The 57,148-nt window shown below is 46.4% G+C and overlaps 7 protein-coding genes and 1 non-coding gene across 12 annotated transcripts in view; 5 read left to right on the top strand and 3 right to left on the bottom strand.

Annotated features, from left to right (window-relative positions):
• Positions 1–241: 241 nt before the first annotated feature.
• Positions 242–1,479, bottom strand: LOC129356033 (uncharacterized; the record flags this gene model as incomplete). Its single annotated transcript, XM_055025650.1, has 3 exons — positions 1,070–1,479; positions 657–977; positions 242–577 (listed from the first exon to the last, which is right to left on the bottom strand). Coding segments are annotated over exons 2-3 (639 nt in total), but the record flags the coding sequence as incomplete, so codon positions are not given.
• Positions 1,480–4,365: 2,886 nt separating this feature from the next.
• LOC129356066 (U6 spliceosomal RNA) lies at positions 4,366–4,471 on the top strand. Its single transcript, XR_008605346.1, has one exon. It is a non-coding gene; the product is annotated as a U6 spliceosomal RNA (small nuclear RNA).
• A 7,389-nt stretch (positions 4,472–11,860) lies between these two features.
• Positions 11,861–16,607, top strand: snrpb2 (small nuclear ribonucleoprotein polypeptide B2). The gene is given in 8 exon segments (XM_055025637.1): positions 11,861–12,136; positions 12,981–13,052; positions 14,056–14,228; positions 14,386–14,472; positions 14,474–14,527; positions 14,634–14,669; positions 15,737–15,825; positions 16,365–16,607. Coding segments are annotated over 7 exon segments (663 nt in total). The 5' UTR covers positions 11,861–12,136; positions 12,981–12,988; the 3' UTR covers positions 16,525–16,607.
• Positions 16,608–17,852: 1,245 nt separating this feature from the next.
• aplf (aprataxin and PNKP like factor) lies at positions 17,853–29,564 on the bottom strand. Its single transcript, XM_055025635.1, has 10 exons — positions 29,280–29,564; positions 28,977–29,048; positions 28,301–28,467; positions 28,056–28,209; positions 27,529–27,628; positions 26,075–26,226; positions 21,127–21,293; positions 20,938–21,051; positions 20,088–20,134; positions 17,853–18,600 (listed from the first exon to the last, which is right to left on the bottom strand). Exons 1-10 carry the CDS (start codon positions 29,370–29,372, stop codon positions 18,485–18,487), a joined length of 1,182 nt encoding a protein of 393 aa, XP_054881610.1. The 5' UTR covers positions 29,373–29,564; the 3' UTR covers positions 17,853–18,484.
• On the top strand, positions 29,556–32,570 carry LOC129356018 (F-box only protein 48). Of its 5 annotated transcripts, none has more exons than XM_055025639.1 (3): positions 29,556–31,080; positions 31,156–31,424; positions 32,052–32,570. In XM_055025639.1, exons 1-3 carry the CDS (start codon positions 30,957–30,959, stop codon positions 32,211–32,213), a joined length of 555 nt encoding a protein of 184 aa, XP_054881614.1. In that variant the 5' UTR covers positions 29,556–30,956; the 3' UTR covers positions 32,214–32,570. The 5 variants fall into 5 exon arrangements, with proteins under 5 accessions (XP_054881614.1, XP_054881618.1, XP_054881616.1 ...); XM_055025643.1 differs by having other exon boundaries at positions 29,556–30,031; positions 30,985–31,424; positions 32,052–32,432; XM_055025641.1 differs by having other exon boundaries at positions 29,556–30,031; positions 30,980–31,424; positions 32,052–32,432.
• Positions 32,571–33,464: 894 nt separating this feature from the next.
• On the top strand, positions 33,465–36,146 carry cnrip1a (cannabinoid receptor interacting protein 1a). The gene is made up of 3 exons (XM_055025644.1): positions 33,465–33,755; positions 34,666–34,810; positions 35,367–36,146. The coding sequence occupies exons 1-3, from the start codon at positions 33,577–33,579 to the stop codon at positions 35,529–35,531; spliced, it is 489 nt and encodes a 162-aa protein (XP_054881619.1). The 5' UTR covers positions 33,465–33,576; the 3' UTR covers positions 35,532–36,146.
• A 430-nt stretch (positions 36,147–36,576) lies between these two features.
• LOC129356015 (uncharacterized) lies at positions 36,577–40,363 on the bottom strand. Its single transcript, XM_055025636.1, has 6 exons — positions 40,007–40,363; positions 39,494–39,627; positions 39,349–39,422; positions 39,160–39,272; positions 38,017–39,041; positions 36,577–37,907 (listed from the first exon to the last, which is right to left on the bottom strand). The coding sequence occupies exons 5-6, from the start codon at positions 38,678–38,680 to the stop codon at positions 37,711–37,713; spliced, it is 861 nt and encodes a 286-aa protein (XP_054881611.1). The 5' UTR covers positions 38,681–39,041; positions 39,160–39,272; positions 39,349–39,422; positions 39,494–39,627; positions 40,007–40,363; the 3' UTR covers positions 36,577–37,710.
• A 4,052-nt stretch (positions 40,364–44,415) lies between these two features.
• The window catches only part of spred2a (sprouty related EVH1 domain containing 2a), a 13,937-nt gene continuing 1,204 nt past the window's right edge, over positions 44,416–57,148 (top strand). The window contains 4 exon segments of the mRNA XM_055025647.1: positions 44,416–44,492; positions 45,165–45,336; positions 45,895–46,063; positions 48,622–48,686. Coding sequence (XP_054881622.1) covers positions 44,467–44,492; positions 45,165–45,336; positions 45,895–46,063; positions 48,622–48,686 — 432 coding nt within the window. The 5' untranslated portion in view covers positions 44,416–44,466.

Raw genomic sequence — 57,148 nt, 5'->3', positions numbered from 1 at the left:
TGAAGCTACTTTATAGTTTGACTCTAGATGTTAGTTGACAACATGCTCTGCCAATGTAATCAATTGCATCTGTTAACTGAAATCAACTTTACATTTCTGACATTATTTTATCAACGGCATTTAATTATATTCTGTCTCGTTTCATGGAGCTTTGCACACATGAAGCCCAGACCTGCTGTGTTGGCAGTGATGTTAAATATGAGGCTAAAAATGACTAAATATGCCACAGTTCCACCTTCACCTGGCCAGCGGCGCCATGAAGGTGCCGTAGAGCCGGTGAGCCTCCGTGATGCCGCCTGCTGCAAACCGACGCATAAAGCGCCAGATGTCTGAACATCGCTGCGACCTGCGCCTGGCCCCGAGCCTGCGGGCTGCAGCGGTCCCGGTCCACGTACATCACAGAGGGCGGTGCCGCTCCCGCCTCCCGGTAGCGCCTCACCAAGCCTGCTGCCATAGGCCAAAGGCCGCGCCCCTCCGCGGCTGCAAGGACAGACGCCAAGACCTGGCCGTGCTCATTGCTGACATTGGTCCAGCAGCCGGCGGTGTTGGCTGCGGCACCGGCCAGCTTCTTGGTGACCTAAAAAATGAAAGCAACAATGCAAATGAAGCCAGAGAACCAAACTGTAAATTAAAACTACATTCAAACTGTTTTGTACCTTTTTGGTGGAGTCCATTTTGAGGACGGAGCCAAAGACAGATGTAATTTTGGCCCTGACCTCGGGCAGCCGCGAGAGCACGTCCTGGCGTACGCGGACAGCGGCCACTTGGGTTTGGGGAGAAGCAGCAGAGGCTGGAGAACAATGGCGGCTGGATGACGGACGAGTCAGCAAAGGGCTCACAGGCTGTGAGATATTCCTGTGCTCCTCCGTCAACTTGTGATTCAGCTGTGTGACACTGTTCCCCCGGCTCCTCTCCCGCATCAGCACCACCACGCGGATGTCACAGGCGTATCTGCACATGTGTCTGTGTCACGTGTCCTTTAATGCCAGTGAAGCATGAAAGTAGCCCTTTACATGTTACACAGCACAAGCACATTCAAATGCATTGCTGTTATCATCAGTGTGCTTACCTGTATGTGAGGACGGCAGGAAATCTGGTGCGGTGCCCCAGGTCCAGCTGCCTTACGATGTCCTCTGACCAAGCCGGTTCTTCTTCTTGCATCCTTTGCACTCCAGATACTCCGTGGCCAGGTCATACCACCCGTCCATGTCCAACACCTTGCGGACGGTCTGCTGCAGGCCGGCTGGACACAGACAAGTGGAACGGACCACATCTTTAGGGGCATCCAGAGAAACAAAGGGCGGGAGAAGAAGACATCTGCAGAGGCCGGAGGCTGAGTGAAGACAGTCGGGGGCTGAGGTGGATGCCACCAGAACTGAGGATGGGGCCTCAGCTCCGTCTTCCCAGTTTTTGCATTTCGGCAAAAAATAGCTTTCCTGATCCAGTCCTGCTGGAAGGATGGGAGGTGCTCCTTCCAGCGACCAGGAAGCTCTGCAGGGGACTGCAACACGGGGATGGGAAGACACACGGCAGCAGCAGCAGCAGCAGCAGCAGCAGGAGCATCTGTAAAATAAAACACAATTAAGCACACATCATCAACACATCTGTGTGTCCTGATTTGTTCATTTTAAAGTGGACCCAAATGTAGAGACAGAGGCTGCAGGTAGCTGATGAAAGTTTCATGAAATCAATAGTTCTAACTATGGCAGAACTACTACTGAGCAGATTGCTGGCAGGTTGCAGGCTGAGAAGAGAGAGAGAGATAAATTGGCACAAAGGCGAGAACACAAACAAACAAGAACTATTAATCCAACAATAACAAATAATAACTGGAAAAACAACATACTGAAGGGCTGAAGTAAAGTAAAACAAGAACAAGGCTGGTCTAATCAAAGAATAAGTCAAACAGAAATCAAAACTAAAATTACCAACAAACACCAGAACAAGCCAGGACCTGACACTGTGTGCATGACCCGGTACTCACCGTGGGTAAAGAGCCGTCTCCGGGCAGCGGACTCAGACAACGAGGGACTGCAGCTGTTAGAAAAGATATTTTTTAACCTCACACGCTGCATGAGGTTAAAAAGGATGGTTTTGAGGATCATTTAGTACGTACAGGTTTTGGATGGAGAAAGTATTTTGTGTGCCAGCTGTGAAGGAGACAAATGCTTCCCGTGTGCCAACAGGGCCTTTACAGTGGCAGCCATCAGGGGCCTGTTCTGACTGGCAGCAGGTGGAGGAGGATGCAGTGACGGTGTGCAGGTGGGCAGGAGACGGAGCTTGTCTCTTCTGCACGTAGGCTTTGAAAAGGGCCATGTTGGTGTTCGGCCGGGCGTTGGCCTTCTTCAGGTAGCTGATGAAGCCTGGGCCTCCCTGCTGGGGTACTCATACACCTCCTTCATGGACCTGCCTTTAAAGTCTCCCAACTCAGACACCCAGAGTCACCAGTCTTCTGGGCCTCCAGGAGTACAGCCTGCTTCCTCAGGAACACCTCCACAGCTTCCCACTCCTTGATCTGGGAGCTGTACTTGAGGAGCAGGTGTTTATTGGCCGACAGCGGGTTGTCCTTCTCCTCTTCTCTCATCATGCTGCTGACCACTGCATAGCCCAGTGAGTTTTCAAGTATCCATTGGAACCTCTGGCCCTGGTACTTCCCAAACTGAGTCTTGCAGTGGGCCAGAACCAAGAACTGGTCAGTCGGATCCCCTCCACTCTGCCTCACAAGAGCAGTGGCTTCAGCCAGAACCTCCTTACGGCAGGCCCTCCCTGCCACAGCACCTTCACTCCGGTTTGCCTCCTCAGTTGGGCCCATAAGGAGCTGACCCTGAGGAGTTCTGCGGAGATCTGGATATGCATGCAGGTTCTGACAGGGAAAAAGCATCGATAAGTATTCAAAATTACATATAAATATCACTTTAATTAATAACACAATCATTACACTGGATTCATGCCGCTTTTTTCACTCGGCATACTCTGAATCAAGACCACATAGCAGTATGATTTATTATAAAATAATGCAGGATGTTATCATTTGTAGCTCCGTTATGTTGCCCACACTGTGGACAGCAGGACCCGGCAAAACAACGCGTTGCTATAGGCGGACAAAAATACATTTATTGATGACAAGAAATAACACATATTGGTGGAATCGTCTTACAGAATTATGTGCAATTTATATGTTTTCTGTTTTTTGGCGGGGGTGGAAAAAAATCCCACAGGAAGCCCCGGTGTCGTTCTCCTCCCCGCAGTGACGTTACGCTAACTAATAAACACGGAATCTCATACACTGAGCTGTTGCAAAGAAAAACATATTTAAACTTACCGATCGCCAAACTATTTCAAAGAATTATTGATTGAAATGATCCTAGCTTCTGTCTCCTAGCTTTTCTAATGCTCCAGATCGTGGAAGCTGATTGGTCAAAAGTAAGCCACAGTGAGCCACCAGCTCGGGATGTGATTGGCCCACCCGGACATGAAGCAAGCACCGATTGGCTGGCGTTGGGCTTACTTTGAGCAAAGTAAGCCCTTCTCCGCTCTAACATTGAGATGCTGCAGATTATGAATTTATTTTAGAAGTATTCTGACTTTATTCTCATTACAATTTTATCCTTTTAATATTCTAACTTTATTCTTGTAATTTTCTGATTTTCTGTAGTTTTCTGTAATTCCTTGTTTCAGTTGCTGCTTTAGTTTCTTCTTTCAGTTATAATTGATGGTTTCTGGGATTTTTTGGGTCATCAGAAGGGAATACACCAGGGTTTCTTGTGTTTTGTTGGGGAGCGGGTAGGGGTTTATTTGCAGTATTTATACTACATTTGAACGTTGGTTTGTGGGTTCCTCCTGCCCCAGAAACCAGAGTAACGCTGCTGAGAACTTCAGGGTTACTGTGGGCGTTGCAGTGCTCGGTCTGTCCAGCAGATGGCAGTCATAGACCAGACATCGGATGGCTCCGTTTAACCGCAGCAGACCGTTTTTTTCCTGTAGTTCTCAGTCAGTCTTGCCTTATGATATTAATGTGCTCATATTTACCTTTCACAATCACATTTGATGGCAGGGAGAGCTTTGAGTGTGCCATTTGCTGTCAAAGCTCTGGTTCTTGTGAATTCAGCTGGAGGGTTACTTTGTAATGGAGTCCATGATTACCCATCATGCATCTGTGCATAGAAACGACCAAGTTACAAGAATGAACAACAAATATGTGGATAGTATATCTTTTTAAAGTAGTCAAGTACAAGGAAGAAAAAGTTTATTTTACAAAAACCTTCATGTTTGGAGGTTTTCTCTTATGAAAGTGAAAGTAAAACCGCTGTGGAGAAGGGGGTGGACCAGAGGACTACAAATACTCCTCCGAGACGGTGTGCTACTGTCCTAGTTCTCTAGGACATATACTAAAATTGGAACGATACAGAGAAGATTAGCATGGCCCCTGCGCAAGGATGACACGCAAATTCGTGAAGCGTTCCTCATTTTCTTCTTTGTCCAGAGAACAAAGAACATCTGCGAAGACATCCCAGAACAAAACGGCCCTGTCAAATCAATTATCGGTTGATGAACACGTTTCCTCCAGAAGCTCACTTCCCAGAACCTTTAGGTAGGTTCTTCCACCGAGGAGGCTGGCAGGTTATGTGAATCACATCCTATGGCGGTCAGTGGGTTTGTACCACCACCCCTTCTCCATTGGCAACAGCCTCATGCCATTCCCACATGCGTCCACTAGGGCAAACATCATTCAGATCCAGTTTGGTGCCAGTCGGATCATTCATGTGCGAGTTACAGCCAACCGTATGGAAACCGCGAGGAATCGCGAGACGCCACTCTGGTTTCCCCACACGGCCCGTCCACCAATCAGCTTTCAGCTTCGACAACACCTTGTTCTGTCGCCAGATTCAGTTTGAAATTTCTCAGTCAGAATGTAAAAGACGATGTCATCAGCAAAATAGTTGACTGCCAAGGTAGGAGGGGGCAGGGCTAGGGTGATGTCACCAACTGGCCATGTGACCGTGAGGTGTGCTGCCCTGAAACAGAAAGCTTCATAGCGCTGGGAGCTTGTGTTATTCCACCATGTTTCGTGGCAAACAGTCCGATTTTGAGGCTTGGCCACACCCACGTGCTTTGTTGCAGAAAAAAGCTTTTGATAACTTTTCATCTCTGATGCCTCAACAGTGTGCTGAGTGATTTTGCAATCTGGATATCACAAGGTGTAGAACAAGTATGCTAAAATCCATGTGTAAAAGAGACAAAATGGTGACTTTGATCCAAAATGACCGTCTTCCTTTGTCATTTGGCTCCAGGAAACTTTCTTGTATGTTCCGAGAAGCCACACAGATTTTCCAAATGTTGTTATCCTTGGTCAAAAATTTAATTGATTCTTTTCTTCTTTTTGTTTTTTTCAGCCTCAGTGTCCGTCCGTCCGTCCGTCCATCTTATTTTCTGCTTATCTGGGGTCAGGTCACGGGGTCAGCAGCCCAAGCAGGGAGGCCCTCTCCCCAGCAGACGTAACGGTCGGACCGTGGGGAGGCAGAGGAGAAGAGGTTTTACCATTAGACCAAACAAAAAAAAGAAACCAGTTAAACTCCAGACATGACCTTCAAATTAAATAGATTTTTAGATATTTGTCCTTTGATTGTGGCAAATTTTAAAGTGAATAAATAGGTACTTTATTGTGAGGAGATCTGGTTCATGCCCTCTGCATTTTCATACAAATGCAGAGGGCATTTGTGTCAAATTAAATTTGACACTGAGACTTAACAGCTGTAAAGTCTCAGGCAGAACAATTTCCGCTCAGACTCACCAATGACCGTCTTAGCTTTTTTCAGTTCCCTACCCTAACCCTCAATTTCAATTATAATCACCTGTAAGCAGCGTTGGAGGCTGCTCAGCGCCGCTCCCTCAACGCCACCTGCTCGCCACGTAAACGCTTTCGTGCAGATCCTGCATCTGTCCACCAGGCGATACACATCAGTCTGTCGACTCATCCCTGATGATGCACAAAAAATCTGGTGCAGATCGGTTGATGTATTGAGGACACAGAGTTGTTGGAATACACTAGGGGCGCTGTGGAGTCAAATTACAATTTAATGCTATTGAGCTCTCCAGAGGTTAACAAAGGTCAATCATATCAAGCCTAGTGCAAATAGCATGATGCATGTATCATTTAACATGTTACTGTGTGTTGCAGGAATTACCAGATTCAGAGAAACTAGTTAATTAGGAACAACAGTAACGTGAAAATTAAATTTGACATTGTTGATTTATTGCAAAATAGTATAGGAAGCAGAGGATATCAGGCAATATTAGATTTTTTTGAAACAAATAAGTTGTATGATAGTATCACTTCCACCTGTTCTTACTGGCAATGAGGAGTTTGTTGCACTGCTGGTGTTCAGTCATCTTTCATGAAACTAAAGTTGTTCTTGTTACAGCTGCACTTTGTTTCCCTGCAGTGACGTGCGGTGAGGTTCATCACTGGTGAGGCTCTGACGTCATCAGAATCCGATTTGCAAATAGATGCATAGATTGACAGCCGTTGACAGGTTATGTTTCACTTCTGCACCCTTTACACATTTAAACTGTAGCTCATAAAACGCACATTTCCTTAAAAAACTAATGTTATTGCTGTCTTACCTTTACTTCTACATGAAGTCCGTGCGTCGCTCCTTCTGCACAGAAACATCCGTCACTTTGCGATAGAAGTGCTCCTTATCTCTAGCTCTAATAAAATATCGCTGCACTTGACTTGCTTACCGTATCGGTTAGCCTAGCTCGCTGTCACTTGCTCTGCAGTTGTGGAGCGACAAGACGAATGTCTGGGATCTTGAGCGCCCCCTGCCATGAGGCCAGAGAACTGCCTGCCTCACCTCCAACCTGTTCTCTGCCGTTTAGAATCGCTCAGCACTCGAAACACGTTACACAAACACAGTTGGTGACAAAAGCACTGTACATTATATACATGAGCTAAATGATTGAGTTCACATATTAAATATGTCTAAACCATTTCATGGACGCCGTACAGCAACATGCTCTCTCCGCTTAGCAGCCAGCCAGTTAGCCAGGGATGCGCAATCCCAGGTGAGGCTTCCAAGCATTTCAATGGGAAATGAAGAAAATTCAGCGATTTTGAAGAAAGAATCATCCAAATTGGTGAAGCTACATGAAAAATAACTATTTCTGAACCACCGGATGAAGATAACAATTTCAATTATTTTATTATTATATTTTTTCTTTCATTTCTGTGATGAAAGGTGCCTCACCTGCCTCACCTGACCGCACGTCACTGTTTCGCTGACACCAACACCAAAATACAACACAAACGTAAGACACAAATACGCCATAAAAATATATAAATACATAAACATACCTCGCTGGCTGAGGCTTCCTGTGAGGCAGAAATGAGGCTGTCACATAAACTCACACCTGAACTACCTTTATATAGACACTTGCTAAGTTAGCATAGCACGTGCATCTTCTGGCTGCCTCAGCGAACATGCTGCAGTCACTTCCTACTTCAGTGTTTCAAAATAAGAGTCGTAATAACAAAAAGTATGAACAAAAAGCAGCAGCCAGTTTACCGTTTACGCAAACAGAGGGAGCCTGAGGCCTTCCTCTGATGCAGATTGTATAGATGGGTCGGTCCAAATGGTTTTCCACTTGGATCCGCTTCCTTTGAGGATGTCTCCAACCGGCACTCACTGAGAGTGTCTGTAATCAGAACTGTGACGATGATGATGATGATGATAATAATAATAATGGAGGAACTGGGTTCCTGTCTAAGAAAGAAATTCAAATAATTTACTTTTAAAATTATTTTAAAAGTATAAAATACATATAAAATATGTAAAAATTATGGCAGTAAAAAAAAGAGCATACATTTTTCTTTTGGTTTTTGTCATGCAGTCCACACTCCGGACAGGTTGGTGGCGCTAAAGCTTACATAACGTTTATTGCCAACCGCCAATAAATTTCAAGAAAAAGAAGACCTTCTCCTCCAAATTTCAGTTTGACTCAGTTCCAGTAAAGTTTCTCCATTCCACTGTCACCAATTCCACCAGGGTTATTCATCACACCACAAGTTGATCTGCCATCAGGGAAATTTCTTAAAAAGGGAAAGAATCCAGTTATAGATAGTAATTATTTTTGGAAGATTTAAAGATATTATAATTATATGTACAGCTTCTCCTCGGGCTGCTACCTTATCATGGTGGAGGGGTTTGAATGTCCCAATGATCCTAAGAGCTTTGCTGTCTGGGGCTTCGTGACCCTGGTAGGGTCACCCAAGGCAGACAGGTCCTAGGTGAGGGACCAGACAAAGTGCAACCTGAAAACCCTAACGATGAATGGCAACTTTGGATCTCGTGTTCCCTCGTCCACACGAGGGTCACCGGGGCTCCACCCTGGAGCCAGGCCTGGAGGTGGGGCACGTTGGCGAGCGCCCGGTGGCCAGACTTTTACCCATGGACCCTAGGGTTAGCCTGCATGGCTAAAAGCCCACGGTGAGAGGCGTCGGGCAGGAGTGGGCATACTTGTTGCTCCCCATCTCGGCGCCTGTACGCTGTGGTACGACCCGGTGGATGAGAGGGTAGCCTCTGGGTTCTGACTGTCGCTTGTGCTTACAGGCCGAGCGACAATTCAGTCTAGCCACCCTTTTTGGAGTCTTTACAGGGGGTACTGAAGAGTGACCCTCCTGGGGACTCCCTTGTTCTACTCGGGGACTTCAACGCTCACGTGGCAATGACAGTGAGACTTGGAGGGGTGTAGTTGAGAGGAACGCTCTCCCCAGTCTGAACTCTGGTGGTGTTCTGTTGCTGGACTTCTGTACTCGTCACGGATTGTCCATAACGAACACCATGTTCAGGCATAAGGGTGTCCATATCTGCACTTGGCACCAGGACACCCCAGGTCGCAGTTCAATGATGGATTTTGTCATCGTTTCATCAGATCTGTGGCCGTATGTCTTGGACATTCGGGTGAAGAGAGGTATGGAGTTGTCCAGTGACCACTACCTGGTGGTAAGTTGGCTCCGGTGGTGGGGGAGGATGCTGGTCAAACCTGGCAGCCCCAAACCTGTTGTGACGGTTTACTGGGAATGTCTGGCGGAGTCCCTTGCGAGATGGAGCTTTAACTCCCATCTCTGGCAGAACTTCAAACACGTCGCGGGGGACGTAGGGGACACTGAGTCTGAGCGGACCATGTTCCGTGAAGCAGTGCAGCACCAACACTGTTTACAGTGGGGATGGTGTGCTGCTGACCTCGACTCGGGACATTGTGGGCCGGCGGGCAGAATACTTTGAAGACCTCCTCAATCCCACTGACATGCCTTCCATTGAGGAAGCTGAGCCCGAGGTCTCTGCGTCAGGCTCTCCAATCTCTGGGGACGAGGTCGCCGAGGTGGTTAAAAAGCTCCTCGGTGGCAGAGCCCCGGGGGTGGATGAGATTTGCCCAGAGTTTCTTAAGGCTCTGGATGTGGTTGGGTTGTGTTGGTTGACGCGACTTTGCAGTATCGCATGGACATCGGGGGAAGTTCCCCTGGATTGGCAGACCGGGGTGGCGTCCCCCTGTTTAAAACGGGGGATCAGAGGGTGTGCTCCAATTATAGAGGGGTCACACTCTTAAGCCTCCCTGGCAAAGTCTATTCGGAGGTCCTGGAGAGGAGGCTCCGTCGGATAGTTGAACCTCGGATTCTGCAAGAGCAGTGTGTTTTTCGTCCTGGTCGTGGAACACTGGACAAGCTCTACACCCTCAGCAGGGTCCTGGAGGGTACATTGGAGTTTGCCCAACCAGTCCACATTTGTTTTGTGGACTAGGCGCAGCCGAGGTGTTGAGGGGATCCGTTTTGGTGGCCTTAGGATTCATCTCTGCTTTTTGCGGATGATGTGGTCCTGTTGGCTTCATCGGGACGTGATCTGCAGCTCTCGCTGGAGCGGTTCGCAGCCGAGTGTGAAGCGGCCGGGATGAGGATCAGTGTCTCCAAGTCCGAGACCATGGTCTTGAGCCGGAAAAGGGTAGAGTGCCTTCTCCGGATCGAGGGGGTGTCCTGCCCCAAGAGGAGGAGTTCAAGTATCTGGGATCTTGTTCATGAATGGGGGAAGAAGGGAGTGGGAGACTGACAGGCGGATTGGCGCAGCGTCCGCCGTGAAGCGGGCGCTGTAAGGTCCGTCGTGGTGAAGAGAGAGCTGAGTCAAAAAGCGAAGCTCTCGATTTACCGGTCGATTTATGTTCCTACCCTCATCTGTGGTCATGCGCTTTGGGTCATGACCGAAAGAAAGAGATTGCAGATACAGGCGGCTGAAATGGGTTTTCTCCGTAGGGAGCTGGGCTCTCACTTAGAGATAGGGTGAGAAGGTCAGTCATCCTGGACGGACTCAGAGTAGAGCCGCTGCTCCTCCACATTGAGAGGAACCAGTTGAGGCTCGGGTATCTGGTCAGGATGCCTCCTGGACGCCTCCCAGCTGATGTGTTTCGGGCACGTCCCACCGGGAGGAGGCCCTGGGGAAGACACGCTGGAGGGACTATGTCTCCCGGTTGGCCTGGGAACGGCTTGGGATTCCCCTAGAGGAGCTGGAATAAGTGGCTGGGAGAGGGAAGTCTGGGCCTCCCTTCTTGACCTGCTACCCCCTCGACCCGACCCGACCCAGATGATGGATGGTGGATGTAAAGATACAAATAGTGGCAGAAGAGGAGCTGTGAATATCCTGCACCATAAAGTCATGATTAAAAGGAGAACAACAGATCATCTAGCAGTTTTTACAGTTGAATTATCTGCCATCATGTTAGCTTTAGAATGGTTGCTTGATCATATTAGGGAAGAAAGAAAATATATAATTGCATCAGATAGTCAAGCTGCGTTATTATATATAATATCTTGCAAATCTTGTAGATTAGATTTATTACTAGGTATATGTCAGAAGTAATAAGAAATGTTTTGTTCGATTTGTCTTGATTCCTGATCATGTAGTTATACAAGAAAATGAAGAAGTAGATATATTAGTTAAACAGGCCTAGAAATCAGATATTATTAACTTAAGTATTCCTATAAGCAAAAATGAGGGAAAACTATTATTGAAAATAAAATCCTTAAGGTTTGAGAGGAGTTAATCATGACTCTGGTCGAGAGTTATATGAAATTCAGAAGATTGTGGGGGGAAATAGTTGCGTAAAGAAGAGTGTCATGGCAACAGATCCAATATCTGTCATTCCTTAGACACTGAGAGTAAAGGACGCGTGAAAACGATGACTTTTAACAAAAAATATTTATCTATAAAAATTATACAAATACAAAAATGACAGCTACAGTTTCCAATTCTTTTTCCTTCTTTCCAACTATCCACACGGTCAAAAACTGTTTGCGCCAAGTGAACAAACTGTCAGTAGAATTTTTCTTTTACAAGATATGCCCAACAGGAAGTAAGCCTTTCAAAATAAAACTAAACTTCACAATAAAAATTGTCAGAACAAATAGTCTTCTTAACTAAGTATGATAAAATAAAAAACAAACCATCATACAAATTAGTTAAATATTTTCTATTTATGGCTATAACAAAGAGGTTGTCATATCTCGACTTAGAGCTGGTCGTATATGACTTAATAGTTCTCTTTTCAGAATAGGAAAACATGAAACAGGGATATGTAATTATTGCAATCAGATGGAAACAGTGCAATTAGGGTTAGGGTGAACATTTCAGAACATTTCAGAAATATTCCTCTGAAATATTCAGAGGACCATCAGGATTTAAAGTCGAGACTAAATAGAGAGAAAATAGGATTTTCTATGATAAATCTTTTAGGAAATAAATCAAATTCAGTTTGAAATCAATTAATTAGATATTTAAAAAACATTGGGTTATTTAATCGTATTCATACACACTCACATGTCTGTGAGTGTGTATGGATTTGAATTTGCACATTCCTGCATACCATTGAGGCGTGTGTTACAAAATTCCCTCTGAGATCATTGACGATCACACTCCAGTCTGGTAGGTGGCGGTAGATGCGCTTTGAGTTGGTTGCCATCCGCCAATAAAAAAACAAAAGAAGAAGACCTTCTCCTCCGGAGCAGCAGGGGGCGATAAGCTGTCTGGAGGCTCGCTGCCTGTTGAACAGGAAGAAGACAACAGTGTGGCTCCTGCCTCCCGCTGTTCAGGTGAGTTTTATTTGCTCCTTTAACTCCGATTTAAAGATATTTATGTATAGTGACCCAGGTTCGGTCTGGTCCGGATGGTTCTGACCAGGGATGAAACCCGCCGCTCCAGCGGAAGTTGTTTAAACTGCAGCTAGAGCTAACAGATGCTAACATTAGCCTGGCGTGCTAAAATAGATTGAATTAACAAAAACCAGACAGAAACATAAATGTACTGATGAGTGTCGCCAGAATATTCAGCCGAACTATAAATAAAGTAAACCGTTTTACAGTTTGTTAATATTTCTTTCAACTGTTTGCGACAGAAACAGTTGATGAACCTGAAGGTGATAAATGTTGAAACAGAAACCTCCCGTTCATTATTATTTTATAGAATAAAATATTTTATATTCCATCTTTTCTATTTTATAATTGTTTTAGCACTCTGGTCCTGGACTGGTATAAATAAAGTTGGTATTATTATTAGTTCTTATTTTAAATGAGATAACTGTTTCATCTCTTGTTTTTATTTTAAATTTAAAACTACTTTATTAATCCCAAAGTGAGATTAAATATGAAAAGAGCTAACCGTAGCATCTGAGCGTTAGCATGGAGACATCAGGATCTGTTGGTACTTCAGCTTTGGACCAGCATGGAGGAAAACATTTATTCTGTTTCATTATCTGGTTGAGCAACATCATTTAACCCATAAAATAAAGAGGTTAAAGGTGAGAAACCTTTAACCTTTGACCCAGCAGCAGAGGTTAGGTGTCTTGGTGTTTCAGAACCATCAGTCGACCCGATCCGGTTCTGAGCGGGTCCAACCTGTCAGGACGGCGCGGCGTCAGCATCTCTCTTGTTTCCTCAGATTCAGACATGGACATCCGGCCGAATCACACCGTCTACATCAACAACATCAACGATAAAGTGAAGAAAGAAGGTAAGTGCAAACTGCCTTGTTGTCTTCATCTTCCAGCATCTAGATGAAGCATTTCCATATTTCGAGGAAACGCTTCTGGGTTTGGCATGAAGTCCAGATTTCTAGGTCAGAACCCACAACCCAACCTGGCCGACGTGGCTCAAAACTACAGTCTCTGATTTTCAATTTATTATTTTATTTTCTCACTTTTTAAAAAACAAATATTTTTTTCTGTTTTGTTTAAGTCTGAGAATAGGGTTGTAATTTTAGCGGAATAAAGAACAAGAGGTTTCATTTTACCAGAAACCTCTTAAAAGTCGTTTTAAAGGGAGAAAAGTTCTGGTATCAGGATCCGTCTGGTTTCTAAGTCCTGCTGCTGATAAAATATGAAATATGTCCTTGTCTGAACTAGAGGCGTGCCGATCAGTCTGCCACCAATCATAATCAGCCGATTTCTGTGAAAAGTGTATGATGGTGATCGATCACTGTCTCCTGTTGCCAATCACAAACCGATCACCTGCATCTCGCTGTGCATCAACAAATCCTGTCGTGTGAAATGTTAACGCCGAGTGAATGGAGACGTTTGCTCGCTGCGACGGAGAATGACCTCGGTGGTGAAGCTCGTCGCAGAGCATCAGGCCGTGCAGAGAGCTTTGGAGGACGGGGGCTCAAACATCTTAAAAGACCGAACAACAACGTAGCAGCAACCCAGATTCATCAGTGATTTCCCAAGATGCTTATTTTTTATAGTCTCATAAAATTACTTCTTCATTCTCCTCATATGTGACTTTATTTTTCTAATTAAATAAATGAAATGACTCTGAAAAGCAAAAATTGGGTTAAGACACTTTGTCCAGGGAATGATTTAAAAACAATTTGATATTGTTTGTGACATGAACTTATTGAGTGGCTTCAATATTAAACCGTTGATATCCATTAAAATACAACAAAATTTATAATTTTGGTAATGGAGATTATTCATCTATGATGTCCAGGAGTAATCGGTTCTGACTTCCTCCCGCAGAGCTGAAGCGTTCGCTTTACGCGCTCTTCTCCCAGTTCGGCCAAATTGTCGACATCGTGGCCATGAAGACGATGAAGATGAGGGGCCAGGCCTTCGTCGTGTTCAAGGAGCTGACGGCTGCAACCAACGCGCTGCGCCAGCTGCAGGGATTCCCCTTCTACAACAAGCCCATGGTACGCCGCCATATGCACCGTGCAGCTGACTGCCTCTTTAGCCACGATGCTAACCCCTTTGGCTGGGGCGCTAGCCTCTTTAGCCGTAGTGCTAGCCTTATTAGCTACGGTGCTAACCTCTTTAGCTGTGATGCTAACTAGTTCTGCTCTCTTCCAGAGGATCCAGTATGCTAAAACCGACTCGGAGGTCATCTCTAAGATGAAAGGCACCTTCAGCGATAAGGAGAAGAAGAAGGAGAAGAAGAAAGAAAGCTCAGGAGGCGGCGGCGGCAGCTAACGCTGCTAAGAAACCTTCAGCGGTGAGTGACCCTGGCTGACCCCTGCATGACCTCTGGCTGAGGTCACATGCTTCACAAATAGTTCCTTTCTGTTGCATCACAGCTGCTGTTTGTTTTCTGTCTGCAGACTCTAGCTGTGCCTGCGCAGACGCCTGCTGTTCAGGTAAGCCATCTGCGCTCACCTGAACCGGTTCTGGAGTTCGCCGCCGACCCCATCGATCAGAACCCGGCATAGAACATCCATGGCATCAGTGTGGTTTACAGAAATCTGAACATCCATCCATCCATTTTCCGGTCACCCTTCTCCCTAATGGGGAACGCAGCTGGTTCCTCTCCAGCTGCGTTCCGGGCGAGAGGCGGGGTCACCTGGACAGGTCACCCTGGACAGGTTACCCTGGACAGGTCACCCCCTGGACAGGTTACTTGTCCAGAGCTGAAGCGAGAAAAGGGAGAAAAGCTTCTGGTATCAGGATCCGTCTGGTCACCCTGGACAGGTCACTCTGGACAGGTCACTCTGGACAGTCACTCTGGACAGGTCACCCTGGACAGGTCACCAGTCTGTTGCAGGGCAACACAGAGAGACAAACAGGACAAACAACCATGGGAGAATTTGGGAAGACCAATCAACCTGACAGTCATGTTTTTGGACTGTGGAGGAAGCCGGAGAACCCGGAGAGAACCCAGCATGCACAGGGAGAACATGCAGACTCCATGCAGAAAGACCCCGGGCCGGGAATCGAACCCAGGACCTTCTTGCTGCAAGGCAACAGTGCTACCCACTGCGCCACTGTGCAGCCCTGAACAGTGTGGCTTAATCCAGTCCAGAGGTTCTGGTCTCAGTAGAAACCAAACGGCATCATGGAGGAACCCAGAAGCAGGTCGAGAGATTCTGGTTCTGTTTTCAGCAGAGTCGGCCGTTTCACGTTAGCCGCGTAGAAGTTGGATAAAATCGTACACAAGCGTTCAGACGCGCTGTGAAAACTGATCTCTGTTTCCTTCTCGCTGCGCAGCAACAAATCCTGTTGTGTGAAACGTTAACGGCGAGTGAACGGAGATGTTTGTGCTGCGGCGGAGAATGACCTCAGTGGTGAATCGGAAACGATTTAGGTTCACGTTTCTAGCAGATCGGACTGTTCTGGGTGGAACAACACGAATCGGGCCGTTCAGAACGGCCCAAGCCCTAAACCCTGTTTTCGGGTCAGAACCAACCCGTCTCTTTTCTGTTCTCAGGTTCCAGACAATCCTCCAAACCACATACTGTTCCTGAACAACCTGCCAGAGGAAACCAACGAGATGATGCTGTCCATGCTGTTCAACCAGTGAGTGTTCTGCTCCTGCAGACTAGCCAGCAGCAGTTAGTAAGCACTGCTGAGCTTGTTATTGCAGCTGCTGCTCAGAGCATCGCTGGTAAAAACATTGAGGAGTTAAAAGAGGAGCCATGTTGGGATGACTTCCTGGAGGCGGACCTTCTTAAAGAGACAGAGACTCAAAAGAGACGTTAATCAGGAAATCAAATTCCTTTAAGTCAAGAGTCATTATGTAGTTCTGACAACTGTTACTGGATTAAAATGAATCTGTGTCTCTGGTAAATAGATGATGCTAGTCTTTTAACAGGAAGAAACATCCAGCAGAAGCAGAGCAGAAATCTGCTGGCGCTAAGTCAGCTGAGTCACAACTCAGTGACAGTGACACGCTGCCGCACAAAAACTTTAGTTTGTCTCCGTTTAAATGAAACATTGTCCAGGTCTTTAAGTCCCACCTGTGGCCTAAACAAAGTCTCTGCAGTTGAGCTAAGGACCGCCCACCTCATTAGCATAATGACCTTGATGTCGGTCTTCATGTTTCTGTTGCTCTGCAGGTTTCCGGGCTTCAAAGAAGTGCGTCTGGTTCCGGGGAAACACGACATCGCCTTCGTGGAGTTTGAGAGCGAGATGCAAGGGGGCGTGGCCAAAGACGCGCTGCAGGGCTTCAGGATCACCGCCACCTGCGCCATGAAGATCACCTACGCCAAGAAGTAGCTGCTCCGCCCACACTCTGGACTTTTTTACTTTGTTACTGTTTTTGACATCTGGATTTTTGTAAAATAAATGAACGAAGCGACTCATCAGTTTCTACCTTGTGGGACAAATATTGATTCAGAAAAAATTTATTATAAATAAGACAGGATAATTTTCCTCTAAAAGAAACTAAAACAGTTTCCATAAAGCAAACATTTATTAATATTGAGATCAAATCAGGAGTTTCTATGAGATTCAGTGGTTTATTTCCCTAATTTGAGATAAATTCAGAACATTTTGGTTCTGGGAGGGCTTTTAATCTGAAAAGGCAGATCAGCTGTTGGATGCAGTCGATTCTGGTTCAATTCCTCCACGTGGATCAGAACCGATCCATCTCATTTTATTTAACCCATGTATAGATTGGTAGATCCATCAAGATCGATACATCTATATCTGATATCATGTCATGACGATATTGTCTGTGGTTGGGTGAACAAACTCCTGTCTAAGATCAGTAGCTGTTAGCGATCAGCATCTGTTAGCGATGAGTAGCTGTTAGCAATCAGCAGCTGTTAGCGATGAGTAGCTGTTAGCAATCAGCAGCTGTTAGCAATGAGTAGCTGTTAGCGATCAGCATCTGTTAGCGATGAGTAGCTGTTAGCGATCAGCATCTGTTAGCGATGAGTAGCTGTTAGCGATCAGCATCTGTTAGCGATGAGTAGCTGTTAGCAATCAGCATCTGTTAGCGATGAGTAGCTGTTAGCGATCAGCATCTGTTAGCGATGAGTAGCTGTTAGCGATCAGCATCTGTTAGCGATGAGTAGCTGTTAGCGATCAGCATCTGTTAGCGATGAGTAGCTGTTAGCGATCAGCAGCTGTTAGCGATGAGTAGCTGTTAGCGATCAGCAGCTGTTAGCGATGAGTAGCTGTTAGCGATCAGCAGCTGTTAGCGATGAGTAGCTGTTAGTTGTAGTGTTATGCCGAGTCAAGGATGTCACCGATATTGCGTTTGAAACGTCTTTAATGTCGAACTAACACCAACACAATCTCGGGTTGCTGAACAGTGTGTTCTCTCTTAGCGTCTCTACTGCATACGTCACTTCCTTGTTCTACTCCAACGTAACCTTACACATAAAATACCATTACATTACATTAGCGATCGGCAGCTGTTAGCGATCGGCAGCTGTTAGCGCTCTGGTCCCGGTTCTGATGGCGGTCCGGTTCAGTCTGATGTGGATTTCATTGTTTGAATTAAAACTTCTGTTATTTCTGGTCAACTTCCAACAAGATGCTGGGAAAAGAAGTTTTTATTTTGATTTAAAGCATTTAAGAGCTTAAAGAAATAAAAATGAGTGAAATCCAGATTTATTAAGATAAAATCTAAGATGACAGAAGTCCAGTTTATGTTTCATCCAACTTATAACTTTTAGGAACTTTTCACATTAAAAGCCTATCAAATCTGGCAAGACTTTCACTGTGAAATAAAATAAATAGAGGCTAAAAGAAGTCAGAAAATGTTTATTTTGTTCAACTCTGACCTTTCATAATAAAAGTCATGTTAAACTAAATTTCTAGTGATTATTACGTCACACAGCCTCCGCTGTGCCTTCTTGAAATAAATTGCTTTTCAAATTAAAAGCAGATCCATTGGCATTTACTTTTTAAAAAAGTGGAGTGAAGAAGAAACCGTTTAAAAATAAGAAATTGATTTTTGTTTCACATTTGCTGATATTTTCACAATAAAAGCATCAGCAATAAAACTGCAGAACAAAAAGCAGAAATGTTTCCCTTTTCTGCTTCCAGCTGCTGCTGGCTCCACACCTAAAGCTTTTAATTTGAAAACCCTCCTCCTTTAGTGTTTCCTGTCGACAGGCTGTTGATCAGAGTTTCAGCCTGACCAGTCATGTGACCCGATCTTCCTCCTCTACTTGCTCCTCTTCCTCAGGAAGGCCTTCTCCTCCCTCTGCCGCTGCAGGTCGTCCTAAGGCTCGTAGTCAGAGTCGTCACCCGAGTCCTCGCTGATGAAGATGTCGTCGTCAAGGTCAAGGTCATCATGGGGCCTCAGGGCGGCGAAATGGGGGGCGGCAGAGCGGGGGGCTGCGGGGAGGAGTCTGGGTTTCAGAACCAATTGGATCTCTGCACATGATTTAAGACCAGAAACGTTTTACAGCTGACAGAAGATGAAGAGTTTCAAAACGCTGCTCCTCTTCTTCACTTCCTTCCCAGAACTTTACTGGCATCCAACCGTCATCCATCCATCATCCATCCATCATCCATCATCCATCCATCATCCATCATCCATCCATCCATCATCCATCCATCCATCCATCCATCCATCCATCCATCCATCCATCATCCATTCATCCATCCATCATCCATCATCCATCCATCCATCCATCCATCCATCCATCCATCCATCATCCATCCATCCATCATCCATCCATCCATCCATCCATCCATCCATCCATCCATCCATCCATCCCATCATCCATTCATCCATCCATCATCCATTCATCCATCCATCATCCATTCATCCATCCATCATCCATTCATCCATCCATCATCCATCATCCATCCATCCATCATCCATCCATCCATCCATCATCCATCCATCCATCCATCATCCATCCATCCATCATCCATCCATCCATCCATCATCCATCCATCCATCCATCATCCATCATCCATCCATCATCCATCATCCATCCATCCATCATCCATCCATCCATCCATCATCCATCCATCCATCATCCATCCATCCATCATCCATCCATCATCCATCCATCCATCATCCATCCATCCATCCATCATCCATCCATCATCCATCATCCATCCATCATCCATCCATCCATCATCCATCCATCATCCATCATCCATCCATCATCCATCCATCCATCCATCATCCATCCATCCATCATCCATCCATCATCCATCCATCATCCATCCATCATCCATCATCCATCCATCATCCATCATCCAACCGTCATCCATCCATCATCCATCATCCATCCATCATCCATCCATCCATCCATCATCCATCCATCCATCCATCATCCATCTTTCATCCATCCATCCATCATCCATCCATCCATCCATCCATCCATCATCCATCATCCATCATCCATCCATCATCCATCCATCCATCCATCATCCATCCATCCATCCATCATCCATCCATCATCCATCCATCCATCCATCCATCATCCATCCATCCATCATCCATCCATCATCCATCCATCCATCATCCATCCATCATCCATCATCCATCCATCATCCATCCATCATCCATCCATCCATCCATCCATCATCCATCCATCCATCCATCCATCCATCCATCCATCCATCCACCATCCCATCCATCCATCCATCCATCCATCCATCCATCCATCCATCATCCATCCATCATCCATCCATCCATCCATCCATCATCCATCCATCATCCATCCATCATCCATCCATCCATCCATCATCCATCCATCATCCATCCATCCATCCATCCATCCATCCATCCATCCATCCATCATCCATCCATCATCCATCCATCCATCATCCATCATCCATCATCCATCATCTGGCCGACTCACCTGGTATCTCTGTGTGTCTGAACTGCTTCCGATGGAGAGGATTCTTCCTGAAACCAGAGGTTCAGCAGTGACATCACAGAGGGTTTTATTTGTAAAGTGATTCATGAAGAACAAACGGATCAAAGTCATTGATCAAAGCTGGAACATAACGAGCCAATCAGGAGGAAACATCTACCATAAATAAATATCTATTAAACGGATAATGGAAAAAATGTGGAGATAAAACGTGGTGTCAGTAAATCGTTAGTTACATCATTCCTCACACTGAGAAGGTCAAGAGGTCAGATCCTCCATGTATGGCTTCACTGTTAGGGCACTTTTTTTTATAATTGCTCATCACTGTAGTTTATGGTGTATCTGTGGGAGATTCAGGAAGCAGAAATCTCATTTTGATGAGCAACAGGAAGTCCAAGTATGGCAATTAGAGAGCGACTGTGGTCTAAATCTAAAGGGAAGATTTTATAAAATAGACTACTGTGAGCTGTAAACTTAAAATAATATTTAAATATAATAAAGCTGTAACCTCTCTGCTGTGTCACCACAAACAGAAAGTTTCTAGATTTGCTGCTAGACGCAGTTTTAAAATGAAGTTTTCAGAGAATCTGCAAAGTTTCTAAGGAGGAAACTGGGCCAAAGCGGTTCTGTCGCTCTGAGCGATCGAACCCAAATGACAGAATCGGTTCTGATCGTTGATGAAAATCTCATTTGTTGTCAGTCTCATGGTTTTACCCAACGAACTCTCCCCACCCCACGTGGCCACGCCCCTCAGAGTCCCTGGCTCCGCCCACTTTGGGGAGTCTTCCTAATTGCACCTGTGGGCGGGGCTTAGCTTTCTCTGGACCCGTCTGACCTGTAGCAGGCGGTGCTGTACGGACACTCTGGTCGCTCCTCCTGCTCCTCCTCCTGCTCCTCGTAGTCGGCGTCTCCAGGGTGACTGCTCTCCTGGAAGTGAAGCGGGTTCTTCCTGCAGAAGCAAACAGCGCTGCTGAGGGCCGGCTGGTCTCCAGCTGATTCCCCGCCTCCCAGCAGGGGGTGCTACCTGTAGCAGTCTTTCCCATAGGGACAAGCGGTTCTGACTCCAGACCGGTTCTTCTTCTCCTTCTGCTCCAATTGCTCAGCTGCTGCGCTCTGTGACGGCGCAGAGCTGACCTCTGACCTGCTGGGTCCAATGTGACCTCTGGACCTCGACTCATCCCAGAGGTCATCCTGAAATCAGAGAACAGCCTCTTCAGTCTCAGAGGGACGGACAGCCGTGTCCCTCATGTCCCAGACTCTCGTCCTTCTGGCTCTGTTTTGGTGATAATTAATCTCATAATCTCATAATCTCAATATGAAAGAAACTAAAGCAACAAGAAACCAGTTTGTGAAAATCATTCTGACTCACCAACAATGTCCAACAGAAAAGTTGGGACATTTTGACCAACCTGCGTCTCCTCTCACCGCCAATTTGAAAACATTCACCTCTGATTGGCTGCCCGACACATTCTCTCATCCTGATTGGTCTAGATGAACCGACGGCTTCATCTGTGATGTGACCCTGAAACGGCTCGGCTGGCCCGGCTCTGCCAAGTCTGTGCGCACACAGCCTGCATCTGAAAGCGCCGGCTGATCTCGAAATTTATCACAGTTTTAACAGAACTTAATTTACCACTTCAGTCCTTCAGGTCATCTGGAAATTATTGTTACAAATTTCTGACATTATCATGTTTTCAGAATTTGATTATAATCCTTTAATTACAGAATCTAACACCCCCCTCTGCAACTGGCGTCTCGACTTCCTCACTGACAGAACCCAGGCTGTCAGAATGGAGAACAACACCTCCGATGTCATCACCCTGAACACCGGCACCCCTCAGGGCTGTGTCCTGAGCCCCTGCTGTTCACCCTGATGACCCACGACTGCCGTCCACACTTCAGATCCAACCACATCCTGAAGTACGCGGACGACACCACAGTGGTGGGCCTCATCCGGGACAACAACGAGACGGCCTATAGGGAGGAGGTGCGGCATCTGGTGGACCGGTGCAGAGGAAACAACCTGATCCTGAATGTCAACAAGACCAAGGAGATCATCGTAGACTTCAGGAAATCCAGACCCACCCACACACCACTCCTCATCAACGACTCAGCAGTGGAGGTCGTCAGCAGCACCAAGTTCCTGGGGGTGCACATCAACGACAACCTCAGCTGGTCTCCCCACATCTCCTCACTGGTGAAGAAGGACCAGCAGCGCATGCACTTCCTGCGTGGGATGAAGAGAGCATCCCTCCTGTCCCCCATCCTTCAGACCTTCTACAGAGGGACCATCGAGAGCCAACTGACCAGCTACATCTCCATCTGGTCTGGGAGCTGCAGGGCCTCTGACTGGAAGTCTCTACAGAGGGTGGTGAGGACAGGGGAGAAGATCACGGGGGCTCTGCTCCCCTGCATCAAGGACATCGCAGAGAGGCGCTGCCTAACTCGCGCTCACCAGATCCTCTTCGACCCCACCCACCCCAACCATGGACTGTTTTCCCCCCTGGCGTCTGGAAGAAGGTTCCGCAGCATCTTGTGCAGAACAACCAGACTACTGAACAGTTTCTTCCCCCGGGCCATCAGACTGCTTAACGCCACATAACACTAACACACACACTCACACACACACACACACACACACACACACACACACACACACACACACACACACACACACACACACACACACACACAAACCAAATCCCCCCCCATGGACATGGTCAATACATGCACTTTAGTTTAGTTTTGTTCACAACACTGAACCTGTGTATTCTATGGCACTTGTATTGTATTTATTTATTTATTGTGTAGTTTAAGGTTTTAGCTCTGCTACACTGGTAGCCAAGTAACGACATTTCGTTGTCAAGATTCACCTTGTGTTTTTTTTGTACAATGACAATAAAGGAAGTCTAAGTCTAAGTCTCTAAGTCTAATCTTTTTTATTGCAAACGTACGAGTTGTTGGGTTTGGAGAATATTTGGGTTTTTCTCAGACAGTGTGTGAAGTCAGTCTGTTTTCTCCTCCATTCGGACCTGAAGCTTCTTCTCGTTTCAGGATCATCGTTTCGTTCGTTTTCTGGAAAACTTTTTTTTTTTTTTTTTCCATTCAAATTTTTCTTAAGGAACAACATGAAGAACCTGGTCTGGTCACAGAAGGTGGTACAGTCTTAAACAATCCTCTGTTCAGTTTGTCACATTGATCTGTAAAACATCTGGATGATCCATCTCCAGTCTTCAGTTCGTCTCAGAAGAATGAGGAGGAAACGGAGCGAATAGCAAACGCTCTACACCCAACAGATTTATTAGGTTCAGGTCTGGTGTTCAGGAAGTCCAACATCTGTCAAATCTGTCTGTCTCCAGTTTCAATGCAAATGTAGGTCCAGTCTGCTAATGTGGCCGTTTTGTCAGTCATTGCTTTTGCAATTAGCTTTATATTGACTGTTTTACAGAATCCCTTTACACAGTTTGGTCGTTTGCCCAGGAACAAGGTCTCAAAGTTTAGAGCAAATGTGGAGGAATAAGTCCGACCTGTTTGGACGGCTCCATAAAGCATAAAATGGCCAGCTTGTTTCGACCCACATGACCTCCAGCATCTTCTGCCTGAGCTGCTGTTTGAAGAAGCATGAAACTGTCTTCCAAGCAAATTCCCTTTATGTTAGTGATGATTTCCAACAGTTATTCAAAATGTCTAGCCCAGGGGTCACCAACCTTTTTGAGACTGGGAGCTACTTCACAGGTACGGAGCAACACGAAGGGCACTTGTTTGATACAGTCTTTATATATATATATATATAAAAAATTCCCTTCTCACCCACCGCGGGTGGTTCTTATCCTCTGAGCTCGGGTCCTCTACCAGAGGCCTGGGAGCTTGAGGGTCCTGCAGTATCTTGGCTGTGCCAAGGACTGCTGCACATTTCTGGACTGAGATGTCTGATGTTGTTCCTGGGATCTGTTGTAGCCACTGCTCCAGTTTGGGGGTTACTGCCCCGAGGGCCCCGATGACCACAGGCACCACTGTGGTCTTCACCTTCCAGGTCGCCGGTTTATTCGCTTTTTTTGTGGTTTTGCGAACTGAACAGCTGACGGGTCCCGCTGGCTGACACCAGCAGATGTGGAAAAAATAAAGGTCCAACACAAAACTATCACTGCACCTGACCTGCAAGAGCACAAGCACCTCTCCAATGCGCAAAAATCAGCACAAACCTGAACCAAGAGCAGCGGACTTTTTTTCCTGACGATGCTAAATAATAAAGACATGGAAGCGAAGCCTCTCCAGAGGACGGTGTTGATTCCCAGGTTCGGGTGTTGCGATGTGCGCTACAATAAGATGTTTTGACACAATTTATTTAATTTTTCTTCACAATTTTGTTAATAGTAAACAGGGTTAAATAATAAAAAATTCAGAAGTTATTCTTTTTTTCTTTACTTAAAGGAAAATGTCCAGGTATGCAGAGCGCAGCTGCAGGCGCAGTTCTGAACTTTAACAGCAGGAAAGAGTTTTATACGTAAAGCAATTTATTTTAAACGTTTTTATCATTTTCCTCTTTTGAACTCTAAATATAAACAAACATCATTACTTCAATGTAAAAACATTTAATCAAATTATTTTTTCGTAGTGCTCCCTAATGATAATGCTATTTTTAGAAGTGGCTCCTCGGGCGCCTGAAAAGGTCCCTGCGGGCGACCGGGTCCCTGCGGGCGACCGGGTCCCTGCAGGGACCTTTTCAGGCGCCCGAAGAGCCACTTCTAAAAATAGCATTATTTTAGAAGTGGCTGATCAAACCCTTTTCAATGCATTTTTTAAAAGCGATCTCTGTTTTATTTGGGGTAAATCTTGATCATTTGCTCTCCATCTGATTGGCAAACAGGACTTTTTACTAATATTGAGCAGGTCTTGAGTGGCGTTTCTGAGTTAGTTTTTTATTTAGTGTGTATTTCCAATGGCTGCTTGCAAGGAGACACCACTGTTGCACATTCAGTCTCCTTCCAATGTGGAGTCACACATCAGAAGGTCATATTTGAATTGTGGGGATTCAGTTTGTAGTCTGAACATTTCCTGTATTCCTTCAAGATTTTCTGTAGTTCTGGGAGATTCCCGTGTCGTTCCAGCTGGACTGAAATATCATCTGCAAAAAGCACAAATTTGTGTTCCTTGTTTGTGTAACTTTCTTTATGCCGTGTTTTGGTGCTTTTCCTGATCTATTATGCAGACATGGAACATCCTTGTCTGCAGAAGACTCAATTTTAATTTTTTATGCCAGCTGCCCGTTAATCCCAATCTTACCTGTAGACTTGTTGTTCCTGAATTATCTTTACAAAGATAATGCAATTGGGTGAAGACTGAGTAAGAATGATCAGCCTGCAGTATCAAATGGACTCAGTGTTACTGTCTGTCTGGTTAATCTGGTTGGGAATCTTCTGATATTGTCTCTGGTTCGTCTCTTCTTTATGAACCTGTCTGGTCGAAATTATTATATCTGGGAGGATATGCTCCAATCTTTTGGCTAATATGGATGTAAAGATTTTATAATCTTGGTTAAGTAGAGTGATTTGAACAGTTTAATTTGTCTTTATCTTCTTTTTGGATAACTTATGGGGCTCCGTGGTTTTCCTGTCAGGACAGCTTTACAGGCATCCCATAATATTACAGGAGAGACTTCTCCATTGTGGTTGTCTGAATTTCTTGCCTTAAGTCTCTTTAATGTTGCTAGAGTTGAGTCTCCATAGCTACGGGGTTTTTGTTAACTTTATATGAAGTGAGAAATAACCTAACGCCACATTTTCCCCAAGTCCTTGTTTTCTGAAAAAGTTATCAGTTGTGGAATGTGAATGGCGAGCAGCTCTTTCTGGGGTTGATTTCAACATTTTTAAATGTTTTTAGATCATCAAGCAATTTTTACAACAAAGAAAATTCCTTAGCATTGTGGAAATGTTGTGATATTTTCTGATGTTTTCATCAGCAGCTGTACTGACGGTTTGCGTTGGGAGGATTTCTTCCTCGCTGCTGATCGCCCCGCTCTTCTTCCTCGGCCTCTGGGCCTCTTCCTGGCGGAGCTCCGCCCCCTCAGGTGGGGAGGATAGAGTGGGCGGAGCCTGAGTGGCAGCAGGTTTACTTCTCTTCACCCCTGGATGAACAAACAGTCAGTGAGTGTCTGGCCTGCAGAAAATCACTAAATATGTGAAAAGAAGCTACTAAAATATTTAACATTTTAATGATGAATAAATGATGTCCTTATTAAGTGATGATCTGATCAACTAAATGTGAAACTTTACTGTAAATAATTAAGGCTCTCTCTGCTCAAACTACCTTAGCATATACTTTTCAAACTCCTATTTCCAAACTAGAAAAGGACCAGAAGATACAAACTTAAAGTGATTCCATACCAACTTTATTTATAAAGCACTTAAACAACCACAGCTGATGCAAAAACTCTTACAGTTTAAAACAAACAAACATACAACATGAAACTAGATCTCGCTGGAGTTGAAAGCCGAGTAAAATAGATAAAAGTGGACAGTGAAGGGGCCTCTGACCTGCAGGTCATCCATAACTTAGGACCCGACAGAGAAAGCTCTGTCCCCTCTGAGCTTCCGTCTAGATCTCTGTTCCTCCAAGAGCAACTGATCTACAGACCTGAGAGATCGATAAGGTATGTCAGGGTGAAGAAGCTCAGTGAGGTAAGCCGGGGCAAGATCATGCAGCGATTTTAAAACAAACATAAGAATTTTAAAATGGATCCTAAAATAAACAGGCAGCCAGTGAAGTGAAGCCAAGACAGGGTCACATGCTCTCTCTTTCCAGTTCCTGTCAAAAGTCTTGCAGCCGCATTCTGAAGCAGCCGCAGACGTGAGAGCAGTAACTGACTGACTCCCAGATATAGAGAGTTACAATAATCCAGTCGAGTTGAAATAAAAGCGTGGATCACTGTTCAAAATGCTGCCTGGAAAGAAAAGATTTCACTGATGCCAATCGCCTTACATGATAAAAACTGGACTTAACCACAGCTCTAATGTGGCTGTCCAATTTAAAATCACTGTCCACCTTAAAACCAAGGTCTGTAATAACAGGTTTAAAATAAACCTCCAAGGGTCAAAGGTCAACAGAGGAGGACTCACAGGAGCCACTGGGTCTGAACACCATCACCTCTGTTTTCATTATGTTCACAGAAAACAGAGGGTTAGATCTAGCAACCTGAACAGGAGGATCTAGTTTATTTACTTTGGATCAACATTAGTTTCTTTTTCTTCTTCTGCTCTTTCCTTTGGTTTCTTTTTTTATGTGTATTTCCCTTTAATTCCTGTAAAGCACTTTGTTTTAACTTGTTGCTGAAAATGTGCTACAGAAATGACCTTAAATGTAAATCAATATTTGGAGGAAAACTGATCATTAGATAGAAGATGTTGCCATAACGATAGTTGCCTGTTACCTTTGGAAGCCGCCATCATCCAGGCAGGTAAGACCCGCCTCCTGGGAGGGGGCGGAGCCTCGTCGCTCTGAACGCTGTCCAGACATGGAGCCCAGACTTCCTGTCAGGGAAAAACAACTTCCTGTTGAGTTCCACACAGAGCTCAACCAAACAGAAATTCCTTCCACATATTATTAAAAATACTGTGATTTTTAAAAAGTTGCCACATTTCAAGATAAAATGATAATTTTCCATCATTAAAAGCAGAATTTTATTCAACTGAAACTGAGAAATTCTAAAAGTGTCAGAAAAAAGGTTTCCAGAGATTATAAACTCAGATTGGTGTTTGAAACGCAGCAGATGGATCTGGAGAGCCGAAATTTACACCTTTAATCAATGAAAATTATCATGTTTTTCGTGCAGATTTATGATTTTGAGTGTTTTTTAAATATGTGAAATGTATCTGGACATTTCTGAGTCTGGAGGGAACGCCATTCTCAACATGGCCGCCTGTGGACCACGGCGCTCAGTCTCCTCTGAGGACAGACCTGCCTGAAATCGCTGCTGTGCCGGTTCCTGTCTGGACAGGAAGTCTGTTCCTGACCCGGCCTGACCTCCAGAGGAGCCGCCGCATCAGACCCGGCAGGAAAAGGAAGAGCTCCGTCGTCTTCCTCAAAGTTTTGACTGTTCCTGCAGTCAGAGCTGCAGCGGGACATGAGAACAAAGCACCGTAATTAACCTCATCCCGGTAGAGCGAGACGCCCCGCCATCGGTGTGAAAACGCCTGGGGTACCTGGACGCACTCCTCTCCGCGCCGGCAGTCGCCACCCTGTAGATGAAGCGACCCGGCAGCAGAGAGAACTGGTCTCCAGGGTGAAGCCGGTGCCAGGAGTCCCTCTCCAGGGGTCGGGGGTCATCGTTCGGGGACGACAGGAGGAAACACGGGTTGACGTGGGTCTGCTGGGAGGAAGTGATGTAAGAGTTTCTCTGTGCCATAGCACCCACTGCTGAGTACGATGTGTAGCGCATCAAACTGACACAAAAGTAGAAAAAAAATCCTTTTCTAAATTCATTTTTACCAACTGATAGAAATTCTGCTGCTTTCGAGAGAAACGTGAAGAAATGAGGAAGTTTAAAGGCAAACCCTTCACCAGATCATGGAATACCATCAAATATCACCAAACTGTAAACTGATCAACCAATCACTGAAAAGAGTCTAGTGATTCAGCTAAAATTAGGATAAGCTAACACTAAACCGCTAACGCTAACCATTAGGACAACGTGTCGTCTTTGATGACAAAAACAGCAGCCATCTTGAAAAATCATCCTTAAGTCATGAGTTTGATGGGCATTATAAAAACCCTTGAGGGGTGAGCATGCTAATTTCTGGGCTTGTATCAGCTCAGTTTTTAGTGACGTTGAGCTCTGATGATGGGAATAACGACACGTGCAGCTGTTCCTGAACGCACCGGTTTGAGCCGCAGCTGTCCGTCCAGGTTGTCCAGCAGACCGTGGCGGCGGGAGACTCTGCGGTCACTGATCTGGTGAAAACAGGAACATCTTCATGTTTACCACATCTTTCTGTCGCAGGGTTTCTCTGTGCAGTCAGAAACAGCTCTGTGCTACATCTATGTCATATAAACATAGCAAATACTTCCAGAAGCAGGACGTGCAGTAAACCCAGCTGCCTCGCAGTATCCTGACCTTTGAACCTCTTCAGATGAACTGGGAAGTGCGGAAATGGGATAAAATCATTTCCCAGAAGGACTCACCCCGAGGAAGGGTCCCCGACCCAGCACCGTCTCACCCGGCGGCAGCGGGACCAGATCCCCGCCGTCCACCGGGACCAGGCCGAAGCCGGACATGAGGCTCTGCTCCGGGCGGGACCGAGAGCGGCGGCCCGCTCACTCAGCCGGAAGACAGCGGAAGGTTTTGAAGTCCGATTCTTTAGGACTTATCGGAACAAATTAGTTTTAAGAATAAACAGTTGGAAAAATCAAAAATGAAAACAAATTAGCTCCACGGGACAGCAACTTTCAGATTCAAAACTTCCGGGGTCCAGGAGAGCATGCGCAGTGGAGAACAACCAAACTACTCTGAAAACATCAACTTTTAACATCTTTTTGGTTAACTGAAAAATTTCCATACAAGAAACATTTCAACGCATTTTACCTCATAATGGATAAAAAGTTTAATTCTGCATATCTGCTTTCACTTTATTGCGTTCATAATTTTAATGGGTGGGCTACTTGTGTTACTGAAAATACAACTAAGTTGGTGAATGAAAGCAAAAAAAATTTCAAAATTATAGTTTTTGATTAATAAACCATCTAAATATTCGTATGTAAAAATCGCTTTTAATAATTTATTTTAAAAGAGGAAGAAAAGAAATTTAAAAATAAATAACGGCCAAGTGTGCTTTGTACGCATGCGCCAAACCTTCATGACGCGTTGACGTCATATCGCAGTGTAAACAGCCGTTAGGACATTTAAAGAGCCGCTGCGAAGCCTTCCTGTAGTTCAGGTAACATAGTCACTTATTTTTTTGAAAAGTAAATGGTCAACATGTTTTTATGAACTCTGATAGAAAGTTTCATAATTATTGTCCCAGTTTATCTGGGATTAAGAGCCTGAAACAGTTCATGAGGAACTCCGGGGAATAGAGGAAATGTGGCCGAAAAATGTCAAATATTCTGTCAATGATGGACAACAAAGTCTGTGTGCTCACAAACCCACTGCTGACAAAAACGAACCGGGTCTAATATTCTGAAGGGACGTTGTGGTCCAAAGAGAAACACCTGCAGGGCTGGTCTGAAGTCCGGAGGGGCCCTGGGCTCACTGTAACCCCCTAACCCCCAGTTTTATCCTTTTCAAGTTTATGTGTTTGTATTGACTTGTTTATTTATATTTATATCGACTTATTTGGGCTGGCCCAGGGCCAGTCCAGGGCCAGTCCAGGGCCAGTCCAGGGCCAGTCCAGGGCCAGTCCAGGGCCAGTCCAGGGCCAGTCCAGGGCCAGTCCAGGGCCAGTCCAGGGCCACAGGAGTCATCCAATCAGCATGGACTTTCCTCAGCATGGCGTGGTTTGGCATAGACTAAGTAGGTGTGATGGTGAGCAATATTAGCATAACCAGGGTAATTATTTAACCTTTTGCCCCAGAAAAGTTCTCAGAGTGGGTTTCTCTTTAAATAAGGTAAGCTTCATATTGTGTCTTGTTTCATTTCATAAGTGTGATTGTACAGAAACGCGTTGCTACAGAAACGCTTTGCTACAGAAACGCGTTGCTACAGAAACGCGTTGCTACAGAAACGCGTTGCTACAGAAACGCGTTGCTACAGAAACGCGTTGCTACAGAAACAGCTTTAAATGTATATTTGTGTTTTCTTCTTCTTCTTTGTAATTTCTGGGTTTTGTTCAGCTGGTTTCCTGTCAGATTATTTCACTAAAAATGAAACCATCTTTACTTCCAAGGGAAGCTTCCTGTTTTTGGAGGAAGATTTTTCTCGCTCCTCTGGACCTGAGCAGTGGTTCTGGTTCTGGTTCTGCTCCAGGCTCAGCTCCCCTCCAGCTGTGTAAGTGGGTGTGTGTCTCAGGCGGTCCGCCCCGTTGCAGTATTATGCAGCATGAGTGTGCGGGGCCCTCCTCAGTGTTTCTGCTCTGTGAGCGAAGAGCCGGCCTGACGTCCCTGGAACCTTGCGGCTCCCAGAACTTCGCAGAGACTCTTCCCACGGAGATGAGCGTGAGGATTTTCAGAGAGCTGGACGCAGAAAGCCTGTGCCGAGCCTCGAGGACATGCAAACTGTGGCGCTCCATCATCGATGACAACGAGCAGCTGTGGAGGCAGCAGTGCATGCTGGTCCGGGCCGTGTGTCGCCGGGAGGTGGACAGCGACCGCAGCGACGGCCTCTCCTGGAAGGTGAGTCTGCTGCTAATTTACTTGGCTGTTTTGTAAACATTCAGTTGAATAAAGTTTGATATCCATGTTGAAGCTGGTTATCAGATGTTGAGAGGACTTTGAGCAGTTGGTATTCATTACGCTTTTATTTTGAAGTAGGTGAAGTCTGTTTAGGTAGCATTTCCGTTTCCTGTCCTCATGATGCGCTGCAGCTGAAGACTTTTATTCTGTTGTGGAACTACAGGCTGGATCATCACAGTTGAAGCTAATGCTAACACACAAGCTTCTGCTAAATGCCATGATTAACCTAAAGCTAATCATTAGCCTAAAGCTAATGATTAGAGCTTTAGGCTTTGTGCAGCTAGCTTTAGCTAGCACAGTGAGTAACGAGGAAAACATGACTGTAAAGTTTTGATTTTCAGCTGCATTCTGGATGTTTGTCATCAGATGGAAACATTTTCAGTGGAACAGAAAGCTCCAGTTTGATGTTCAAACCTGATGGAGCCTCACGTTTTTGTCTCTGAGCCTCTTCCTGTTTCATTGGCTGCAGATCAAAGCTCTGCTGCTTCCTGTTTCCTTTTCTCTGTGGTCATTTTAATGGTGGCCGGTCTGCAGACAGGAAGCTGATGGTGCTTCCTTCCCCACCAGGTGACCCTGCTGAGGAACTACAGCCGCAGCCGGGTGAAGGCGGCCTGGCTAGCCGGCCGCTACAGCGGCGTTCGCTCTGCAGATGAGCTGCTGGGCAGCAAGATGGCGCCGCTGGACGCAGAGACCTGGGGGGAGATCCTGCAGGCGGAGCTCGACAGATGATAGAGACGATGATGACGCACTTCTCCCTGATTTTGATTCTAACATGTTTTTTTCTCTGAGTTCACTTTAATGCAACACAGATGACTGTATGTACATATTTAATGATTTTAAAGAAATCTGATCATGGTGGATGAATTTGGTGTAAATATATGTGAGCTGGAAGTTCTGTTTACAGTCCACTTCCTGTTTCCTGTCTGAGATCTGAGTGATGTTAGTGGGACATCAGACGGCAGAACCAGCTGGTCCGGATCGGAACGCCCCCTGGCGGCCGGTCTGGACATGGCAGCATCATTCCTCCATGTCTGATCCTGCTGGGTTCTGATTGGTTCCTGAATGAAACAGCCAATCATCATGCATCAATCATCATTTATCTACAGAGAAAGCTTCGTAAAACACATTTATTAATGCTGCTGTTGATCATAGCGGTCTCACATTCATCTAGTAAAATGAATTAAATGTAAACTTGCAGAATTTAAATCATTTAAATTCTGCTGAATGAACCGACCAGAAGGTTCTGGAGGAGTGAAACTGATCCTCAGTTTGAAGCCCATCAACTGGTATAAACAGAGCTGAGAGTCAGGACTTGTTAAACTGGAACCTGGTTGGCTTGGTTGGCCTGGTTTGGCCCGGTTGGGCCCCACTTCATGATGAAACATAAATCATCATCTTCCCTGGAAGCAGACAGACGTTTTCAAGCGAAAACTGTTTCTGCAGAGCATCACGTGTTTCAACTGGAGCATTTTGTTTGTGAAAATGTGGTGAAGTTTGGAAAAGCGCGTTAGCATTCAGGCTCTGGATTACACTGTAAAACTGAAAACCTGAAAAAATCTGCATAAAACTTCAGTCATGATTTAAAAACATAAGACACAAAATCTGAGTAATTTGACAAGAGCTGAACGACTGATTAAAAGTTTGATGGTTTTCTATGTGGCTGAAATGTCGATACTATTTGAAATATATCAGATTGTATAATAGTTGAAACGACCACAAGTCAAAGAAGAAGCTGAACATTTTGATATGAATTATTGAACACTGATAATCGATCACCGTAAATTAAGTTTGAAGGAAATTAAAAACACAAGAAGAGAAATAATGATGACAATGTGATGCAAGCATTTAAAAACTGAAACCATTCGACACTTTATGAGCTTAAATAACTAAAATGACATGAAGCTCCAGATATGATCGCATGGAAAAAGTCAGAATCTTAAAAAATAAACAAACCTAAATTAATAAATTCGGAAATGACATCATCAGTGTTGAGCCAGGGCTGGCTCCGCTCTTATTGTGAAAGGTGCGACCGGAAGCCGCTGGTCCCTCTCAGCATCCTCTCCTCCAGCAGCCAGAGCCGCATCCCGGGAACATGGACGACGTCCCGCCGATCATCAGCATCCAGGTCGCGCTCCGGATCCAGCCGAACGACGGGCCCGTCTTCTTCAAGGTGGACGGAACCCGGTTCGGCCAGAGCCGAACCATCAAGCTGCTGACGGGATCCAAGTACCGGGTCGAGGTGGCGGTGAAGCCCGGAGCCCTGGAGGCCACGTAAGATCCCTGCGCGCTGCGCTGGAGGGAGGGAGGGAGGGGTCAGAGGTCATCAGGACAGGAGAGACCCGCTGGATCTGCAACCTCTTCTTCCTCCTCCTCCTCCTCTTCCTCCTCCTCTTCCTCCTCCTCCTGCAGGCCGCAGCAAACGACACCCCTGAATTAATGATGCGGGATCAGGTTGGATGTTTCGGTTGCAGATGGTTTGAAACTCCTTCAGAGAAATCAGCCAATATTTCCAATAATTGTTGGTAATAATTGGACAGCAAAACCTGCAGGTGATTCAGATTTACCTGGAGTCACGTGTTTGTCGTCACTGCAGGGCGGCGCAAAAAACATCAATAATTCCCTTTTCTTCTTTATTTTTTATGATGTGCTAATAACAAAAAAATAATTATCTATAATTTTCTCTTTTAATCTCTTCACCAAAACAGAAAAAAACAAAACAAATTATATATCAATATCGTGTTTTTCTTAAAGAAGAAAAATCTAATTTTATTTTTTTCTTTATTTCTTGGTGTAACTTCAGAAAAAAATAAATGACAAATCATTTATTAGGGTTTGAAAACAAAAGAAAAACATTTTTAGGATGTTACCACTAACAGAAAAATAGAAGTTATATATGTAATTATTTTGAATGTATTTATTTATTGATTAAGTTTTTGTCTTGATTGTCAAGACAGTCTTTGTATGGGGGCAGGGGAGTATATTCCAGGTGGGGCCACAGCCCCCTAAAGCCCCCCTCAGAATATTTCAGAAGCTTTTCTGGAAAATTGATTCCAAATTCAACAGGAAAAATTCAGGAAAATTTCTGACTCACGTTCCTCCGGCTCTGAATCCAGGTTCCGGTTCAGAGTCTGACCCCTGAGGTCATGTGACGAGCGCTTCCTCTTCCTGCTTTTCCTCGCAGCAACATGAACATCGGAGGAATCGTGTTCCCTCTGGAGCAGCAGTCCAGAGACGAGGAGTCGGTGGTTTACCACGGGCGCTACGACACCGAGGGCGTCCCACACACCAAGAGCGGAGACCGCCAGCCCATCCAAGTCAGCATAGAGGTGAGGTCATGACCCCAAGGAGGTACTGAGACCTGAGAGTTCAGAAGAACATGGAGGCTCTGCTGACCTTTAACCTCTGAGAATCTGGAGCCTTGATTTATTCTCAGGGCTCCATTTACATCAGACCCACCAAGAAATCACCACATTTCACGCTCTGCATATTTTATTATAATGTAACCCAATAATCAGTCTGACCAGCAGAACCAGTCTGACCAGCAGAACCAGTTCGACCAGCAGAACCAGTCTGACCAGCAGAACCAGTCTGACCAGCAGAACCAGTTCGACCAGCAGAACCAGTCTGACCAGCAGAACCAGTCTGACCACTAAAAGCAGACATTTCTAGCTGTTACACATAGATAGAAATGTCTGCAGCAAGGCCAGCCTCAGGTTCTGAACAGCTAACTGCAGGTGGACCGGACCGGACCGGACCGGACCAGGAGCACAAAATCCTGCCTGTTTTTAAATCCCAAACTAACAGATTGAGTTCAGCAGAAGAACCTGAACATGAACAGTTCTGATGCTGGTTCTGATGCTGGTTCTGGTTCTGTCTCTGCAGTTCAACAAGGCCGGGTCGTTCGAGACGGTCTGGCAGGTCAAGTTCTACAACTACTACAAGCGGGAGCACTGCCAGTTCGGCAACAAGTTCAGCAACATCGAGTACGAGTGCAAACCCAACGAGACCCGGACCCTGATGTGGATCAACAAGGAGGTCTTCAACTGAGCCGGACCAGAACCGCTCCCCGTTCCTCTGCCCCGCCAGAACCGGCTGCTCTTCAGCTGAACACTGGGTCCGGTTCTGAGACTGGGTCCGGAGCAGAACCGGTTTGCATCTGTTCACTAAAGACCAGAATGAAGAGCGGTTCTGTTTAAAGGTTCTGATCCAGTCCTACATGGTTTACTTCAATGCAGCCAAATTAAACTGGTCAAACTGGTCCGGTTGTCCAGATTCAGTCCATCCCACCCCCACCAGAACCGGGACATCTGAGCCGGATTGGGCTCATGTTTGATTTATCTGGCTGCTTGGAAGGAAAACCCGGGCCAGATCAGAACTTTGGACCAGGACCGGATCCGTTTGAGTGTTCTGATTGTGTTCTGTTTGTTTTTGTTTCATTGAGAAACTTTGAGTCCAGTCGGACTTGTGTGGGACTACTTTCAGCAGCGGAGGAATCCGTCATCTGCTGAGAGGAGGACTTCCTCTTCTTCTTCTGTGGTTTTCTCCTCCTGCGGCGCTTCTCTCTGCTGCAGCCGCTGATTTCATAGAATCATTTTGCCAAATCTGAAATGTTGCTTCTTGTTTTGTATTCATCCGTAGCCGTGAATAAAGCCGAGTTCTGGAGTTCCTGTGGGCCTCATGACTGACCCAACCGGATCCGGTCCAGGTCGGGGCCGACGAATCAGACAGGAAGTCAGAACCAGGAGCAGTCCTCTTTATGTTGATAAAAACTGATCACTTTAGAGTCTAAGCTCAGTCCATTGGAACGGGTCAGTACCAGAACCAGACCCAACTGTGACCCAACAAATCCTTTATTTTAAGGATCATTTAGTTAAAAAACAAACAGAATATGAACATTTTCATCCTCTGTCAGCATGTTAACATGTTGTTGACACGCTGACACCGTTGAGTCGCGCGGTCAGACCCGAACAGAAAGAACGGCTCCCCACAGGGGCGGGGCCAGAAAAATGTTCCCCACAGGGGCGGGGCCAGAAAAATGTTCCCTATAGGGTCGGGCCAGAAAAATGTTCCCCACAGGGGCGGGGCCAGAAAAATGTTCCCTATAGGGGCGGGGCCAGAAAAATGTTCCCTATAGGGGCGGGGCCAGAAAAATGTTCCCCACAGGGGCGGGGCCAGAAAAATGTTCCCCACAGGGGCGGGGCCAGAAAAATGTTCCCCACAGGGGCGGGGCCAGAAAAATGTTCCCTATAGGGGCGGGGCCAGAAAAATGTTCCTGGGGGTGGTACCATGCAGCGAGCATTGATCAGCGTTGGAGCCTCCAACCTCCAGTATTTTGTCTTTGGGTCACTTCCTGAATACTCACATGTCATGTCTGGGAGCCGGTTCTGTTGGAGGGATCTGGGTTGGGATTGGATGTGATCACTCTGCAGTGAACGTTGCAGAGCTTTATAGGCTGAACGACGAATGAAGTGAACAGGAAACCTCTTATTGCAGTAAACAATCAATATTGTTAATTCACTTTTTGCTGGTTGTTGCCTTTGGGCTTGATGGAGTCATAACACTAAATATGTTGATACAATTTTAATGGTCAATTAAATATTTACTTAGCGACTTGCTTTGCTAACTAGTTTGAAATGGTGACATTTATAAATGAACTGGATGCTGTTAGCTTTTGACTTGGTCCTCAGTTTGGAGACAGGAAGCTGCAGATGGTTCATCAGGTCACTGCAGCTCAGGAAACTTTTCTTAACTTCAGATTCAATTAGGTTTAAATCGGTAACTGAGCGCTCAGTGGGAAGGAGGCTGCTGAGGCCTTAAAGGGACAGTACAACAGGAAGCACGTCCAGAAACCGTTGAACTGCTCCTGATGACGTCACTGAAGGCAGATTGATTCCAGTCCGCCAGAAATCATCAATTTATAGATAAAACATAACACAGAGGAAGAAATAACTGTGATGATGTTTCTGAAACTTGGAAAAACATTTGGAAGGAATTTTCATTTTAGAACAGAAACAAACAGAACCGATAGAGAAAGAGTCCAAAGTCCTGCTGCGGCTTGTCCTGCGGTCCCTGAACACATCATCGCCGGTTTAAATCTATAACATAATCAACTGGTTCCGGTCCGGGTCAGCCGGTTCCGGTCCGGGTCAGCCAGTTCCGGTCGGGGTCAGCCGGTTCCGGTCCGGTCCAGCCGGTTCTGGTCCGGTCCAGCCGGTTCCAGTCGGGGTCAGCCGGTTCCGGTCAGAGTCAGCCGGTTCCGGTCCGGTCCGGGCCAGCCGGTTCTGGTCCGGTCCGGTCCGGCCGGTTCCGGTCCGGTCAGAGTCAGCTGGTTCCGGTCCGGCCGGTTCCGGTCCGGGCCAGCCGCCGTCGCCGCCTCTCCAGCGCCTGCTGCTTCTTCAGCTATTTCTGAGGCCGAACATTTCCCTGCAACAACAGGAAATGACATCGTCAACTCCAGCTATGACATCACACTGTCCAGCTGTTTCCATGGGAACAGGAGGTCGGGCGGGGTAACTGATGACCCGGGTCTCACCTTTCTCAGTTGCCATGGTGAAGGTGAAGTACCGGGCGTCTTTGGGTTGCGGCGCCGAAGACGGTTCTGACCCGGTTTTGTTCCTGAAAACGACAGCAGGCAAAGGCAGCTGGAAGCCGATTGGCTGCTTCAGCGGCGCGGCAGCCAATGAGCAGCTCGCTGGTCCGGGCGGGTCCGGTGGGATCCGGTTTCCAGAGGTTCTGTGGGTTGGCTGCGGCGCCGCCGTCTGGTCGGACCCGGTCCGGTCCGTTTGGACCTGGATTCGGTTCTCCAGGTCTTCACACATCTCACACAGCAGGTCGTCAGCCAGGCCGTCCCAGACTGGTTCCGACCGGAACACGGAGTCCAGATCGCCCAGAACGTCCAGCCCATCAGGACCGGCCCGGTTCCTTGGGTCGCTCCAGAACCATTGGGTTTCTGGTTCCAAGCTGCACGTCTGACCCGGTTCTGGAGCTCTGGAGGCGGAGGAGAACCGGTTCTGTTCTGATCTCGTTTGGACCCACTTCCCAGAACCAGAACTCCAGCCCGGGTTCCAGGCTGGGTCCAGGTTTTCTTTCTCAATTCTGGTTCCGACTAACGGAGCAACCCAACCCTGACCAGAACCAGCCGGGTTCTGGGTGGAGCAGAGCTTCGGAACCAGGAAGCGGTCCGGGTTTTGGGTCATCTCCAGAACCAGCGCATCGTTCAGCAGGTCATCGTTCTCCCAGTCGTCTTCTAACTGGTTCTGAACCAAACCGGGTCCACGGCACGTCCCGGAGGCGGCCGGACCGGAACCACACTGGGACGCTGAACCGGGTCGGTTCTGAGTCGGACCTCGACTCAGGGTTCTGCTCGGCGTCTGGGTCGGATCGTCAAACAGAAAGTCCAGGTCGTCCTGCAGGAAATCTGGGTTAGACCGGGGTTCCGGTACAAAAGAACTAGGCCCCTGACCTTCCCCAGTCAGAAACTCCTCCAGGTTCTGGTTCTGGAACAGGTTCTGGTCCAGCTGCCTGGCGAGTCGCAGCAGGTTCTCCACTCCAGTCGCTCTGCAGGAGACAGAACCAAAGTTAAATTCTGGTTCTGGAGCGTTTCCATCCGGCCACTCGGTTCTGGATCTCAACTTCTGCCAGAGCTAATGTTCAGAACCGGGCCTCCAGAACCCACCTGGGAGAGCGCTTGTTGGCCCGCGGGCCCTGAGGGTCCGGAGTGCAGGACAGGGCGGCGCTGTCTCCGATCCACTGCTGCAGCGCCGGTTCGCTGACCCGAGGCCGGCCGTGCTGCAGACACAACCAAAACATTAGCCAGGGTTCTGGTCTGGCCCGGTTCCACCAGACCCAACCAGACGCCGCTGACCTTTGGAGCGATCCTGGTGACGATCTCTGAGATGTTCACGGCGCCTCCAGCGGCGACCTTTTTCCCTACTGTTCCTGAACGCAACACAAGCAAAGTCAAGGAACCGCAGGAGGCGGAGAACCGGGAGGTTCTGCCAGAACCTTACCGGATCGGCAGGGCGGCGTCGGGGACGCGGCGTCCCAGACGATGTCCTGCTGGAGATCCGGGTCGTTATACGGGGAGTCCGGACCCGGAACCGAACTGGGTTTGGTTCCTGGGATCCTGGTGGGGTCTTGAACTCTATGAAGGTGAAACTGTTAGAATCTGATCCCCGAACATTTCCACGAACAGAACCGAGTGAGCAGAACTCTGATAGTGGAGAAAACGTCCCGATTACAGTCATCAGATTTCACCGAACCGAACCGAACCCTGACTGTCTGGGTTCTGACAGACAACTAAACTCAAACATTTCGAGATATTTAAATCGGCTCTGACAAATCAGAAATCTGTTCGGTGCCGAATAGAAGTCTGAACAGAACTCTTTGTAATATCATTGTTTCTGGATCGGAACCGGCTCACCAGCGGATAACTCTGGAGAAAACCTAAAACCAACAGATTCTTGAATGGAATCAGACGGACAGCCTGAACCGGGTCCCGAACAGAACCTATCGGTACCGACCTGGTTCTGTCTGATTCCGGGCGGACTCCAGAACCTCCGCCGGTCCCGTCTGGCTCCGTCTGCGGCTCAGGCGGTTCCTCCTGGGAGCTCCGACCGCCGCCAGCGGCTCCAGCCGCCTTCGGCCTCCGTTCATACGGATGAAACTCTCACTGACGTCAGTTCAAAATGATTTTGGAATTTGAACATCGCGCCATGTTGTCTGTTTCCCAGAGTTCCTTTCGGCAATGGGTTCAAGAGCGTCGACATGACATAAAGAGGAGACCCCGGATTGGCTGCCCTGCAGAAACACGGCGGCCATCTTGGAGCGGTCGTCCCTCGGCACCGCCAGATGTTTCTGTTCAGATCGACACGTTGTTGTCGTGAGATCTCGGAGGGAAACTTTTCACAAGGAAGATGGACATATTTATATTTTGTGCCAGCTAATATTTCTTTGCTGTAATCCCGAGCAAATACCGAGGCTTTGTGAATCTTTAAAAGCTTTAATTATTTCCTAACAAGTGTAATTCCTTCACTTGTCTAAAGTTTTTGTGTTGAAGGTTTCAGAAAGACGATGTGAGGAAGAAAAGGGAAATGAGACGATTCACTGCACTGATGAATCTCTGAGATGTGTAGTTTAATGCATATTGTTCAGTATTGATCATTATCTAATCATATTTGTTTCTCTATGATTGTATTCATATTACTAAATAATAAATAAAAATGTTGACTGGTTGTCTGCTTTGTAAAATGATCATCATACATCAATATTAAAACATTATATTCCAACTGTATCATGTTTTCTCCACAAAGCCTATTGAACCATGCATTAGTCAATTCGTCCATCCATACATCATCTGGGTCGGGTCGGGTCGAGGGGGTAGCAGGTCAAGAAGGGAGGCCCAGACTTCCCTCTCCCAGCCACTTATTCCAGCTCCTCTAGGGGAATCCCAAGCCGTTCCCAGGCCAACCGGGAGACATAGTCCCTCCAGCGTGTCTTCCCCAGGGCCTCCTCCCGGTGGGACGTGCCCGAAACACATCAGCTGGGAGGCGTCCAGGAGGCATCCTGACCAGATACCCGAGCCTCAACTGGTTCCTCTCAATGTGGAGGAGCAGCGGCTCTACTCTGAGTCCGTCCAGGATGACTGACCTTCTCACCCTATCTCTAAGTGAGAGCCCAGCTCCCTACGGAGAAAACCCATTTCAGCCGCCTGTATCTGCAATCTCTTTCTTTCGGTCATGACCCAAAGCGCATGACCACAGATGAGGGTAGGAACATAAATCGACCGGTAAATCGAGAGCTTCGCTTTTTGACTCAGCTCTCTCTTCACCACGACGGACCTTACAGCGCCCGCTTCACGGCGGACGCTGCGCCAATCCGCCTGTCAGTCTCCCACTCCCTTCTTCCCCCATTCATGAACAAGATCCCAGATACTTGAACTCCTCCTCTTGGGGCAGGACACCCCCCTCGATCCGGAGAAGGCACTCTACCCTTTTCCGGCTCAAGACCATGGTCTCGGACTTGGAGACACTGATCCTCATCCCGGCCGCTTCATCCTGCACGCTGCGAACCGCTCCAGCGAGAGAGAGTCACGTCCCGATGAAGCCAACAGGACCACATCATCCGCAAAAAGCAGAGATGAATCCTAAGGCCACCAAAACGGATCCCCTCAACACCTCGGCTGCGCCTAGTCCACAAAACAAATGTGGACTGGTTGGGCAAACTCCAATGTACCCTCCAGGACCCTGCTGAGGGTGTAGAGCTTGTCCAGTGTTCCACGACCAGGACGAAAAACACACTGCTCTTGCAGAATCCGAGGTTCAACTATCCGACGGAGCCTCCTCTCCAGGACCTCCGAATAGACTTTGCCAGGGAGGCTTAAGAGTGTGACCCCTCTATAATTGGAGCACACCCTCTGATCCCCCGTTTTAAACAGGGGGACGCCACCCCGGTCTGCCAATCCCGGGGAACTTCCCCCGATGTCCATGCGATACTGCAAAGTCGCGTCAACCAACACAACCCAACCACATCCAGAGCCTTAAGAAACTCTGGGCAAATCTCATCCACCCCCGGGGCTCTGCCACCGAGGAGCTTTTTAACCACCTCGGCGACCTCGTCCCCAGAGATTGGAGAGCCTGACGCAGAGACCTCGGGCTCAGCTTCCTCAATGGAAGGCATGTCAGTGGGATTGAGGAGGTCTTCAAAGTATTCTGCCCGCCGGCCCACAATGTCCCGAGTCGAGGTCAGCAGCACACCATCCCCACTGTAAACAGTGTTGGTGCTGCACTGCTTCACGGAACATGGTCCGCTCAGACTCAGTGTCCCCTACGTCCCCCGCGACGTGTTTGAAGTTCTGCCAGAGATGGGAGTTAAAGCTCCATCTCGCAAGGGACTCCGCCAGACATTCCCAGTAAACCGTCACAACAGGTTTGGGGCTGCCAGGTTTGACCAGCATCCTCCCCCACCACCGGAGCCAACTTACCACCAGGTAGTGGTCACTGGACAACTCCATACCTCTCTTCACCCGAATGTCCAAGACATACGGCCACAGATCTGATGAAACGATGACAAAATCCATCATTGAACTGCGACCTGGGGTGTCCTGGTGCCAAGTGCAGATATGGACACCCTTATGCCTGAACATGGTGTTCGTTATGGACAATCCGTGACGAGTACAGAAGTCCAGCAACAGAACACCACCAGAGTTCAGACTGGGGAGAGCGTTCCTCTCAACTACACCCCTCCAAGTATCACTGTCATTGCCCACGTGAGCGTTGAAGTCCCCCAGTAGAACAAGGGAGTCCCCAGGAGGGTCACTCTTCAGTACCCCCTCTAAAGACTCCAAAAAGGGTGGCTAGACTGAATTGTCGCTCGGCCTGTAAGCACAAGCGACAGTCAGAACCCAGAGGCTACCCTCTCATCCACCGGGTCGTACCACAGCGTACAGGCGCCGAGATGGGGAGCAACAAGTATGCCCACTCCTGCCCGACCTCTCACCGTGGGCTTTTAGCCATGCAGGCTAACCCTAGGGTCCATGGGTAAAAGTCTGGCCACCGGGCGCTCGCCAATGTGCCCCACCTCCAGGCCTGGCTCCAGGGTGGAGCCCCGGTGACCCTCGTGTGGGCGAGGGAACACGAGATCCAAAGTTGCCATTCATCGTTAGGGTTTTCAGGTTGCACTTTGTCTGGTCCCTCACCTAGGACCTGTCTGCCTTGGGTGACCCTACCAGGGTCACGAAGCCCCAGACAGCAAAGCTCTTAGGATCATTGGGACATTCAAACCCCTCCACCATGATAAGGTAGCAGCCCGAGGAGTCAATTCAAAACACTTTAAAATAATGTTCTTGTAAATGTAGCTGTGATAGCTGTTTGAATGAGGTTTACAGCAAAAAATGTGTTAAGTATTTTGCGAGTTATGATCGATTAAATGCGCTGACACTTCATTGCGCCTGTCAAACATATCAGGCTGAGTGGAACGGTTGACCTCTCCAAGATGGCCGCTCTGAATCTAATTAATTGTAGATATCTGAAATGTGGATTTCAGATAATCAATAAATCATTGTAGATATGTTGAAATTAAGTCTCCATACAAAACAATGGTAAATCTCACGTCATTTTGACTGGTCAGAATATAATTAGAGATATCTTAAATTGCTAAAACATCTAGTCATAAAACAATTTGAGATATCTGGAATGTAAGGGCAGTAAAACAGAATTTATGTTAAAACGTTTTGCCATAGAACGGATGTTGTGTCATTTAAGGACATCAGACAAATATTTGTCTCCAGCAGGTGAAGAATGGAACCATTTATTTATTTATTTTTTTGTTTAATAGCAGGCTATGCTAACTGCAGTGGTTGATTGACAGCACTAAGACCCGCCCCCTGACTCTGATTGGTTGTTTCTGACTGATGTTTTCATATTAAACCGTCATTACATGATGTTAAATATATAAAACATAAATTCATAAATATATTTTTGAAATAAATTTAAAACTCTGAATTATGACTTTGTTTTTTTTATTTATTTTTGGAAATGGGTTTCCATCAGGACCCAGTACCGGTACCACCCTGTCATACCAGACCTGGGTCCAGCTCAGAACCACAACCATTAATATGATGATGATGATGATGATGATGATGATGATGATGATGATGATGATGATGATGATGATGATGTTGTGGTGAAGACACGTGATCGTTGCGGTCCTTCGGGTCTGACGTCACCGCCCAGTCCACCATGGAGTGAGGAGGATGGGGATCGTGCGGCGCCTTCCTCCCCGACACCAGAACCTCCTGCTCGGTCTCAGCGGTCCCGGCCCGGTCCGGAGGAGGCGGCGGGGTTGAAGGAGGAGGACGGTCCGATGGGAGGAGGAGGCGGAGGCGTCAGAACCGCATCCACCGCCACCGCCGCTGCTGGCGAACCATCGCCGCACCGCGCGGCGGCCGCGGCGGCTCGACCCAAACGGAGCTGAACCGGAGAAGATGAACGAGGAGGCGCGGCCCGACGAGTGAGTACCGGTTCTGTTCGTGGTTCTGGTTCTTGTGCGGCATCAGGTCTGAGCTCCAGTGATGAAGAGGAGGGTGAGGAGGGCCTCTTCTTCATCACCGAGGCAAGAGGTTCTGGGGATGAGGGTGACCCGGTTCGGTTCTGAAGCTCCGGTTCCTGGAAGGCTGCATGTTATGAGTCATCGTCAGAGTTCGGCCGCTGGTTCCGGTTCCTTGTGGACCTCAGCTGCTCCAGGAAGTTACCCAGCAGAACCCTGGAGGTTCTGGTCAGCTGGGCCGGTCGGCTCACAGAACCAGCAGCAGAAAGCCTGGAGCGGTTCTGATCAGAGCGGGTTCTGTGACGTGGTTCTGATCTCAGTGTAAAGTTTGTTCATTAAATATGGACCAAACTGGGCCCGGTTTCCAGAACCTGACAGAATCAAAACCCAGGAGAACCAGGTCCAGTACTTGGTTCTGTAGAACCAGCCTGTGAGAGAGATCCAGATGGATGAGGTTCAGATGGAGTTGGGCTGATGATCTGGTTCTGGTTCTGGTTCGCTCCCCGTCTCGGCTGTTGGGTCGATCCGACACGGTGAACCCGTCCTGATCTTCTGGTTCTGTTTGGTTCTGTTTTGGTGGGGGCTGTTTCCTCCCTGTGTGGGTTGTGTTCTGATGACCTTTGACCTGTGTTGCAGCGACAGCTACGTGGTGCGGGTCACGGCGGTGGTGATGACCCGGGACGAGTCCAGCGGCGGCTGGCTGGCGCTGGACGGCTGCCTGAGCCGGGTCGGGGTGTGCCGGCTGCGGCCCGACGGGCTGCAGGGCCGGAACTTCCTGATCCACGGGGAGCGGCTCCAGGACCGGCAGGTGGGCTCGGTCGGAACCGGTTCTGCTGGGCCGGTACCGGTCCAGAACACCAGGTGAAAAACAACCAGCAGCGTTTCGAAATCAGAACTTTGTCCCATAAATCTGCAACAAATGAAAAATCCAGTCAGGCAGAACCGTCCTGATCCGGTTTGGGTTTTTCAGAGGAGAAAAACTTCAGCTTTAGGTTTTCATTGCTCAGTTAAAGCGCTCACTAGATTTATAGATCTATACTAGATTTTATAGATCTATACTAGATTTATAGATCTATACTAGATTTATAGATCTATACTAGATTTATAGATCTATACTAGATTTATAGATCTATACTAGATTTTATAGATCTATACTAGATTTATAGATCTAGTATAGATCTATAAATCTAGATCAACCATTAATATGATGATGATGATGATGATCATGTGTAACTAGAGCTGCTTCAAACCGCAACACAAATACTGACAAGATTCAAAGCAACAGGATTTATGCTGGAAACCAACTGAACCAGTTTAATCCTGTTTGCTTCTGTTTTCTGCTCCGTCTTTGTTTCTGGGCTCTCAGGTGATTCTGCAGTGTTTCCTAAAGAAAGACCTGGTCTACACAAAGGCCACGCCCACCTTCCACCACTGGCAGGTGGACAACAAGAAGTGCGGCCTGACCTTCCAGTGTTCGTCCGACGCCCGCGCCTTCGACCGCGGCGTGAGGCGAGCGCTGGAGGACCTGGCAGAAGGTACGACAGGAAACGCTTTGACGAGGCAACCTCCGTCCTCCAGGGGGCGACTGGGGACATCAGAGGGACACATTGAGGACATTAGAGGGACACATTGAGGACATTAGAGGGACACATTGAGGACATTAGAGGGACACATTGAGGACATTAGAGGGACACATTGAGGACATTAGAGGGACACATTGAGGACATCAGACGGACACATTGAGGACATTAGAGGGACATCCTGAGGACATTAGAGGGACATCCTGAGGACATTAGAGGGACACATTGAGGACATCAGACGGACACATTGAGGACATTAGAGGGACACATTGAGGACATCAGAGGGACACATTGAGGACATTAGAGGGACATCCTGAGGACATTAGAGGGACACATTGAGGACATCAGAGGGACATCCTGAGGACATTAGAGGGACAAATTGAGGACATTAGAGGGACACATTGAGGACATTAGAGGGACACATTGAGGACATCAGACGGACACATTGAGGACATTAGAGGGACATCCTGAGGACATTAGAGGGACCCTAAGGACATCAGAGGGACACATTGAGGACATTAGAGGGTCATCCTGAGGACATTAGAGGGACATCCTGAGGACATTAGAGGGACCCTAAGGACATCAGAGGGACACATTGAGGATATTAGAGGGACATCCTGAGGACATTAGAGGGATCCTAAGGACATCAGAGGGACACATTGAGGACATTAGAGGGACATCCTGAGGACATTAGAGGGACCCTAAGGACATCAGAGGGACACATTGAGGACATTAGAGGGAGAGCCTGGTCTTTGTGTCCTTCTGTTAAAGGACGGTGTCCTTCCAGAGACAAAGTGTCCCTGGGTGAGACAGGATCTCTGACTGCGTCTTCAAAGCGAGAGCTGTGTTCCTGCCACCACAGGGGGCGCCTTGATCCTGATCCCACTGGAAGTCGGTGGTTTGGGGCCCTTGTCGGGACGGGAGGAGGTCCTGGCAGAACCAGAACCTGCAGGAAGCAGGATATGTCCCTTTTGGCTGGGGACACCATTGGATCCCTCAGAGGAGAGCCATGTTGGATTTCTCTCCTGTTGCCATGCCAACCTGGTCTCTGATAAGCAGCAGCCAATGGGAGATGGAGGTTCATCTCCGATTCCCCGAGGAAACGACGGAACCGGAGAAGGATCCGTGTCAAAAGAGAGCAGAAGCCTGAAGTGAGGCCAACCTTCCTGCTCCGTCCTGAACCGGGCCCACGGCGGTTCCTGTAGCGCTTCCTGTAGCGTTTCCTGTAGCGCTTCCTGTAGCGCTTTCTGTAGCGCTTCCTGTAGCGCTTTCTGTAGCGCTTCCTGTAGCGCTTCCTGTAGCACTTCCTGTAGCGCTTCCTGTAGCGCTTCCTGTAGCGCTTCCTGTAGCGCTTTCTGTAGCACTTCCTGTAGCGCTTCCTGTAGCGCTTCCTGTAGCGCTTCCTGTAGCGGTTCCTGTAGCGCTTCCTGTAGCGTTTCCTGTAGCGCTTCCTGTAGCGCTTTCTGTAGCGCTTCCTGTAGCGCTTCCTGTAGCGCTTCCTGTAGCGCTTTCTGTAGCGCTTCCTGTAGCGCTTCCTGTAGCACTTCCTGTAGCGCTTCCTGTAGCGCTTCCTGTAGCGCTTCCTGTAGCGCTTTCTGTAGCACTTCCTGTAGCGCTTCCTGTAGCGGTTCCTGTAGCGCTTCCTGTAGCGGTTCCTGTAGCGCTTCCTGTAGCGCTTCCTGTAGCGCTTCCTGTAGCGGTTCTTGTAGCGGTTCTTGTAGCGCTTCATGTAGCGCTTCCTGTAGCGCTTCCTGTAGCGGTTCTTGTAGTGCTTCCTGTAGCGGTTCCTGTAGCGGTTTTGTGTAGCGCTTCCTGTAGCGCTTCCTGTAGCGGTTCTTGTAGCGGTTCTTGTAGCGCTTCATGTAGCGCTTCCTGTAGCGCTTCCTGTAGCGGTTCTTGTAGCGGTTCTTGTAGCGCTTCATGTAGCGCTTCCTGTAGCGCTTCCTGTAGCGGTTCTTGTAGTGCTTCCTGTAGCGGTTCCTGTAGCGGTTCTTGTAGCGCTTCCTGTAGCGCTTCCTGTAGCGGTTCTTGTAGCGGTTCTTGTAGCGCTTCATGTAGCGCTTCCTGTAGCGCTTCCTGTAGCGGTTCTTGTAGTGCTTCCTGTAGCGGTTCCTGTAGCGGTTCTTGTAGCGGTTCTTGTAGCGCTTCCTGTAGCGGTTCTTGTAGCGGTTCTTGTAGCAGTTCTTGTAGCGGTTCCTGTAGCGGTTCTTGTAGCGGTTCTTGTAGCGCTTCCTGTAGCGGTTCTTGTAGCGGTTCTTGTAGCGGTTCTTGTAGCGGTTCCTGTAGCGGTTCTTGTAGCGGTTCTTGTAGCGCTTCCTGTAGCGGTTCTTGTAGCGGTTCTTGTAGCGCTTCCTGTAGCGGTTCTTGTAGCGGTTCTTGTAGCGGTTCTTGTAGCGCTTCCTGTAGCGGTTCTTGTAGCAGTTCTTGTAGCAGTTCTTGTAGCGGTTCTTGTAGCGCTCCAGCAGCAGGAAAGCTCTGGATCGCCGATCCCTGATCTGCTCTCTGCTCCGCAGGTTCCACCACGTCTTCATCTACGCTGCAGAACGAAGCCGAACTCGGGGACGACGACGTGTTCACGGTGAGGAGCTGCTCTGATGAAGTGGATGTTTAAGATGTGACGACGTTCCATGGTGAACCAGCAGAACCGGTTCTGGTAGAGTCCAGATTAACGCAGCAGGCAGATAAAACAGCAGCTGGAGCCTTTGGAGCCAGAATCTTCATCGACTTACAGGATTTAAAGTAGAGCAGAAACAGGGAGAAAAAGAACAGCTAGATCTGCTGCTTCCTGGGAGGATTTCTACATAGATCCATTATAGAGCAACTATAGATCCGTTATAGAGCGACTATAGATCCGTTATAGAGCGACTATAGATCCGCTGCCTGCTCGTCTCCAGGCTTCGGACATTTAAAGATCCACCCGGATCAGAACTGATGATCTTCGTCTCTCTGCTGTTTCTTCGGCGCCCAGGAGATTAAATCAGCAATACATTTCTGCTAAACCAAAAATACACGGACAAGTAATCCAGTGATCCTTCCATAACCTGAAATGAATAAACATCACAACTAGAATGCTTCCAGTAATGAGTAATTCATTTATAAATTAAATTATTTAATTAAACAAATCAAACTTTTGCATAAGGAAATAATTTACAATAAATACATCTAGATTTATTATTTTGTTTCACAGCATGTATTGGATTCAGCAAGATTCTAAGTGAATAGATATTTAATCGATGTTGAATGAACAATATCCATAAAGAGGATGAGATCATTTTGAGATGTTTTTGAAGGTTGGCTTTGCATTTATACTTGTACCCACTCCTTCAGACCCTACTGAAGAGTACTCACTCTGCAGTACTCACTCTGCAGTAATACTCAGTCTGCAGTAATACTCACTCTGCAGTAATACTCACTCTGCAGTAATACTCAGTCTGCAGTAATACTCACTCTGCAGTAATACTCACTCTGCAGTAATACTCAGTCTGCAGTAATACTCAGTCTGCAGTAATACTCAGTCTGCAGTAATACTCACTCTGCAGTAATACTCACTCTGCAGTAATACTCACTCTGCAGTAATACTCAGTCTGCAGTAATACTCACTCTGCAGTAATACTCACTCTGCAGTAATACTCACTCTGCAGTAATACTCACTGCAGTAATACTCACTCTGCAGTAATACTCAGTCTGCAGTAATACTCAGTCTGCAGTAATACTCACTCTGCAGTAATACTCACTGCAGTAATACTCACTCTGCAGTAATACTCACTCTGCAGTAGTACTCAGTCTGCAGTAATACTCACTCTGCAGTAATACTCAGTCTGCAGTAATACTCAGTCTGCAGTAATACTCACTCTGCAGTAATACTCACTGCAGTAATACTCACTCTGCAGTAATACTCACTCTGCAGTACTCAGTCTGCAGTAATACTCACTCTGCAGTAATACTCAGTCTGCAGTAATACTCAGTCTGCAGTAATACTCACTCTGCAGTAATACTCACTCTGGAGTAATACTCTGCAGTAATACTCAGTCTGCAGTAATACTCAGTCTGCAGTAATACTCACTCTGCAGTAATACTCACTCTGCAGTAGTACTCAGTCTGCAGTAATACTCACTCTGCAGTAATACTCAGTCTGCAGTAATACTCAGTCTGCAGTAATACTCACTCTGCAGTAATACTCACTGCAGTAATACTCACTCTGCAGTAATACTCACTCTGCAGTAGTACTCAGTCTGCAGTAATACTCACTCTGCAGTAATACTCACTCTGCAGTAGTACTCAGTCTGCAGTAATACTCACTCTGCAGTAATACTCAGTCTGCAGTAATACTCAGTCTGCAGTAATACTCACTCTGCAGTAATACTCACTCTGGAGTAATACTCTGCAGTAATACTCAGTCTGCAGTAATACTCAGTCTGCAGTAATACTCACTCTGCAGTAATACTCAGTCTGCAGTAATACTCAGTCTGCAGTAATACTCACTCTGCAGTAATACTCACTCTGCAGTAGTACTCACTCTGCAGTAATACTCAGTCTGCAGTAATACTCAGTCTGCAGTAGTACTCACTCTGCAGTAATACTGACTCTGCAGTAATACTCAGTCTGCAGTAATACTCACTCTGCAGTAATATTCAGTCTGCAGTAATACTCACTCTGCAGTAATACTCACTCTGCAGTAATACTCAGTCTGCAGTAGTACTCAGTCTGCAGTAATACTCACTCTGCAGTAATACTCAGTCTGCAGTAATACTCACTCTGCAGTAATACTCACTCTGCAGTAATACTCACTCTGCAGTAATACTCTGCAGTAATACTCAGTCTGCAGTAATACTCAGTCTGCAGTAATACTCACTCTGCAGTAATACTCACTCTGCAGTAATACTCTGCAGTAATACTCAGTCTGCAGTAATACTCACTCTGCAGTAATACTCACTCTGCAGTAGTACTCACTCTGCAGTAATACTCAGTCTGCAGTAGTACTCAGTCTGCAGTAATACTCACTCTGCAGTAATACTCAGTCTGCAGTAGTACTCAGTCTGCAGTAATACTCACTCTGCAGTAATACTCAGTCTGCAGTAATACTCACTCTGCAGTAATACTCAGTCTGCAGTAATACTCAGTCTGCAGTAATACTCACTCTGCAGTAATACTCACTCTGCAGTAGTACTCACTCTGCAGTAATACTCAGTCTGCAGTAATACTCACTCTGCAGTAATACTCACTCTGCAGTAATACTCTGCAGTAATACTCTGCAGTAATACTCAGTCTGCAGTAATACTCAGTCTGCAGTAATACTCACTCTGCAGTAATACTCTGCAGTAATACTCAGTCTGCAGTAATACTCAGTCTGCAGTAATACTCAGTCTGCAGTAATACTCACTCTGCAGTAATACTCACTCTGCAGTAGTACTCACTCTGCAGTAATACTCAGTCTGCAGTAATACTCAGTCTGCAGTAATACTCAGTCTGCAGTAGTACTCACTCTGCAGTAATACTCACTCTGCAGTAATACTCAGTCTGCAGTAATACTCACTCTGCAGTAATATTCAGTCTGCAGTAATACTCACTCTGCAGTAATACTCACTCTGCAGTAATACTCAGTCTGCAGTAGTACTCAGTCTGCAGTAATACTCAGTCTGCAGTAATACTCACTCTGCAGTAATACTCACTCTGCAGTAATACTCTGCAGTAATACTCACTCTGCAGTAATACTCAGTCTGCAGTAATACTCACTCTGCAGTAATACTCACTCTGCAGTAATACTCTGCAGTAATACTCAGTCTGCAGTAATACTCACTCTGCAGTAATACTCACTCTGCAGTAGTACTCACTCTGCAGTAATACTCAGTCTGCAGTAGTACTCAGTCTGCAGTAATACTCACTCTGCAGTAATACTCAGTCTGCAGTAGTACTCAGTCTGCAGTAATACTCACTCTGCAGTAATACTCAGTCTGCAGTAATACTCACTCTGCAGTAATACTCTGCAGTAATACTCAGTCTGCAGTAATACTCAGTCTGCAGTAATACTCACTCTGCAGTAACTCACTCTGCAGTAGTACTCACTCTGCAGTAATACTCAGTCTGCAGTAATACTCACTCTGCAGTAATACTCACTCTGTAATACTCTGCAGTAATACTCTGCAGTAATACTCAGTCTGCAGTAATACTCAGTCTGCAGTAATACTCACTCTGCAGTAATACTCTGCAGTAATACTCAGTCTGCAGTAATACTCAGTCTGCAGTAATACTCAGTCTGCAGTAATACTCACTCTGCAGTAATACTCACTCTGCAGTAGTACTCACTCTGCAGTAATACTCAGTCTGCAGTAATACTCAGTCTGCAGTAATACTCAGTCTGCAGTAGTACTCACTCTGCAGTAATACTCACTCTGCAGTAATACTCAGTCTGCAGTAATACTCACTCTGCAGTAATATTCAGTCTGCAGTAATACTCACTCTGCAGTAATACTCACTCTGCAGTAATACTCAGTCTGCAGTAGTACTCAGTCTGCAGTAATACTCAGTCTGCAGTAATACTCAGTCTGCAGTAATACTCACTCTGCAGTAATACTCACTCTGCAGTAATACTCACTCTGCAGTAATACTCTGCAGTAATACTCAGTCTGCAGTAATACTCAGTCTGCAGTAATACTCAGTCTGCAGTAATACTCACTCTGCAGTAGTACTCTCTCTGCAGTAATACTCACTCTGCAGTAATACTCAGTCTGCAGTAATACTCACTCTGCAGTAGTACTCTCTCTGCAGTAATACTCACTCTGCAGTAATACTCAGTCTGCAGTAATACTCACTCTGCAGTAATACTCACTCTGCAGTAATACTCACTCTGCAGTAATACTCAGTCTGCAGTAATACTCAGTCTGCAGTAATACTCACTCTGCAGTAATACTCACTCTGCAGTAATACTCACTCTGCAGTAATACTCTGCAGTAATACTCAGTCTGCAGTAATACTCAGTCTGCAGTAATACTCACTCTGCAGTAATACTCTGCAGTAATACTCAGTCTGCAGTAATACTCAGTCTGCAGTAATACTCAGTCTGCAGTAATACTCAGTCTGCAGTAATACTCTGCAGTAATACTCTGCAGTAATACTCAGTCTGCAGTAATACTCAGTCTGCAGTAATACTCAGTCTGCAGTAATACTCACTCTGCAGTAATACTCTGCAGTAATACTCAGTCTGCAGTAATACTCAGTCTGCAGTAATACTCACTCTGCAGTAATACTCTGCAGTAATACTCAGTCTGCAGTAATACTCAGTCTGCAGTAATACTCAGTCTGCAGTAATACTCACTCTGCAGTAGTACTCACTCTGCAGTAATACTCTGCAGTAATACTCAGTCTGCAGTAATACTCAGTCTGCAGTAATACTCAGTCTGCAGTAATACTCACTCTGCAGTAATACTCAGTCTGCAGTAATACTCACTCTGCAGTAATACTCGGTCTGCAGTAATACTCAGTCTGCAGTAATACTCACTCTGCAGTAATACTCACTCTGCAGTAATACTCACTCTGCAGTAATACTCTGCAGTAATACTCAGTCTGCAGTAATACTCAGTCTGCAGTAATACTCACTCTGCAGTAATACTCTGCAGTAATACTCAGTCTGCAGTAATACTCACTCTGCAGTAATACTCAGTCTGCAGTAATACTCAGTCTGCAGTAATACTCTGCAGTAATACTCTGCAGTAATACTCAGTCTGCAGTAATACTCAGTCTGCAGTAATACTCAGTCTGCAGTAATACTCAGTCTGCAGTAATACTCAGTCTGCAGTAATACTCACTCTGCAGTAATACTCTGCAGTAATACTCAGTCTGCAGTAATACTCAGTCTGCAGTAATACTCACTCTGCAGTAATACTCACTCTGCAGTAGTACTCACTCTGCAGTAATACTCAGTCTGCAGTAATACTCACTCTGCAGTAATACTCACTCTGCAGTAATACTCTGCAGTAATACTCTGCAGTAATACTCAGTCTGCAGTAATACTCAGTCTGCAGTAATACTCACTCTGCAGTAATACTCTGCAGTAATACTCAGTCTGCAGTAATACTCAGTCTGCAGTAATACTCAGTCTGCAGTAATACTCACTCTGCAGTAATACTCACTCTGCAGTAGTACTCACTCTGCAGTAATACTCAGTCTGCAGTAATACTCAGTCTGCAGTAATACTCAGTCTGCAGTAGTACTCACTCTGCAGTAATACTCACTCTGCAGTAATACTCAGTCTGCAGTAATACTCACTCTGCAGTAATATTCAGTCTGCAGTAATACTCACTCTGCAGTAATACTCACTCTGCAGTAATACTCAGTCTGCAGTAGTACTCAGTCTGCAGTAATACTCAGTCTGCAGTAATACTCAGTCTGCAGTAATACTCACTCTGCAGTAATACTCACTCTGCAGTAATACTCACTCTGCAGTAATACTCTGCAGTAATACTCAGTCTGCAGTAATACTCAGTCTGCAGTAATACTCAGTCTGCAGTAATACTCACTCTGCAGTAGTATCTCTCTGCAGTAATACTCACTCTGCAGTAATACTCAGTCTGCAGTAATACTCACTCTGCAGTAGTACTCTCTCTGCAGTAATACTCACTCTGCAGTAATACTCAGTCTGCAGTAATACTCACTCTGCAGTAATACTCACTCTGCAGTAATACTCACTCTGCAGTAATACTCAGTCTGCAGTAATACTCAGTCTGCAGTAATACTCACTCTGCAGTAATACTCACTCTGCAGTAATACTCACTCTGCAGTAATACTCTGCAGTAATACTCAGTCTGTAATACTCAGTCTGCAGTAATACTCACTCTGCAGTAATACTATGCAGTAATACTCAGTCTGCAGTAATACTCAGTCTGCAGTAATACTCAGTCTGCAGTAATACTCAGTCTGCAGTAATACTCACTCTGCAGTATAATACTCTGCAGTAATACTCAGTCTGCAGTAATACTCAGTCTGCAGTAATACTCACTCTGCAGTAATACTCTGCAGTAATACTCAGTCTGCAGTAATACTCAGTCTGCAGTAATACTCAGTCTGCAGTAATACTCACTCTGCAGTAATACTCTGCAGTAATACTCAGTCTGCAGTAATACTCAGTCTGCAGTAATACTCAGTCTGCAGTAATACTCACTCTGCAGTAATACTCTCTGCAGTAATACTCACTCTGCAGTAATACTCAGTCTGCAGTAATACTCAGTCTGCAGTAATACTCACTCTGCAGTAATACTCACTCTGCAGTAATACTCACTCTGCAGTAATACTCTGCAGTAATACTCAGTCTGCAGTAATACTCAGTCTGCAGTAATACTCACTCTGCAGTAATACTCTGCAGTAATACTCAGTCTGCAGTAATACTCAGTCTGCAGTAATACTCAGTCTGCAGTAATACTCAGTCTGCAGTAATACTCTCAGTAATACCGTGCAGTAATACTCAGTCTGCAGTAATACTCAGTCTGCAGTAATACTCAGTCTGCAGTAATACTCACTCTGCAGTAATACTCTGCAGTAATAATACTCAGTAATACTCAGTCTGCAGTAATACTCAGTCTGCAGTAATACTCACTCTGCAGTAATACTCACTCTGCAGTAATACTCTGCAGTAATACTCAGTCTGCAGTAATACTCAGTCTGCAGTAATACTCAGTCTGCAGTAATACTCACTCTGCAGTAATACTCAGTCTGCAGTAATACTCACTCTGCAGTAATACTCACTCTGCAGTAATACTCACTCTGCAGTAATACTCACTCTGCAGTAGTACTCAGTCTGCAGTAATACTCACTCTGCAGTAATACTCACTCTGCAGTAATACTCAGTCTGCAGTAATACTCAGTCTGCAGTAATACTCACTCTGCAGTAATACTCACTCTGCAGTAATACTCACTCTGCAGTAATACTCACTCTGCAGTAATACTCAGTCTGCAGTAATACTCAGTCTGCAGTAATACTCACTCTGCAGTAATACTCACTCTGCAGTAATACTCACTCTGCAGTAATACTCAGTCTGCAGTAATACTCACTCTGCAGTAATACTCACTCTGCAGTAATACTCACTCTGCAGTAATACTCACTGCAGTAATACTCACTCTGCAGTAGTACTCAGTCTGCAGTAATACTCACTCTGCAGTAATACTCAGTCTGCAGTAATACTCTGCAGTAATACTCAGTCTGCAGTAATACTCACTCTGCAGTAATACTCAGTCTGCAGTAATACTCTGCAGTAATACTCACTCTGCAGTAATACTCAGTCTGCAGTAATACTCTGCAGTAATACTCAGTCTGCAGTAATACTCACTCTGCAGTAATACTCAGTCTGCAGTAATACTCTGCAGTAATACTCAGTCTGCAGTAATACTCACTCTGCAGTAATACTCACTCTGCAGTAATACTCAGTCTGCAGTAATACTCAGTCTGCAGTAATACTCACTCTGCAGTAGTACTCAGTCTGCAGTAATACTCACTCTGCAGTAATACTCAGTCTGCAGTAATACTCTGCAGTAATACTCACTCTGCAGTAATACTCACTCTGCAGTAATACTCAGTCTGCAGTAATACTCACTCTGCAGTAATACTCACTCTGCAGTAATACTCACTCTGCAGTAATACTCACTCTGCAGTAATACTCAGTCTCCAGTACTTGTACTTTTTATAGTAGCTTTAAGATGCTTAAAGTTCTGAACTGTAGTTGTTTTACTGGACCAATAAAAACATCTCTCTCATTGTGGAGCCAATTCTGGCCTAGTCAAAGGATATAGACCCTTAACATTAGCATCATTAGCATCGTTAGCATTTCTGAAACAATAGCACTGCAATGATGTAAAAATCTATTTAAAACATCATGATAAAGTCCAGTAAACTGTAGATGTGTTTATTTCTTGAGGTTTCCACTGTCTAGTAGCTAGCTGTGTAGGTTAGCTGTACGTTAGCGGTATGCTAAGTGAGCTACTTCCCACAAGTTACTTCTGTAAAGAGGCCGCCCTGCTAGCCTTGGAGCTGCCCTCTTGTGGACGCTGTGGGCA

Source organism: Poeciliopsis prolifica, unplaced genomic scaffold (assembly GCF_027474105.1).
Source record: "Poeciliopsis prolifica strain line A6 unplaced genomic scaffold, Auburn_PproV2 SCAFFOLD154, whole genome shotgun sequence".
Lineage (NCBI taxonomy): Eukaryota > Metazoa > Chordata > Actinopteri > Cyprinodontiformes > Poeciliidae > Poeciliopsis > Poeciliopsis prolifica.
The sequence above is the reverse complement of the archived record's forward strand: the minus strand, read 5'-3'. Positions and strand labels throughout refer to the sequence as shown.

Bases quoted from the DNA above. Each gene is read 5' to 3' on its own strand.
- aplf (XM_055025635.1), bottom strand. From the start codon at position 29,372: ATGTCCGGCTTCGGCCTGGTCCCGGTGGACGGCGGGGATCTGGTCCCG. The intron at 27,629-28,055 runs GTCTGTCCTCAG...TTTCCCTGACAG, and splicing joins ACAGCAGCGATTTCAGGCAG to GAAGTCTGGGCTCCATGTCT. The intron at 20,135-20,937 runs GTCAGACGGGTC...CTCTGGTTTCAG, and splicing joins TACAGCACCGCCTGCTACAG to GAAGAATCCTCTCCATCGGA.
- LOC129356018 (XM_055025638.1), top strand. From the start codon at position 30,957: ATGAAACCATCTTTACTTCCAAGGGAAGCTTCCTGTTTTTGGAGGAAG. The intron at 31,425-32,051 runs GTGAGTCTGCTG...CTTCCCCACCAG, and splicing joins GCGACGGCCTCTCCTGGAAG to GTGACCCTGCTGAGGAACTA.
- cnrip1a (XM_055025644.1), top strand. From the start codon at position 33,577: ATGGACGACGTCCCGCCGATCATCAGCATCCAGGTCGCGCTCCGGATC. The intron at 33,756-34,665 runs GTAAGATCCCTG...TTTTCCTCGCAG, and splicing joins CCCGGAGCCCTGGAGGCCAC to CAACATGAACATCGGAGGAA. The intron at 34,811-35,366 runs GTGAGGTCATGA...CTGTCTCTGCAG, and splicing joins CCATCCAAGTCAGCATAGAG to TTCAACAAGGCCGGGTCGTT.
- LOC129356015 (XM_055025636.1), bottom strand. From the start codon at position 38,680: ATGACCCAAAACCCGGACCGCTTCCTGGTTCCGAAGCTCTGCTCCACC. The intron at 37,908-38,016 runs GTGAGACCCGGG...CTGTTGTTGCAG, and splicing joins CACCATGGCAACTGAGAAAG to GGAAATGTTCGGCCTCAGAA.